Genomic DNA, 72,089 nt, shown 5'->3' on the forward strand with positions numbered 1-72,089 from the left:
TCTTCTGCCCGCTTGGATGAAGACTTCTACCGGATGGAGGACCTCTTCTTGCTCCGCTTGGATCAAGACTTCGGACCCTCTTCTGGACCGATCGCTGAACCCGGTGAGGTGAAGACAAGGTAGGGAGATCTTCAGGGGCTTAGTGTTAGGTTTATTTAAGGGGGGTTTGGGTTAGATTAGGGGTATGTGGGTGGTGGGTTGTAATGTTGGGGGGGTATTGTATGTTTTTTTTTACAGGCAAAAGAGCTGAACTTCTTGGGGCATTCCCCGCAAAGGGCCCTGTTCAGGGCTGGTAAGGTAAAAGAGCTTTGAACTTTAGTAATCTAGAATAGGGTAGGGCATTTTTTTACTTTGGGGGGCTTTGTTATTTTATTAGGGGGCTTAGAGTAGGTGTAATTAGTTTAAAATTGTTGTAATATTTTTCTTATGTTTGTAAATATTTTTTTATTTTTTGTAACTTAGTTCTTTTTTATTTTTTGTACTTTAGTTAGTTTATTTCATTGTAGTTATTTGCAGGTATTGTATTTAATTTATTTATTGATAGTGTAGTGTTAGGTTTAATTGTAGGTAATTGTAGGTATTTTATTGAATTAATTTATTGATAGTGTAGTGTTAGGTTTAATTGTAACAGGTTAGGATTTATTTTACAGGTAAATTTGTAATTATTTTAACTATTTTAGCTATTAAATAGTTCTTAACTATTTAATAGCTATTGTACCTGGTTAAAATAAATACAAAGTAACCTGTAAAATAAATATTAATCCTAAAATAGCTATAATATAATTATAATTTATGTTGTAGCTATATTAGGATTTATTTTACAGGTAAGTATTTAGCTTTAAATAGGAATAATTTATTTAATAAGAGTTAATTAATTTCGTTAGATTAAAATTATATTTAACTTAGGGGGGTGGTAGTGTTAGGGTTAGACTTAGCTTTAGGGGTTAATACATTTATTAGAATAGCGGCGAGATTCGGTCGGCAGAGTAGGGGTTAATAGTTGAAGTTAGGTGTCGGCGATGTTAGGGAGGGCAGATTAGGGGTTAATACTATTTATTATAGGTTTAGTGAGGCGGATTAGGGGTTAATAACTTTATAATAATAGCGGTGTGGTCTGCTCGGCAGATTAGGGGTTAATAAGTGTAGGAAGGTGGAGGCGACGTTGTGGGGGGGCAGGTTAGGGGTTAATAAATATAATATAGGGGTCGGCGATGTTAGGGCAGCAGATTAGGGGTACATAGGGATAATGTAGCTGGCGGCGGCGTGCGGACGGCAGATTAGGGGTTAATAAGTGTAGGTAGCTGGCGGCGACGTTGTGGGGGGCAGATTAGGGGTTAATAAATATAATATATGGGTCGGCGGTGTTAGGGGCAGCAGATTAGGGGTACATAAGGATAACGTAGGTGGCGGTCGGCAGATTAGGGGTTAAAAAAATGTAATCGAGTTGCGGCGATGTGGGGGGACCTCGGTTTAGGGGTACATAGGTAGTTTATGGGTGTTAGTGTACTTTAGAGTACAGTAGTTAAGAGCTTTATGAACCGGCGTTAGCCCAGAAAGCTCTTAACTACTGACTTTTTTCTGCGGCTGGAGTTTTGTCGTTAGATTTCTAACGCTCACTTCAGACACGACTCTAAATACCGGAGTTAGAAAAATCCCATTGAAAAGATAGGATACGCAATTGATGTAAGGGGATCTGCGGTATGGAAAAGTCGCGGCTGAAAAGTGAGCGTTAGACCCTTTTTTGAGTGACTCTAAATACCGGAGGTAGCCTAAAACCAGCGTTAGGAGCCTCTAACGCTGGTTTTGACGGCTATCGCCCAACTCTAAATCTAGGCCTAAGTATTTACACATTTCTAGTCTTGAAATCAACTATCATGTAAAAATAATGCAGTTAGATTACGAGTTGTGCGTTATGCGTGAAAAAGCCTCCTAAACGCTGCTTTTTCACTACCGCTGGTATTACGAGTTTACGTAACGCCACAAAAATAACCATCTCCGCTCAAATCATTAACGTAAACCCAGACCCAGTAGTTAATCATATACCGCTAACAAAAAAAATTCCACTAATCACTTCAAAAACATTACACAAAGTACTCTTACACTCATACAAACATTACACAATATTTATTTTTTAGATTTTACAGTTTCAAGTCAAAATAGAACGGATCAAAGTTACGAGATCTTGGGTGTTTGAAAAAAAAGCCACACAAATCCATTTTCCATTGACTTACATAGACAGAGGGGAACATACACTCATCTAACTACATCTAACTACAAATATTATCACATACATACACTAATCGAAACATACAAACAATATACAGCACATTACCTACACAAAACTGATTTTTATTAGGAAATAAACACGATTTAGCTACTTTTTCACACAAGAACATGACGTCACTCACTTTACGCTCAAAACAAGTGTTGGATTTTATTTCTCAACAAATTTTTCTCCGCCATTGACTTATATGGGGAAGAAGAGCTTGTGCACCCGACAGGCAGATTTACCTAACGCACGTAAAATGCGTAGACTTGAAAACTCGTAATACCAGTGTTACAATTGTGGAACTAACTCATTCTTTCATGCATTAGTCCTGCTATGACAAATAGATCAAGAAATTACTATTTCCCTATAGAGTTATGGCTTTTACTTGTGTGAACATCACTACAACATCAAAATCTTAAAGGAAATTACATTACATCAACTACAAATCACCATAACCAATACGAAATCGGTTTGAAAAATTACATCATATTTAAACGGACAGAAAAATAATTTTTACATATCATTATTCACAAACAGTAGCCAATTGTAAACACGTCTCATTACCTCTATTATAACATTTCATTTATTCAACTCATATGCTTGGATGAACAGCATATCTACATAGGCTCAATACATGATCATTGATGGATGCACATACATGCCTTTTGTCATTGACTCATACATGTGCATTGATATTCTGGCCAAAAAACACATATAAACAATGAACACATTTACATCATACAACTACATTGGAAGGTTGCTTAACATTAGATTCTCTCTATGAATCATGAAACATAAAATATGGATTTAGTGTCCCTTTAACATCACGATTCACTCATAATATACCATTAGGAATTACGTACAATAAGAACAGATAATTAGAAAATATTACAGCTGTCACTTTTTTGTAAGGAACAACAATGTTATACTGCTTTATATAAGTCAGCATATGTGGGAGAGAATCACCATACATACGTAGATGTGCATAACACAACAACAAAGCACACATTTATATTTGAATCAGCACACAATAATAATGTTGTAAAATACAACAAAAGAATGAGGATTTGCAAACTAGACAGGCAGGTTGCTAATATGATGACATCATTATAAGCTTCAACCATACAGATTACAGCTTTTGGACTGTACCGCCCCTTTCAAAAGTTTCTCACTCAATACTACAATACTACATATACGTAAACGAGAGTTTGGAAGATCTTCATTATTATAGCGATTTCAATGGGACGTGTACAATATTGACATCTCGCAAATCACTTACATATACAATACTACAGATCTCAGCCGGAAGATCTTCATTATTATTGCGATTTCAATGGGACACGTAAAATATTGATATCTCGCCAGTCACTTATATATAGAAGATTACAGATGTCAGCAGTTACTTTATCGTTTTTAAACAATATTGCATTATCATTGATCGATCAGATTCTATGCCTTGTCTATGCACACATAATACACAAGTATGCACTTTCATTCATGTTAGCGTGGACATGTGCTTTTTACTATAACATTGCGTTTAATAAGTATTTATTACGCATATGAACAAACATTACGAAGATGCACTGTATATTTTATATTTTACACATTCACATTACGATTCATTGGGGGGAAACAAAATTTCAGCAAACACCTTAAAAAAAAGCCCACTTTGAAAGCATTTGCGCAATCAAGTGTATACAGTCAGCAATCATTACGAACACGCTACCATTGGACTAATTGCACTATAAATCCCCCAGACAACATGGCCAAAGCGTCCCTTGTGATCAACATTGTATCAAATCGCTTTTGTGTTTTTGCATACCTTGCTACTCCTTGTGTGTTTGCTCTGCTGTTTGGCTTTGTGCTGCTTAGCTTGGCAAATATGGATGATCCGCAGTTAGTTGCTGCTGGTGTTCAATAGAATCAGGTGGGCTTGGCGTCTCCAAGAGAAACAAAGGGCTTGTCTGGTTAGCGGTCTTCCTGTTCACAGGGTGAGGCCCACCTTGGATAACATGAGCGACTTCGAGGTTTATGACAAGTATAGGCTCAATTGCGAACAGATCATTAGCATTTACAATGTTCTTAAACCTCATATGGAGCCATGTAGCCATATGCGAACTGCAATCCCTGGCATGACCAAGATGCTAAGTTGCATACACATCCTGGCCTCCGGAAGTTTTCAATCCGGAGAGGGGTACATGCATGGGCTGTCTCAGGGTACCTTCTCTGTGGTTTTTGACAACTTTCTGGACGCCATGGTACGAGTCAGTAAGCATAACATAGGATTCCCTCAAAATGATGGTGATTGAAGGCGCCTGAAGAGGGAATTCTTTTCAATAGCTCGAATGCCCAATGTCTTGGGAGCAATAGATTGCACCCACATTGCGCTGCATGCTCCAGAAGATGACTTGCCCTTCCGAAATCGCAAACACAACCATAGTCTGAACGCGCAGTTTGTTTGCCACGCACAGATGTGGATTATGCAGGTATGTGCAAATTTCGGCGGGGCTTGTCATGATGCCCGCATCTTCAGACAGTCGTCCCTGTGGCGGCAGTTTGAGGGCAGACAGTTTCCCCATGGGTGGCTCGTTGGTGAGTACTTGTGCACAACATGGTTAATTAGTTAGACAATTGCCACTGTAGTCTTCAAAAACAGTTGTGTTTGTGTAATGTGCAAAATGTGCAGCATAGGATGCAATTTAACAATTTTTTTCTCTTTTCGCAAATGTCTAGTTTTAGCTCCAAACAGATATGTAGCATGTCTTAGCTTAAATGGGCAGCTCTAGGATGCAATTTAACCATTTCTTTCTCTTTTAGCAAATGTCTTGTTTATGCGAATTACGCATATGTAGCATGTCCTAGCTTAAATGGGCAGATATAGAATGCGCTTTAACCATTTAATTTTCTCTTTCTGCAAATGTCTAGTTTTAGCTCCAAACAGATATGTAGCATGTCTTAGCTTAAATGGGCAGATCTAGGATGCAATTTAACCATTTCTTTCTCTTTTAGCAAATGTCTCGTTTATGCGAAATACGCATATGAAGCATGTCCTAGCTTAAATGGGCAGCTCTAGGATGCGCTTCAACCATCTAATTGTCTTATAGCAAATGTCTATTTTAGGGGATTTTCGTGTACACAAATGAATTGTATTTTAATATAATAATTTGAACTATATTTTTAATATTTGACATTTTGTTATGTTCATTATTTATAGGTGATTCAGGTTACATGAGCAGGCCTTGGCTCATTACGCCTATACGTAACCCCACGGACGAGGCCCAGGAGCGCTACAATCGGGCGCACAAGCGGACTAGGGCTGTAGTGGAGAGGATGTTTGGGCTCCTCAAAATGTGGTTATGATGCCTAGACATGTCTGGAGGAGCCCTCCAATACAGCCCTAGGAAGGTGGCGAAGATCGTTATAGCCTGCAGTGTCCTGCATAACATTGCTCAGCGGGCTGGGATGCTGCAGGCCATCCAGGTGCCCCAAGACCTCCTCCAAAATGAGGAGGATAACCCTGTTCTAGAGGGGCCATACGGGGACAAGGGGCTCAATTTCAGAGCAAACATCATCAACCGCCACTTCAGACGGTAAATACTAGAAGTTATATAGGAGCATTGCGAATATGTGTGAATTTTAGGGAAATGAGAAGTAAAGAATTGTGCAAACATGTTAGGATTGTTCATCAAATGATTATAAAAAATATATAATTTAATATTATTATTATCATAGGTAATTTATACATCAGATGATTCTGGCATTGGGTCCTGTAATGACTTTGCCACCTGGTTTTCAAAGACAACATCAGATGGTAAGTATAAACAATGTATGGACTGTGGGTGGGGGGAATTTTGCACAATCAGCCATCATATGGCATACATTTTAAAATGTAGTATTTAGTTTACACATTACTAGATTTTTGTATAGTCAGAAAGGGATCCTCTAACAATACTATATGCTTCCAAGTCATATTCCAAGTCATACATCAGAGGTTAGGTCTGCATAATGTATGACTCAGCTTCACACTTGATTGATAGAACATAACACAAGATGCTACACACGCTTAGTAAGCTAGTGATCTAAATAGTTTTAGAAATGGTGGGGGTATGCAGAACTAAGTCACACACTTTTATTAATTATTTGATTTACACTTTTTCTTCCATTAGGGAGATGACTTCATCTCAAGACTGAAAGTGAAGAATTCAAGACTGAAAGTGAAGAATCCCAGACTGAAAGTGAAGAATCCCAAACTGAAAGTGAAGAATGTGATCATGTCTGTGGCATTGTCTTTCAAATGTGCTGACCTTGAAAACCATACAAAGACACATTCACATGGTAAGTGGCAACAATTCTATGGAACAAGACTGTGGATGCATCCTATTGGAGACACTTAGGTTTAATTTTATATTTGTTTTTTAGATGGTATTTCACAATCCTCTATTATGAAAATGATTAATAGGACACCTAATGAAGATAAACTGATATTTTGAAGATAATTGCCTTTCAAAGACCATACATCCAGGTTAGTTTGCACAATGCATGCTATTTAAGAATCATAGGAGGAAGAATGTTCAAAGAATTAGGAATATATACATGTTCTATATTAGAATTTGTTAATTTTAGATACATTACCCCTACTTTGTACTAGAGAGGACTCAGATTCTAACCAATCAGGCAAAGGGATACATTTTATAGTTGATATGTAGGTATATTATTTGAAGGGACATGAAATATTACATTCAATTATGTTCCTCATAAAATCAAATTTAAAAATATTTTCAAAATTTGATATGCATTATTTTGTCTAATTTTAAATGCTAATGTGTAATTCAACTATTGATTAGACAATATAATGGGATTAAATTCCAATTATGGCTAGATATAGATTTCAAGTCTGAACCTGTTTTTAATATCAAGACAAAAAATACATGTTAGAGCATTGACACAAGATGATTTAACAATTATTAGATTTCATGAATATGTTAAGACATGTGTTCATTAAATAACCTAAATGACTAATGTTTTTAATATTTATTTTCTTTCTTTTTCAGAGTTTCATTTGTGATGAATTCCCTAGTTCTTTTTTGTTGTAAATAAATTTATTTTCATACTATATATTTTTCTATGTAATTTTTTTAAATACATATTCTTTGAGACATATCTATAACACAGTAGGATAAGAAGAAATATATCCATCTAATATTCTGACATGTAAACAAAATATTAGTCCCATGACTGTTAAAGTCATCTATTTTACAAGCACATGCCTGATATCAAATATACTAATTTTGTTTAATGTATTGAATGAAAAATATCAACACAGCTTATTCAGATAATGTTAAAGTCAAGTATCTTACAAAGTTGGAGTTAAATACATCCATCTATGCTTTTATTGTGTGATTTATAGATGTTAAAATCATAAAATGTTTATGACGAGGATATGTAGTATAAATTATACGTAACAACTTTGTTAATTTCACTTTTAAGAAATGAAAGTGTTTAACTTACATTAAAATGACAGTGTAGTTTAATTTTAGATTTACATTCTAATCTCTATAATCTTTCTTAGGTATCCAAAAACATTCTTACACTAAATATAGGTTATTTGGATTTAATTATTTTTAAGGTAATATGTTAGAAATTATCTTTAAATAAAATGTAAGTTCATTTCACATTTATACCAAGCTAGTTATTGTATGCCATATTGATTACTTTTTAGCTCTAGTGGAGATATTTGAAGGGTCAGTTAACTATAGATATATCAAAAGATAATTTCTAGCAATTATACTCTTTACCTGTTGGATAGATATCACATATCTATAGGTATTTCCATTCCCCTTTAGTTTAGTTTATTTCTACAATGTTAACTCCACATATTCCTAATGGTTTTGTCCTTAAAGGGACATTAAAACCAAAATTTTATTTAATTATTCAGAGAGATAATACAAATCTTTTAAAACAACATTTAAATTTACTTCTATTATCTAATTAGATTCAGTCTTTAGATATCCTTTGTTAAAGAAATAGCAATGCACATGGGTTAGACAATGACACAAGGCATCTATGTGCAACCACCAATCAGCAGCAACAGAGCCTATCTAAATATGATAGCTAATGAGATAATAGGACAAAATTAGACGGTTTTTTTAACATTGTATTATCCATCTAAATCAGGAAAGAAAATATAGCTTAATGTCCCTTTAAGGTAAAGCTGTATAAATACAGCCATTGGAAGATATTTCATTCACAGTGGGGCAAACAATACAGAAGGTAATACAAATATGCTTTATTCTCATGTTATCCTAAATTTGAGAAATGGAGATGCATAGGTTTATGATTAGCAAAGCATCACTGGGAATTATCTACTTATTTGTGGGTGGGCAACAATGCACATTTACAATGTTTAGACAGATGTAGTTTGATCAATTTAAAGATTGCATATAAGCTCATTAAAGGGACAGAAATTTAAAAGCGTTTCTTTCAGGATGTAAACATTAAAATGTACTTATATTATCTAATTCCCTTCATTATTTTGATATACTTTCCTTTACAACCATATCTAGATATGCTCAGTAGCTGAAGATTGTTGGATGCACAGAGATGCCTTGTGTGATTAGCTCAACCAGGTACATTGTTATTTCTTCTGTAAAGGATATCAAAAGAATAATCTAAATAGATTGAGTTGATTTTACATTTTTAAAACTGTATTCTCTCTCCGGATCAAGAAAAAAAATATTTGGGTGTAATGTCCCTTTAAAAATAAAGACGCCGTTGCCCAATAACATATGTGAGCAGTTCAGACGAATACAAGCTTGAGGTTTATTTACTAATAATGAACAAACGTGTATTTTAACATTTAAAAACAGATTATCCAAGTTCCGTCCATTAGAAATACAAATTACGCATTTCAGAAATATAGAGTGGGAAACATATCTGGCAACACGAGATTCGCATCTTTAAAAATACTAGTATAATGCCACGCACTAGCACACAATCGATGTGCATTATAAATACATTTAATAGAGCAATGTCAATACTTCACAATAAGTCACAATATTTCTTTATTAAACAATAAATACATACAATGTTTACTATTTTACAATAAAATGTATTTATATTAAATAACCGGATCGATATTAAACATCGAAATGTGTAAAACATTTACTAATGTGACAGGATTATATTTAATAAAAATCAAATAGAGATCAAATGTTAAATGAATATTTAATGGATCACGTATATTAAATCTGCATCACACATATACACATAACAGTCCCATAAATTACAAATAATTCTACATGAAAAATGTAGTAACAGCACACCTAGGAGGTATGTGTATGGAAGTTACTAAGATATGAAACATTAAGGAACGGCCAATCAGAGTTCATCACACAAATATAACTTGAGTCAGTATGGTCTCACAGACATGATAACAAAATTACAATATTTTATCCATATATGTACAGATACCATGTCCCATGGTGCATATCATGTTTACTTCACCATATAAAAGTCCATTACACGTAGCCATTTTTGTCAGTTCTCTAATGCCTGCTGGCAGATATATATATTAATATAATATTATTTTATTAGAAAACCTAGCAGGCATGATGTCTCCCAGGTTCTCACGGTTGGAGAGTGCAGCACTGGTCAACGCCGTTGAGGACTTCTATCCGCAGCTGTTTGGGAACAAGAAGAAGTTGGTGAAGAAGAGTATTAGGAAGGCCCTCTGGTTGTCTATCACCAATGATGTTAATTTGGTGTGTGGCATCCAGAGGACCACGGATCAAATCATGCAGAGGTTCGGGGATATGAGGTTGTGACTAAGCCATAAAGTCAACCAAATATGGGAGTGGGTAAAAGCCAGTCGGAGGGTTGGAAAGCAGGATCCACCCCCACGGAAACTGTACCTGCAACCTTATGATGTAACTATATTGGCCCTCCTCAATCTCCGGGTCCCCAAAAGATTTAGATCCTCTCGCTCCTCAACTTCTTCTTCTTCCCTCCCAGCTGCTGGATCGGAAAGTCCAGACCCGGAGGCCAGTGCAGCTGCTTCTCCAACCGGTGACCTGGGAGAACGTCAAGAGGCTGAACCAGGTAAATATCAGACTTCATATATTAATATTTGAGTATATATTTAATCAATGTGTATATAGTCATATATTCAACCTATATAGCTCTCACAACACACGCTACATATGATGTTTAGATATCTTAATTTAGAATCGTCACACATGAAATCTGAATGCTGTTTCTTGCGCTCTCCAGAATATGTGTCACAGAGCTAAAATGAAATTGCGCATCCGTGAAATCCCTATCATCCGCCATTTCATACATTGACTATCGAATCATACCACAGTTCTAAATGTTAATTGTTATCATTCAATATTTACAAATATACGATTGGAAGATCGTAATACACCCAACTGGAAATATATTTGAAGTCTTTAGAAATGATACTCATCACACTACTATATCCAAATCAATTCAGAATCACGGATGCGCAATTCCGCTTTGAATCATTGCGCAATGATCACGAAAGATAGAATTGCGCACACACGTGAACATGTGTTTGCTGTAACAGTGGCATAACTTTAGACATGTTGGTCAAATCACGGATGCGCAATTCCGCTTTGAATCATTGTGCAATGATCACGAAAGATAGAATTGCGAACACACGTGAACATGTGTTTCCTGTAACAGTGGCATAACTTTAGACATGTTGGTCAAATCACAGATGCGCAATTCTGCTTTGAATCATTGCGCAATGACACGAAAGATATAATTGTGCACACACGTGAACATGTGTTTGCTGTAACAGTGGCATAACTTTAGACATGTTTGTCAATTGTATACGTTAATTAGTATATATGTGAAGAATACAGTATCCTTATTTACAATATTCTATATTAGAAAAGCTATACTAGCAAGATCAAAATAAAAAATCTCTATCAACTGATGACAATGCAAGAAGACACAAAATGACTTAAAGCGACAGTCAACAACATAAAAGATTGAAAATAAGAATACATGATCTCTTTATTTATAAATTAATTTAGGAAACAATGAACTCACGTGAATACAAATATAATTTTACTTTGTCAATTAGAATATACAAATCTGATTGTTCGTGTCCATGGTCTGATTTGTATTAATGATATCCAATCCTGATTGAATATTTTATAGATATGGATGTTGTTGCTGGAACCTCGAGCCCGTGTTCGTCACATCGTGGTATGTCTCATTTTATTTTACCTTTATCTTACAAACTTGGACATAACATTACATAAGGACATAATCCATTCACATTGATCTATATTTATATGGATACTCTAATTCTATTTTCTTGTTATTTTAAAATAAGAATCACTAATCAGAGTTGGGATTCCATTGTAATACAAATCTCAATTTATGAGTATTTGAAGATATTCCTTTGATTCTTGATATCTTCATTTTAATGTAATCTTAGGGTCATGCCCATTTTATATTCTGCCCCTGGGTAGTGCTTGACATTTTTTGGCTACATTTAGACAACATCAACACATTTTTGCATATGTGCAGGTTAGAGAAATATACATCTCATATGCGTTGATATTTTCTTCTTATCATTAAAGGGACATGAAAACCAACATTTAACTTTTATGATTTAGACACAACATGTGTTTTTCAAAAACTTTAAAATTTGCTTCTTTTATCTACCTTGCTTCAGTCTATTGTTATCCTTAGTTGAAAATCATATCTAGGTAGTCTCAGGATCAGCAATGCATTACTGGGAGTAACCTGCTGATTGTTTGATACCCAAAATTGCCTATTTTCATTTGTTCAACACATGTCTTCAGATAACAGTAGTGCATAGTTGCTCCTTTAAAAAAATCTTTCAAAGACAATAAAGCAAAATAGAAAGAAAAAAACTATATTTGAAAGATTTTTAAAATCCTAGGCTGGATTTGAATCATGCAAATTAATACAATTACACATTTGGAGTTTCATGTCCCTTTAAGAGCAAAGGATAATTAAAGAATCCTGATGATATCCTTAAATTACATATTTGATTGTAATTGCATGCTCCATCCCATTCTTTACATCAACATATGGACTAGACAATTCATTAACAGCGACATTGTCAAATAAAGATATTTTAATATTTAATATTAAAGGGACGCTGAACACTAAATTTCCCTTTTTTGATTCAGATAGAACATGCAATATTAATAAACTTTCTCATTTACTCCTATAATCAAATTTTCTTCATTCTCTTTGTATCTTTATTTGAAATGCAAGAACGTAAGTTTAGATGCCGGTCCATTTTTGGGCAACAACCTGTGTTGTTCTTGATGATTGGTGGATACATTCACTGACCAATAAGCAAGTGCTTTTCATGGTTCTGAAACCAAATATTGCTTAGCTGCCTTATTTTTGAAAGAAAGAAAGAGAACAAGGACAATTTGATAATAGGAGTAAATTAGAAATATGCTTAAAATTGCATGCTCTATCTGAATCACAAAATTAAACTTTTGGGTTCAGTGTCCCTTTAATAATAAATATCTTCATTAATCCTTACACTGTTTTGATGAAACAATATTGATATCTATATCACATATTCACTCTTGGACTTCCTTTATATATAGAAGCATACTCTAACAGCACCATGATGACATATTTTTAGAAAATATCTTCTGTTTTGCATTGTGATAAATATGTGTTGTGTCCTAAAACAGATTACTGTACATTGCACAAATGGATCTATGTGCCACATGGCTTAGGTTCAATTTGTCACCAGTTGTTATTCCAAGTGTTGTGTGTGTGTATTATTTTCAAAACATGGATCAATAGTTATATTTAGATATGCCATAGAATCATATGAGAAGAATTGGCTGTCTAATATAGTAAGAAATCAAACATATGTGAAAGACATCATTTTCTTTACAATCACCTTGATTAACTCATAAATTTATTGTTCATATTAGAGCTCTATTCTTCCCATTTCTAAGTATATTATTTGGAATATTCTATACTAATGTGATTTAGTGATGTCCAAACTGTGTTCACTAATATATTTTAATATCATTAATAGATGTAGTTGTTGTGGCGAACACAGAGGGATCTAGCAGCAATGGTGACCTGCATTTGCAGGATTCTGGTAAGTCCATTGACTCATTCATATGTCATTGAAGGTGTATTTTTAATAAATATTATGATCATGATTCTGATGAAGCATTCCATTTGAATAAAACATATAATGTACTCCTCTGATTTTATATATATATATATATATATATATATTAAGATTAAGATCTCAAAGCTTCTTAGTCTACACCTTTGTGTTTCAGAACATGGCTAGCATATGGGGGGGTTTTTAGCAAAAATTTAGACAACAATTATCAAGTGATACACACATGAGAACTCTTAAATGTTCCATGTACTCCGCTTTTAAGAATATTTTAAAAATACAGACACTAAAATGTAATTATTAATCATCGATAATTACTAATCTTATTTCATTTGTATGCTCCATCAAAATGATGTAATTCCTAACTTTAGTTCAGTATCTCTTTAATGCAACATTGATGTGTGTCCTTGAGCAATAGTAACATATGTTAGAATATAGGATTTTAACGTGTACACAACATATTATGTTTTACAGAGATTGATGTAGCATTTGAGATGGAGGAGGAAGTGGCTCCCTTGGAGTCTGATGGTATGTCAAATATATATAACATGTATCGAACATGTATTATTGTTTAAAAAACATTCTTTTGAAGAAAACGAAAGTCTACAGCTTTGGCACTTTAAAATGTATTATTCCATTATTTTTACAATAAACTACTGCCCCCCTTTCTATATCATGCAGCATGAACATATGTTTGTATTTTTCTTAAATTTATGTATGATTTGTCATTAATGACATCATGATGTCACATGCATGTTCCATGCAAAACCACAATAATCATCTTCTGATTGTACAGAGTCATTGCTATTCATCTAAGTGCCTAGATGCAGACCATATCCTTATGTCATCATTGTTTATAAATTGTAAACCACTTCTAAGTATACATAAAACATCATCATGTTGAAATTTCTTGATTTAATTTCATGATGTATGAGATGTAAATATATTTAAAATATATTTATGTGTAGACTGTCCATTTCAATCCAACAAACATTCATATTCCACAAAATTAAAGCATGCATTGATGAATGTGTCTATTAATATTGGGATGACACACATTTAATCCTAATGTAAAAGAGAGATTCACAACATTAATCAGAAAATTAAATCAGATAGAGAAGATTATATTATTAATCGATAATATGAATGGTAGTATCTACTGTGTATATATTCTGAAGAGTAATTGATTGAAGCATCAAGCTTAGATTTAGACCATTAAAGATTACAAAGGCAATCACCAAAATATATATGTAAATCAGTGTTTACCTGGTTTAAAAGGCTAGGTGGAGTGGCCATTTCAATTTCATAATATTACACACTCCCATATTATTCAATTGTTGAATATTCTGAAATCAATCCACCTGCATGTATATAAAACAACTCTATTGCATTTCAATCTCAAATGCATACATGCATACCGAAATATTATACAAAATCTAAATATATTATCAATTCATAAATATTAGCACATAATGTTGCCTTCAATAAATATGATTTGTAATCTATTTATGAAATGTTACATGAAAAATAACAGTGAACATTCAGAATTGAAAGGATCTATTAAATCTTCTAAGTAATTATATTTGATTCCAATCAATCAATAACTTAAAACATAGTCATTATTGTGACTTTGTATCAATATTTTATGAGAACAAGAATCAAGACTTTAACTAATATATAATCTTTATTTCTTTCAAGATAATAATATTTATTGATATCATATATGTCTATTTTTTTATATATTTCAGATGGACCTTCCACTTCTGGACATCAGCCTCCTGCCCCTCCCCAGCCACAAGCCCCTCCCCAGTCAGAAGTCCCTCCCCAGCCACAAGCCCCTCCCCAGCCACAAGCACCTCCCCAGTCAGAAGCCCCTCCCCAGCCTGAAACCACTCCCATCCCTTCCCATTCCTCCTATCCTGTCCCTCCCAATAAACGCCACTTTGCCCCCCCTCGCCGCTCTCCCCGTATTGCCACCCGTACAGCTACCCCACCTGCCCAGCCCCCAACTCACCAGGCCACTGACTACCCAGCTGTATGGGCTACCCCAGAGCGGCAGCCCAATCCCATCCCTCACCCCTCCCCATCCAGACTTTTACCCCAGTCCCCACCTTCATTGTCCTGGGTGTCAGATTGTCCTTCCCAGTCACAGATGTAAGTATAATTACAAATCCACATTATAACATACGTTCTTAAAGGGACATTATAGTGATATAATTAGACATAAATTGATTTTTTAATTCTAAAAGTTTTGATAAACCTTTTCTTTATTTTGATTTTCGAATTGCCTAGATGTTGTATATCTATTCTGTATATATGACAATATTTTGTATTTGTTATCACTGCCCTTTTCACAGTGTGTCATAAACCAAAGAAATATATTTTTCAAGACTGATAGGGTTTTGATTTGTGTTAAGATCTTAAAGGGACTGTATGCTATAAAATAGTTTTTCCCTTAATGTGTTTATAATTAGTTTTTGTACCAGCTGCAGAGTATAAAATGTATGCAATTTGCTTTTTAAGGCTTCTTTGTGTATATGAATTAGCTGGGGTTTTTTTTGGTGTTTTCAAGCCACAACCTAATAAAATGGTTTGAACTTGTAGATATTATCAGATCTCATTACTTTATCCCATTTTGGAAATATACATGCTTCTTTATCTCATATCACTCCATATACCAATCACCAATACTTGGATAGAACAATTGAAAAATAACTTTTTATTATCTCTTCTATAATCCACTGGGAGTGTAATTTCGTCTGCTTGCTGTGTTTACTCAACTTGGCCTCGAGGCCAAAAGGTTTAAGGATAGGTGTGGATACCACAGGCTAAATAAACTATTTCAGATGCCAATGTAAGGACAATGGAAATACTTATAAACAATTTAATACACTCCAGCAGGTAAAGTGGATTATTGTGAACCAATTAAAGGGGATAACATTTTTGAGTAAACTGTCCCATTAATGGTTTATCTATGAAGAACATATTTAATGTGTAAATATTCTATATAGAATATTTAATTATAATAATGATTTATCTTTTAATTATTACAATGTCTCTTTTCTCTCTTTTTTTTATGTGCTGGAATTAACAATAATTTTCATACTTTATTTTTGTTTAGGTTGTGACTCAGCATGGTTAACGCTAGATGCTCTAGCATGTATAGAGCAGACCATGCTGATGAACAGTCTGTTGCTGGGAAGGATGCACGACACCATGCATACCCAGGTGAGGGTGCAGCGCTTGACTCTAGAGCGCATTCTGCGTTTAGAGTCAATGCATGAATCCGCAGCTGGTAATGCACAGGATGATGAGGGTGATGTTGATGCCCCATAAGTGGAGGATCCGGAGATGCTCCGAGGGTGCAGATACGAATCTTCCGTCCACATGTTACTTTGTTTGTATTTATTGTTGCCATTTGGCCTTTTTTGTTTTTTTGTTGTGTCTGTTGAACTCTGTCACCTTGTCAGATGGCTCCAATGGGGCTGTGTTGGCCCTTGTCAACTCCCTCCAAGGACTGTAATGCACTATTTCAACTTGTCAGATGGCTCCAATGGGTCTGTGTTGGCCCTGGTCAACTCCCTCCAAGGACTGTGATGCACTCTTTCAACTTGTCAGATGGCTCCAATGGGGCTGTGTTGGCCCTTGTCAACTCCCTCCAAGGACTGTGATGCACTCTTTCAACTTGTCAGATGGCTCCAATGGGGCTGTGTTGGCCCTTGTCAACTCCCTCCAAGGACTGTGATGCACTCTTTCAACTTGTCAGATGGCTCCAATGGGGTTGTGTTGGCCCTTGTCAACTCCCTCCAAGGACTGTGATGCCCTCTTTCACCTTGTCAGATGGCTCCAAAGGGGTTGTGTTGGTCCTTGTCAACTCCCTCCAAGGACTGTGATGCACTCTTTCAACTTGTCAGATGGCTCCAATGGGGCTGTGTTGGCCCTTGTCAACTCCCTCCAAGGACTGTGATGCACTCTTTCACCTTGTCAGATGGCTCCAATGGGGCTGATTTATCAATATGACTTTTTGTAACGTTATCTTATTTCTTTATGTTTTATGACATAATAAAAAAAAATGTCATTAATATATTATTTGTCCTCTTTATTCATGTCATTTATTAAAATCTATATTTTATGTGGTTAATCTCAGGGTCACAGATTTTCTTTTGTCGCATAACTTTTTCAAATTTGAGGAGATTTTCTATCTCCAGAGATGTGGTACCGCCATGGGAGCGAAATTCGCACCATCCTTTGCAAACTTGTTTCTGGGATGGTGGGAGTTTTACCACATCTTTGGAGATAGAAACCCTTTTCAGCGGTGTATCTCCTTTTATAGGAGATACATAGATGATCTTCTTTTCATCTGGATTGGTGGCCCTGAGAATGTTTTGCCCTTTGTTGATTTTCTTAATGATAACAATGTTGGCCTCAAATATACCTATGAATTACAGGATAAGTGTATCAACTATCTGGATCTTACTTTGGAAGGTACTATAACTAGAAGGATTACATCTACCATTTATAGAAAACCTATCTCTGGTAATTCTCTTCTTTTGGGAACAAGCTGCCATCCCAAACACGTCCCCTTTGCTATTACCAAGGGGGAATTTGTTAGGTTGAAGAGAAACTGTACAGATGAGCATCAATTCAGAAAAGAGTCTGAAGATCTTGAGAAGAGACTTATAGCTAGGCAGTATCCTAAAAAGGCAATCAAGAAGGCTAGACATCAAGTTCAGAATATTTCTAGACAAAATCTTCTTGTCACTAACACTTTGGAAAAGAATGCACAGCAAAATGTCACCTTTGTGACTACTCATAGTGCACAGTACCCACAAATTTGCAATATAATATGCAAGCATTTTCAAGTGTTATTGGCAGAAGACAAATTAGTGGAGACTGTGAGAAAGGGAATAAGATGCTCTTATCGCAAGAGTCCCACACTTGGCTCTATGCTTTCTCCCACCTTACTTAGACCTGCAAAGAAAGAGAAAGGTTCTTGGCTTAAACACAATGGCATGTACAAATGTGGGCACCGCAAATGTAAGCCATGTGAATATGCCAAAATTACCAAGGATTACACCAGTGAAGTAACCAAAAAACTTACATGATCAATACCTGCATCAATTGCAGGACTGAGTCAGTCATATATCTCATTGAGTGTTCCCTTTGCAAAATTCAGTATATAGGGCTTACCTCCCGTGACCTTAACTCACGTATCAGGGAACACTTATCTTCTTTTTCCACCAAAAGGGCATCCACTCCCATAGTTCAACACTTTGGAAACTTCCATGATAATGATCTGAGAGGTTTCAAGTGGTGTGGTATTGAGAAGGTCATTACCCCCACTAGGGGAGGTGACGTTAATCAGCTTCTCGCTAGACGTGAAGCATACTGGATTTTCACCATGGGTACCCGATTGCTTGAAGGCCTAAATTCCAGATACGACGTTATGAATCTATGGGAGTGACTTTCCCTCTATTCATAGTATTCCTCCAATACATGGTATATTGGCAAAATATATATATTTTTCACTTTCATATTTTTTGCTCTATTTATGGATTCCAAATTCTCATTATCCCACACTAGTTTTACCATCTTATTATTGAACATTAACCTCTATGCACAGTTAATTCATGGCCCCATAATTCTGGTATACTATGAGGTAACTCTCTCATGGGACTACAGTTGACTCTATCAGCTATAATTATTTAGTTTGATCTTACTTATGTGTGCTAAATAGTGTCACGCCAACTGATAATTGTTTATGTGTGTCACCATTGCTTCCAATGAGACTAGTTTATTTATTTGTGTCTAGTCTAAGGTGTTACTTTTAATCAGGTTATCCCACATAAAATATTATCATTATTTTGTATAAACTGCTTGTTAAACTTAATTAAGTATTTAACTTTTGGTAATTATTTGGCTCTTTATATTTAAATCTAAACATGCTAATATCTATTAATGAAATTTTGTTATGTTAATTTTTGCTGTGGGTTTGAACTTGATTTTACTTTTAACATTCAAGATTGTTTGATTTGCAATTACCACTACATAATAATATCTATATATATTTTTTTCAAAGTGGTCAATACATTGGTGTGTTCATGCTGTGCAATATTCCGATTTGTTTAAGTATGAGGGTGGGTTTAATTTTTAAGCCTATCACACTTGTTTTTAGGGTATTTTAACAGGTGTGTGGCACATCACTGTAGGCTATGACTACAGAGTTTATCCGAAACATGTAAGCCATACAGTGCTGCGCCCTCTACACCATCAGTTCTTTTGCTGTTGCTGTATTCCTACTACTATTTTTAATGGATGAATAAAGACTTGTTTTTATCTATGTTCTTTTGGCAAGCTGGATTATTTTTTCTCTCTTCAAGTATATTATTATCCAGTTTCCAGCTTACCTAATTTGCTGTCATCTAACCGGTGCACTTGTGCAGCCTGGGATATCCTATTGCCGTGGAGCTGCGGCACACCAGCGTACTACGCTTTGAGGAGGAGCTACAGATCAGTTTGGTCCCGACGGAGGACCCATAGTGACGTCACGCCATTCAGATCAGGTGGATTGGCGGAGGGATCTCGCTACAGAGCGGCTTGAGGGCACAGACGCCAGGAACTTACGGGGACAAATTGAGACGAGTGGTCCTCCATTAGGTCTCGTCCCGAATTGGATCCATAGTGCTTAAGTGTGCCAGCCCGACTCTGCCATCATGTCCTGAGCGGAGCACATTGTGCTTGCTTGTTAGTGGGTCGCATCTGTTTTGTTTTCGGCTGGTCCTGACCTGGTTTTGGGACTGTTTCTCCATACGGCTGCACAGGTTGTTTTGAACATTGTTGTTGTTTATTTTTTGTTGTACTGGGTCCCTCTTTCATTCGTTGTAATCCTTAAAGGGACATGAAACCAAAAAATGTTCTTTCATGATTCAGATATATAATACAATAGTCAATACATTTAATATTTACATCTCTTATTTAATTTGCTTCATTTTCTTGATATACATTTCTGTCTATAAACAAAATTCCTGGATATGATTGCTAGTATTAAATGGGGCACCTTTTAGTGGGATTATTTAAGTTTAACTGGAGCTTTTTGTATATATATTTTAGATTTGTATAGGTTGAACTCGATGGACTTCGGTCTTTTTTCAACCTCATCTACTATGTTACTATGTTATGTTACTTTGCAGAAAGGTTTATCTTTGCAAGATCATGAGTAGCAGAGAACTGAGGTCCTAGATGTTGATTGTTGTTTGTATATACTGTATATATATATTGGTTGTTGTTGGCTCATCCATGTGTTCATTTCTGAACTATTCGTGAATTGATGCATCTTTAACAAATGATCCGAAGATTATTAAACTGAGATAATCTATGTAAATTATGAATTTGATGGAAATAGTATCCTCTCTGTGAATCCTGAACTTAATTGTTTGTATTTCATGTCCCTTTAAGTGATGCTGACCACAATTCTTAAGGAATGGATATTCATTTCTAATGTATTTTTGTCCTTTTTACATCAACATAGACATATAATATTTTTAAAACAGACTATTATTTGAATGTTGACAGCATATGTATTCCAATTTCACTTATATCTTATTGTAGTAGTCTAACAAAAGAAATCACTGTGTGTAATGCGCATATTTTAGCTGATTAATATCTTTCTCTTATTATTGTTTCTCTTTAATGATCCAGCGATATATTGCTATAGGTAGGCTGACAATATTTCAACTTGAATAAGTGACACATCTGATAAATACATGTGTCATTATTATTATTCCAAATAAATCTTTAAACATATCTGAAAACATCCCTGACATATATATTTCTCATGTGTCCCTTTTTAAAGCGTAAAGATGGACACCATAGCTATAGGTAACATATAATGTATAACCAATCCCGATTTTCATAATGTATCTCGTAGCATTATTTCTCATTTAAAGGGACATGAAACACAATCTATTTTCTCATTTATGCATAACATACGATTTTAAAATAATTTTCTTTCCATAAATTCTCAATTTTGCTTCAGTCTCTTTGTATCATTTGTTTAAGGAGCAGCAGGGCACTACTGGTTTCTAAATGAACACATAGGTGAACCAATGACAATCGGTATATATATGTAGCCACCAATCAGCAGTTAGAACATTGTTTTTTTCTGCTCTTGAGATTACCTCTAAACACATTTCATCAAAAGATTAAAATTACATTTGAAAATGAAGTTCAAATTGCAATGTCGTACATAATTGTGTAACATAAAATGCTTGCTAAATAGTTAATAATCCTCCGATTCTAATGAAATATATCCTTATTACCAACAATGGATTATATTTCATATATCACAGTATTACGTTATCTAGTGTGACATTCATAGATAACAATATAGCACATACTAGTTATTAAAATATAAATATGTTTCTTATTGACATGCCAAGCTGTAAAATGAGTTCTTGGATTGGATGCCGTGTTTACGCGATCTCGGATATGCCATGTTGCTTAAGACGTCACATGCCAAGCTGTAAAATGAGTTCTTGGATTGGATGCCATTTTTATGCGATCTCGGATGCGCCTTTGATTGGCTGACGTTTTTAAGCGATCTCAGATGCGCCATGTTGCATAAGACATCACATGCCAATCTGTAAAATGAGTTCTGGGTTTGGATGCCGTTTTTACGCGATCTCGAATGCGCCTTTGATTGGCTGACATTTTTACACCATCTTGGATGCGCCATGTTGCTTAAGACGTCACATGCCAAGCTGTAAAATTAGTTCTTGGATCGGATTCCGTTTTTACGAGATCTCGGATGCGCCTTTGATTGGATGACGTTTTTACACGATTTCGGATGCGCCATGTTGCTTAAGACGTCACATGCCAAGGTGTTCAATCCGTCTGATTGGATTATGTTGTCCCGCAATATTTGATTTTGCACGTAACCCACGTTTGTGAATGAGAAGACAAGTTTAAAACCATGACGAGTATGGATTGTGTCAATCATGTACATTGTTGAACCATAGCTGATAAAGAACACAAAAATCTCTTTTGATGGCTGTCTCTTTGAAGAAACAAATGAAGGCAATATGTTTTCCAGCATAATATATTTTGGTCAGGGTTTATTCCCTGTTTTGTTTGTCATGTGCTGCTGGCAGCCATTTTACTCACCTCTCTTGCTCACTCTGGTGCATACTGTGTGATGCTGTTCATTTCCTGCACTTCCTTTTATGGCGAGACTGGTGTACATCATCCGTGTGAGACAGGATGCAGTCTCAGAATTGTGATGTCATCACTTATTATTTAAAGGGCCTCTGTTCAGTATGCTTTGCCCTTACATTGTCTCAGACCTGTTTGTGAGAGCTCCTGTGTATTACCTGGCTGTCTGACGTCCCTCCTGGTTCCTGATCCCTGGCTTGTTCCTGACTCTGCTGTTCTCCTTGTTCCTGATTCCGGCTTGTCTGACAACTTGCTTTGGCTCCTGACTCGGCTCGTGTGACTACCAGCTCTGGTTTTATTCCTGGCTTGTTATTTGACTTGTGGACTTTATTATTATTTTTTGCTATTAATAAAGGTGTGATTATTTTTGCACTTCTTGTCTCAGTCTGATTCCTGACACCCTGACATTACGCAAGGGCCATGAATCCTGATGGTGCTAATAATCCCCCTTTACCTGTCATAATTTCCAGGATGGATGAACAGGATCACCGCTTGGATCAATTTGCACTAGCCCTGCAAACCCTGCTGACTCGCACTGCACATTTGGACCAAAGTTTCCTGCAAGTTATGGCTGCTCCTGTTTCCGCTACTGCACCTAGTCCTACCAGGAGCATGTCCGGTTCTGCACCTCTACCTCAATGTTATGGAGGCGATCTTAATCAGTGCAGAGGGTTTTTGAACCAGGTGGGCATTTACTTTGAGATGTTACCTCAGGCGTTTCCCTCTGACAGAGCTAAGGTGGGATTTCTTATCTCGTTACTCTATGACACAGCTCTTGTCTAGGCTAATCCCTTGTGGGAGACTAATAAACCTGTGATTTCAAATTACCCTGAATTTGTGGCCTCCTTTCGAAGGGTATTTGATGTTCCGGCTCGCTCCTCCTCTGCTGCTAAACGACTCATGTCCATTCAGCAAGGTACAAGATCTGTTGCTCAGTATGCCATTGAGTTCCGTACGCTTGCCGCAGAGGTAGGTTGGAACAATGAAGCCCTTGTTGCCCCCTGCTTTCATGGGCTCTCTGATGCGATTAAAGACAAAGTTGCTGCCAGAGATTTACCAGAAGATCTCGAGGCATTGGTGTCTTTTTTTATCCTAATTGACATCAGACTAAGTGAGAGGCCCTCTTTCAAGGAACGCTTGCGGAAGCCTCCTGTTCTGTTGTCTCCTACGTGTTCATTCCCACCCATGCCTCCCTCTCCTCCTATGCCTCCTGGTCCCGAGTTACCAGGTACTGCTGAGCCGATGAAGTTGGGATTCACGCGTCTCTCCGTGGTGGAGAGGGCCTTTAGGAGACGGGAGGGGCTCTGCCTCTATTGTGGGTTACAGGGCCACCTTTTGAAGTCTTGTCCTACACGGCCGGTAAACGCTCACACCTAAGGTCCTGTCGGGGGCAGACCTTGGGTGGTTTATCCTTGTTCCCAGAACCACTAAAGGAGAAACCTTTGGTCATGGTTGTGCTTTCCTAAGTGGACTCCTCCATAGTCACCCAGGCTCTTGTTGACTCCGGTGCTGCGGGCTATTTCATTGACAGTGCTTTTGTATCAAAGCACTCCATTCCTGTTTTGCCTCGGTCCGTTCCGCTTGCTATTGAGGCCATTGATGGCAGGCCCCTTCAGCCCGCACTCGTTACTCACGAAATTGCTCCTGCTCCGTTATCCATGGCTGTTGGGGCTCTCCATTTTGAAACCCTCCAGTTCCAGGTGATAAACTCTCAGCATTTTCTGGCTGTTCTGGGTTATCCCTGGCTCCAAAAGCACAATCCCAGTCTCGACTGGTGCAGGTCCAAAATGTTGTAGTAGTCTCTGCAATGTATTTCCACTTGTCTTCGGTGCACTTCTTCGGTATCTCAAATGCCAGAGGAGTACCGAGAGTTCCTAGATGTTTTTGACAAGGTGCGTGCCAGTACATTGCCTCCTCACCGGTCTTACGATTGTGCCATAGACCTGCAACCCGGAGCCATTCCTCCTCGGGCCGGGTTTACCCTCTGTCTGTTGCGGAGAATTGTGCTATGGAGGAGTATGTTGCCGATGCTCTGCCGCAGGGGATCATCCGCAAATCCTGCTCTCCTGCAGGGGCTTGCTTCTTCTTTGTGAACAAAAAGGGTGGCGAGTTAAGACCATGCATCGATTATAGGGGTCTTAATCATCTTACCATTAAGAATGCTTACCCTATTCTGCTCATTACAGAACTCTTTGACCACCTCAAGGGAGCTACGGTCTTTACTGAACTTGATTTGAGAGGAGCGTACAATCTTGTTAGGATCAAGGAGGGCCACAAATGGAAAACAGCACTTAACACCAGGAGCGGGCATTATGAGTATCTTGTAATGCCCTTTGGCCTATGTAATGCTCCTGCTGTTTTCCAGGAATTTATTAATGATGTCCTACGAGATATGTTGCAACAGTGTATTGTGGTATACATGGACAACATCCTCATACACTCACCCACACTTGAGGCTCATTGTTCTGATGTTACACGGGTTCTACAGAGACTACATGAGAATGGCCTGTTTTGTAAACTCGAGAAATGTGAGTTCCGTCAGACTCAAGTAACCTTCCTAGGTTATGTTATCTCCGTTGCAGGGTTCTCCATGGATCCTGACAAGTTATCTGCAGTTCTGCAGTGGCCTCGCCCAGTTGGTCTTCGGTCTATTCAACGTTTTTTTGGGTTCGCCAATTACTATAGAAAGTTTATTAAAAACTTTTTTTCCTTGGTCAAACCTATCACAGACATGACCCGTAAAGAGAATAATCCACTCCATTGGTCACCTACTGCCATTAAGGCCTTTGATAGTCTTAAGTCTGCCTTTGCTGCTGCTCCAGTTCTGTCTCATCCTAACCCTGTCCTGCCTTTCGTTCTTGAGGTCGATGCGTCTGAGACTGGAGTAGGTGCCCTCTTGTCTCAACGTACTACGCCTGATGGTTCCTTGCATCCGTGTGGTTTCTTCTCTAAGAAATAGTCTCCAGCGGAGTGCAATTATGAAATTGGTGACAGGGAATTACTGGTCATAATTTTGGCACTCAAGAAATGGAGGCATCTTCGCGAGGGTACTAGCGTGCCAGTGCTCATTCTTACTGACCACAAGAATTTAACTTATATATCTGAAGCAAAACGTTTGACACCCCGACAGGCCAGATGGGCACTATTTTTGTCTTGGTTTAATTATGTGGTCTCCTACCTGCCTGGTAGTAAGAATGTTAGGGCTGATGCCCTCTCTCAACAATTTTCCTCTCTGTCCAAGGAGGAGTCTGTACCTACTCCAGTTATACCTCCTGACCATATTTTGGCTACCATGCGTACTAATTTGACTTCTCCCTTGGGGGAGGAGATCCTGGCTGCACAAACCAATGCACCTCCTGAGAAACCTAGTGGTAAGTGTTTTGTTTCTGAGAATCTTCGAACTAATCTTTTGCACACTTACCACTATCCTAAAGCCGCAGGTCACCCAGGCAAGAACCAAACGATTTGGTCTGTCACTCGACAATTCTGGTGGCCAGGTCTTCTGATGTTGCTGCGTATGTTGCCTCCTGCTCAGTTTGTGCACAGAATAAGACTCCACAACGTCTTCCTGTGGGTCTTCTTCAACCTATTGCTAATGGTGAGAGTCCTTGGACACATCTTTCCATGGACTTCATTGTTGAGCTACCTGTTTCCAATGGCAATACTGTTATCCTTATGGTGGTTGACCATTTTTCTAAAATGTCACATTGCATTCCCTTGAAGAAGCTGCCTACCGCTCAGGAGCTTGCTTAAATTTTTGCCCGGGAGGTCTTCCAATTACATGGGTTACCCAAGGAGATGGTGTCAGACTGGGGTAGCCAGTTTGTCTCCAGATTTTGGCGTTCCTTTTATGCTCAAATGGGGATCCAGCTTTCCTTCTCCTCGGCATATCACCCTCAATCCAATGGGGCTGCGGAACGGTCTAATCAAGCTCTGGAACAGTTCCTCCGTTGCTATGTCTCAGATCACCACAATAATTGGTCTGAACTGTTACCTTGGGCAGAGCTTGCTTGTAATAATGCTATTAATGCTTCCTCCAAGATATCCCTGTTCATGGCGAATTATTAGTTTCAACCATCCTTGTTGCCCGATTCATTCATGTCTCAGGGTATTCCGGCTTTGGAGGAGCATCTCTTGCAACTCCGTTCCATGTGGGTTCAGATCAGGATTGCCTTCATCATTCTATGCAGCGCCAAAAGTTCCAGGCTGATCGTAGGCGTCTGCCAGCGCCTTCCTACCCGGTTGGTGAGAGAGTTTGGCTGTCCTCCCGCAACTTGAATCTTCGTGTGCCTTCCAATAAACTGACTCCCCGTTATATTGGTCCTTTTCGAATACTCCAACGGGTCAATCCTGTGGCCTACGCTCTTGACCTTCCTCCTGCAATGCGCATCTCCAATGTTTTTTATGTCTCCCTCTTGAAACCATTGGTTTGTAATCGGTTTACCACTGTGTTGCCTCGTCCCCGTCCTATCTTTGTTGACAATCATGAGGAGTATGAGGTCAGCAGCATTATTGACTCTTGTATGTCCAGGGGCCGCGTACAGTATTTGGTTCACTGGAGGGGCTATGGTCTTGAGGAGCGTTCATGGGTTCTCTCCTCTGATGTTCATGCTCCCGCCCTCCTCCATGCCTTCCATTCCCGTTTCCCCAATAAGCCTTTTGTCCTCCTGCGGGGGAGGGGTCGTTGAGGGGAGGGTACTGTCAGGGTTTTTTCCCTGTTTTGTTTGCCATGTGCTGCTGGCAGCCATTTTACTCACCTCTCTTGCTGACTCTGGTGCATACTGTGTGATGCTGCTCATTTCCTGCACTTCCTTTTATGGCCAGAGGTGTACATCATCCGTGTGAAACATGATGCAGTCTCAGAATTGTGATGTCATCACTTATTATTTAGTTGAAATAGTTTTTTATTAGCTCCTCTCTTCCTTCAAAAATAACAGGAAATACACATACATTTCACATTCTGGGTACAAAATACATCTCAACATAGAAGTCTATCTAAATAGACATGCCTAAGGCCTAGATTTAGAGTTCGGCGGTAGCCGTCAAAACCAGCGTTAGAGGCTCCTAACGCTGGTTTTGGCCGCCCGCTGGTATTTGGAGTCAGTGATTAAAGGGTCTAACGCTCACTTTACAGCCGCGACTTTTCCATACCGCAGATCCCCCTACGCCATTTGCGTAGCCTATCTTTTCAATGGGATCTTTCTAACGCCGGTATTTAGAGTCGTTTCTGCAGTGAGCGTTAGAGCTCTAACGACAAGATTCCAGCCGCCTGAAAAAAGCAGGAGTTAAGAGCTTTCTGGCTAACGCCGGTTCATAAAGCTCTTAACTACTGTACCCTAAACTACACTAACACCCATAAACTACCTATGTACCCCTAAACCGAGCTCCCCCCACATCGCCGACACTCGATTAAAATTTTTAACCCCTAATCTGCCGACCGCCACCTACGTTATACTTATGTACCCCTAATCTGCTGCCCCTAACCCCGCCGACCCCTATATTATATTTATTAACCCCTAACTTGCCCCACACAACGTCGCCGCAAGCTACTTAAAATAATTAACCCCTAATCTTCCGACCGCAAATCGCCGCCACCTACGTTATCCCTATGTACCCCTAATCTTCTGCCCCTAACATCGCCGACCCCTATGTTATATTTATTAACCCCTAATCTGCCCCCCACAACGTCGCCGACACCTACCTACACTTATTAACCCCTAATCTGCCGAGCGGACCTGAGCGCTACTATAATAAAGTTATTAACCCCTAATCCGCCTCACTAACCCTATCATAAATAGTATTAACCCCTAATCTGCCCTCCCTAACATCGCCGACACCTACCTTCAATTATTAACCCCTAATCTGCCGACCGGAGCTCACCGCTATTCTAATAAATGTATTAACCCCTAAAGCTAAGTCTAACCCTAACACTAACACCCCCCTAAGTTAAATATAATTTTTATCTAACGAAATAAATTAACTCTTATTAAATAAATGATTCCTATTTAAAGCTAAATACTTACCTGTAAAATAAATCCTAATATAGCTACAATATAAATTACATTTATATTATAGCTATTTTAGGATTAATATTTATTTTACAGGTAACTTTGTATTTATTTTAACCAGGTACAATAGCTATTAAATAGTTAAGAACTATTTAATAGTTACCTAGTTAAAATAATTACAAATTTACCTGTAAAATAAATCCTAACCTAAGATATAATTAAACCTAACACTACCCTATCAATAAAATAATTAAATAAACTACCTACAATTACCTACAATTAACCTAACACTACACTATCAATAAATTAATTAAACACAATTGCTACAAATAAATACAATTAAATAAACTATCTAAAGTACAAAAAATAAAAAAGAACTAAGTTACAGAAAATAAAAAAATATTTACAAACATAAGAAAAATATTACAACAATTTTAAACTAATTACACCTACTCTAAGCCCCCTAATAAAATAACAAAGACCCCCAAAATAAAAAATTCCCTACCCTATTCTAAAATACAAAAATTACAAGCTCTTTTACCTTACCAGCCCTGAACAGGGCCCTTTGCGGGGCATGCCCCAAGAATTTCAGCTCTTTTGCCTGTAAAAAAAAACATACAATACCCCCCCCCCAACATTACAACCCACCACCCACATACCCCTAATCTAACCCAAACCCCCCTTAAATAAACCTAACACTAAGCCCCTGATGATCTTCCTACCTTGTCTTCACCATGCCAGGTTCACCGATCCGTCCTGGCTCCAAGATCTTCATCCAACCCAAGCGGGGGTTGGCGATCCATAATCCGGTGCTCCAAAGTCTTCCTCCTATCCGGCAAGAAGAGGACATCCGGACCGGCAAACATCTTCTCCAAGCGGCATCTTCTATGTTCTTCCATCCGATGACGACCGGCTCCATCTTGAAGACCTCCAGCGCGGATCCATCCTCTTCTTCCGACGACTAGACGACGAATGACGGTTCCTTTAAGGGACGTCATCCAAGATGGCGTCCCTCGAATTCCGATTGGCTGATAGGATTCTATCAGCCAATCGGAATTAAGGTAGGAATTTTCTGATTGGCTGATGGAATCAGCCAATCAGAATCAAGTTCAATCCGATTGGCTGATCCAATCAGCCAATCAGATTGAGCTCGCATTCTATTGGCTGTTCCGATCAGCCAATAGAATGCGAGCTCAATCTGATTGGCTGATTGGATCAGCCAATCGGATTGAACTTGATTCTGATTGGCTGATTCCATCAGCCAATCAGAAAATTCCTACCTTAATTCCGATTGGCTGATAGAATCCTATCAGCCAATCGGAATTCGAGGGACGCCATCTTGGATGACGTCCCTTAAAGGAACCGTCATTCGTCGTCTAGTCTTCGGAAGAAGAGGATGGATCCGCGCTGGAGGTCTTCAAGATGGAGCCGGTCGTCATCGGATGGAAGAACATAGAAGATGCCGCTTGGAGAAGATGTTTGCCGGTCCGGATGTCCTCTTCTTGCCGGATAGGAGGAAGACTTTGGAGCACCGGATTATGGATCGCCAACCCCCGCTTGGGTTGGATGAAGATCTTGGAGCCAGGACGGATCGGTGAACCTGGCATGGTGAAGACAAGGTAGGAAGATCATCAGGGGCTTAGTGTTAGGTTTATTTAAGGGGGGTTTGGGTTAGATTAGGGGTATGTGGGTGGTGGGTTGTAATGTTGGGGGGGGGTATTGTATGTTTTTTTTTACAGGCAAAAGAGCTGAAATTCTTGGGGCATGCCCCGCAAAGGGCCCTGTTCAGGGCTGGTAAGGTAAAAGAGCTTGTAATTTTTGTATTTTAGAATAGGGTAGGGAATTTTTTATTTTGGGGGTCTTTGTTATTTTATTAGGGGGCTTAGAGTAGGTGTAATTAGTTTAAAATTGTTGTAATATTTTTCTTATGTTTGTAAATATTTTTTTATTTTCTGTAACTTAGTTCTTTTTTATTTTTTGTACTTTAGATAGTTTATTTAATTGTATTTATTTGTAGCAATTGTGTTTAATTAATTTATTGATAGTGTAGTGTTAGGTTAATTGTAGGTAATTGTAGGTAGTTTATTTAATTATTTTATTGATAGGGTAGTGTTAGGTTTAATTATAACTTAGGTTAGGATTTATTTTACAGGTAAATTTGTAATTATTTTAACTAGGTAACTATTAAATAGTTCTTAACTATTTAATAGCTATTGTACCTGGTTAAAATAAATACAAAGTTACCTGTAAAATAAATATTAATCCTAAAATAGCTATAATATAAATGTAATTTATATTGTAGCTATATTAGGATTTATTTTACAGGTAAGTATTTAGCTTTAAATAGGAATCATTTATTTAATAAGAGTTAATTTATTTCGTTAGATAAAAATTATATTTAACTTAGGGGGGTGTTAGTGTTAGGGTTAGACTTAGCTTTAGGGGTTAATACATTTATTAGAATAGCGGTGAGCTCCGGTCGGCAGATTAGGGGTTAATAATTGAAGGTAGGTGTCGGCGATGTTAGGGAGGGCAGATTAGGGGTTAATACTATTTATGATAGGGTTAGTGAGGCGGATTAGGGGTTAATAACTTTATTATAGTAGCGCTCAGGTCCGCTCGGCAGATTAGGGGTTAATAAGTGTAGGCAGGTGTCGGCGACGTTGTGGGGGGCAGATTAGGGGTTAATAAATATAACATAGGGGTCGGCGATGTTAGGGCAGCAGATTAGGGGTACATAGGGATAACGTAGGTGGCGGCGGTTTACGGAGCGGCAGATTAGGGGTTAAAAGTGTAATGCAGGGGTCAGCGATAGCGGGGGCGGCAGATTAGGGGTTAATAAGTGTAAGGTTAGGGGTGTTTAGACTCGGGGTACATGTTAGAGTGTTAGGTGCAGACGTAGGAAGTGTTCCCCCATAGGAAACAATGGGGCTGCGTTAGGAGCTGAACGCTGCTTTTTTGCAGGTGTTAGGTTTTTTTTCAGCTCAAACAGCCCCATTGTTTCCTATGGGAGAATCGTGCACGAGCACGTTTTTGAGGCCGGCCGCGTCCGTAAGCAACTCTGGTATCGAGAGTTGTATTTGCGGTAAAAATGCTCTACGCTCCTTTTTTGGAGCCTAACGCAGCATTTGTTTGAACTCTCGATACCAGAGTTAAATTTATGGTGCGGCCAGAAAAAAACCCGCGGAGCGTTAACAGCCCTTTTACCGCCAAACTCCAAATCTAGCCGCAAGTCAGTAAAGTTGTCAGAGAAGTTTGGAGAGGAGCGCCAGTTAAGTCAAGGTCTGGTGTGTATGTGTGAGAAATGTATTCACACTTAAGTAGATAGAACCCTTTGTGAGGGCTAAGTGCCTATGTCTAGCTACAGAGGCTATTGTGATAGTAAGACAATGGAATAGAGGAATGTAAAAGATATGATACAATTTATTACAATTACAAATTCAATCTATAAACATGGATCCATGGTACATAAAAAAAAATATATAAAAACAGTTTAGAAATGATAATAATACATAAAATTCCCAGGGGAAAATATTCCTCCAAGGGCAAAATGTCCCCAAGATAGTATACAGAGAGTGGTAGATATAATTGGACTAGACTACCCTCTGCTTCATATAATCATATATAAACCGGTACAACAGGTTGGTGGAATAGTTTCCACTGATATAGGAAATACAATCTTATGCAAATAAGGATGCAGCTGACCAATATATCATGTGTGAACAATATATCATAGGTGAAAAGAAACACAAAAACGACAAAAGTGATCAAAAATGTGATCAAAATGAACTAGTGTGTACACAATCTAGTGTAAAAAATGTTCTCAAAAAATGATGGCACAAAAAGGTGTAAGAAATATAAAAAAGAGTATAAAATGTGTTACAGATCACATAGCGAGTGATATGTAGTGGAAAGCAAAAAAAGTGAAAAATGAACAATGTTAAATGTAGGTGAACAATCACAGAAACGTGAACAATATATTTTCATAAAATGTCACAAATATAAACAATATAAAATACAGAGTGGAATCAAATCAATGTCTATAAAAAACCGGATAGTGATGATGTTGTGACGATCCTGATAAAAAAGTGTGTCCAAAGAGTTATGATAAAAGTGATTCCAATAAAGACGTTTCTTATCCTCCAATGAGTCTTAGTAATCCAATATAAAACAATTCCAAAGCTTCAGTATCAAAGCAAAGATAAAAACAAAAATGGCAATATAAAAAGATGGCAATATAAAAAAGATGGAAAATCCTCAAAACCTAAGGATAGAGAAAAATAACATAGTATAATACTGTTAAAATGTAAATAAATCAAGAAATATAGCTCACCATATAGTTGTCAACGCGTTTCGGCCCACAGCTTGGGCCTTTCTCAAGACTAGTATATGGCTAGGTGAGCAGGGTCTTTTATATCTGTATGTAACCAATCAAATTGTACTTCAAATGGCGCCAAAAAATACCGCAATTGTCACCGGAAGTCCTACACCGGAAGTTGTCAATTATATACCGGATGTAGTATCCTTAGTCATAAGGAAGAAGCTGTATATCGCTTTAATATATACTTATATTTATTGTGGCCAAAGTTCTCAACATATGTTTGTGTAATGTATCTTCTAGTGGCCTCTTACAGCTGTTACCCACCATGTAAGTCCATCTAGATCTTACCGGGTGTTTCGCTAAAACCGGATGTTGATCCATATCCTCTAGTTCCGGTTTGGGAATATTCCGCCAAACCGGAAGTCAAGGTGTGTGAGACCGGATGTTTTGGTTCCTCGACTTCCGGTTTGGGATTGTTGCGCCAAACCGGAAGTGAAGATGTGTGAAACCGGAAGTCTTTCGTTTCACTGTGTCATTACCTAAGGATTTCTTTATCTTAAGGCTCAGGCATCATCTGTTAGGTAACCTAAATGACAATAAGAGTTGTCTTAAAAACTCCTAATATCTCTCATCATAAAAATTCTTAATATCTATCATCATATAAGTGGTTACTGTATGAGGTATAGGTTGATGTTAGAATAGATAAATTTCTCACATACTTAGGTGTTGTACATAAGTGGTCCATAAAAACAAATGTGTGGTCTATAAAAAACATTAGAGACATATGTGGCTCTCCTTATTCCTATTCTGTCACCCCACTTACTCCTACATATTAGGATACCTGGGAGATAATTAGGGAAATTTGGGATATGGGAGACCAGGAGACATGAAGATATATAGGGAGCTTGATGGAGTTATTGTTAAAAATGTGAAATAGTGAGTTGCCAGATTAAAATATTGGGACTTCTATCATAATCGGGGGATATTAAGAGAGAGAGAGTTCTATCAATCAGATTGGTATACTGGATTATGTAATAGACTTGTGTTAGTGTTTATGTGGTATGCTCACTCTATAGGATCCTATGGAGTAGAAAATATATATATATCACGCATACACTGGAGACCGTATACTATATTAAAGAAAATGATACTGTCATTTTCTGGGCCACACTTATCCTCTGTAGCACTCACATTGGTTCTATATTGTATAATTATCTTGAAGTACTCTCGTTTATCTTGTGGCTCGTCATATTACTGATCTCAGTATGACAGTCATTTCAAATTTAGTAGGTGGGAAAGGTCTTCCTTGTTGTTTAAACCCCTGGGAAAAAGACAGTCTAGTTCAAAGATCCATCTCGACTCTGATATCAAGAGTTGCTTCTCATAATCTCCTCCCCTCCAATTGGGTTTTACTTTTTGGATCCCATAAAAGCTGAGATCTTTCATATTGCCTTTATGTTGAAGTGTGAAATGCCTGTATAGCGCAGTCTCTGTGCTGCCATGTTCAATTTGTAATAAGTGTTCACGAATCCTGTCTTTCAGGCACCTAGACGTCTGGCCAACATACTGGAGACCGCAGCTGCACTGCACTATGTAAATAACTCCCTTGTTGCTGCATCTGATCAGATCTCTGATGACATATTTCTTGGTGGAATAGTGGGAGAGGAAGTGTTTTATCTTCAGGCCTCTCTTGCATGCCTTGCAACTGGGGCACGGAAAAAAACCTTGGATGTGTTTGCCTGATATGTCTCTCTCCTCTGTTGTGCCTAGACGTGGAATACTTGGAGACAGTATGGTCTTTAGGTTGTTGGATTTCCTATAGATAAATCTAGGTTTACCCATGAGTGTTTCTCCTATAATGTCATAGTTTTTAAGTATATGCCAATGGCTCTCTATGATTCTCTCTATAGTTCGCCTGTTTTCGCTATACTGAGTGATAAATGCGACATCTATGGAGTTGGTGTTGTTTTCAATCGCTTTTTCTTTACTCTTGTATTGAAGTAGTTCTTTGCGGTCTCTTCTCCTCACTTCTTCTATATCCTTATTTATTTTATCTTCTCCATATCCTCTTTCTAAGAATCTTGCATTTAATTCTTCTGCCTGTATTTCCCATAGGTTTGGGTCTGAGCAGTTCTTTTTGAGTCTCAGTAACTGTCCTTTGGGTATGTTCTCCTTCCATCTTGCGTGGTGGCAGCTGTCACTGTGGATGTAATTGTTACAATCCACAGGTTTAAAGTATGTGGAGGTCTTAAGTTTCCCATCTTCTACTGTTATTTTCAAATCCAGAAAGGTAATCTCAGTGCTACTGATCTCATGAGTGAATCTTAAGTTGCAGATGTTATCATTCATGACCCTGATGGCATGCTCCAGATCTTCCTTGGAGCCTTTCCATATCATAAGGATGTCGTCTATGTACCTGTAATAGGATACCAGGTCCGCGCCGGCTGGGCAGGACTCCCAAAAAATGTGCTCCCATTTGCCCATATAAAGATTTGCATAGCTCGGCGCGAACCTGGTCCCCATAGCTGTGCCACACAGCTGTCTGTAAAACTTCCCATCATGGTTAAAATAATTGTGTGTCAGTATGTAACTGATTCCCTCCAATATAAATCTCTTCTGAAGTTCCGGTACTGTGTCATCTTTCTTTAAGAAGTATTCTATCGCCTCCCAACCTCCTTCGTGCGGTATACTCGTGTACAGGGAGGTGACATCACAGGTGACTAGTAGATACTCTTCCATCCATTCTATGTTCTCCAAAATGTTTAATACTTGAGTGGAATCTCTTATGTAGGATGGTAATTGTAACACATATTTCTGTAGATTCCTGTCTAAGTATTCGGACAGATTACTGGATAAGGACCCAATCCCTGATATTATTGGTCTTCCCGGGGGGTTGATGAGTGTCTTGTGTATTTTAGGGAGATAATAGAAGACGGGGGTAATGGGGTGTTTGATGTTAATATACCTGTATTCCTTGATGTTAAGAATTCCATTATCATGTAACAGCTGTAAGAGGCCACTAGAAGATACATTACACAAACATATGTTGAGAACTTTGGCCACAATAAATATAAGTATATATTAAAGCGATATACAGCTTCTTCCTTATGACTAAGGATACTACATCCGGTATATAATTGACAACTTCCGGTGTAGGACTTCCGGTGACAATTGCGGTATTTTTTGGCGCCATTTGAAGTACAATTTGATTGGTTACATACAGATATAAAAGACCCTGCTCACCTAGCCATATACTAGTCTTGAGAAAGGCCCAAGCTGTGGGCCGAAACGCGTTGACAACTTTATGGTGAGCTATATTTTTTGATTTATTTACATTTTAACAGTATTATACTATGTTATTTTTCTCTATCCTTAGGTTTTGAGGATTTTCCATCTTTTTTATATTGCCATCTTTTTATATTGCCATTTTTGTTTTTATCTTTGCTTTGATACTGAAGCTTTGGAATTGTTTTATATTGGATTACTAAGACTCATTGGAGGATAAGAAACGTCTTTATTGGAATCACTTACTTTTATCATAACTCTTTGGACACACTTTTTTATCAGGATAGTCACAACATCATCACTATCCGGTTTTTTATAGACATTGATTTGATTCCACTCTGTATTTTATATTGTTTATATTTGTGACATTTTATGAAAATATATTGTTCACGTTTCTGTGATTGTTCACCTACATTTAACATTGTTCATTTTTCACTTTTTTTGCTTTCCACTACATATCACTCGCTATGTGATCTGTAACACATTTTATACTCTTTTTTATATTTCTTACACCTTTTTGTGCCATCATTTTTTGAGAACATTTTTTACACTAGATTGTGTACACACTAGTTCATTTTGATCACATTTTTGATCACTTTTGTCGTTTTTGTGTTTCTTTTCACCTATGATATATTGTTCACACATGATATATTGGTCAGCTGCATCCTTATTTGCATAAGATTGTATTTCCTATATCAGTGGAAACTATTCCACCAACCTGTTGTACCGGTTTATATATGATTATATGAAGCAGAGGGTAGTCTAGTCCAATTATATCTACCACTCTCTGTATACTATCTTGGGGACATTTTGCCCTTGGAGGAATATTTTCCCCTGGGAATTTTATGTATTATTATCATTTCTAAACTGTTTTTATATATATTTTTTTTATGTACCTTGGATCCATGTTTATAGATTGAATTTGTAATTGTAATAAATTGTATCATATCTTTTACATTCCTCTATTCCATTGTCTTACTATCACAATAGCCTCTGTAGCTAGACATAGGCACTTAGCCCTCACAAAGGGTTCTATCTACTTAAGTGTGAATACATTTCTCACACATACACACCAGACCTTGACTTAACTGGCGCTCCTCTCCAAACCTCTCTGACAACAGTATTTTCTCTGTGGGTAGTGGGGGCCCACCTTAGATAGGAGCTATAGGTCCTTTAAGCGCTGTGAGTTCAATAATTCTCTAAGTCAGTAAAGTTCTTTTTTGGTTGAGTTTTTACCAGTCCATATATGTAATCCCTTATGCCTAGATTTAGAGTTCTGCGTTAGCCGTCAAAACCAGCGTTAGGGGGTCCTAACGCTGGTTTTGGCCTACCGCTGGTATTTAGAATCTTGTAGGTAAGGGTCTAACGCTCAATTTCCAGCAGCGACTTTTCCATACCGCAGATCCCCTTACGTCAATTGCTTATCCTATCTTTTCAATGGGATCTTTCTAACGCCGGTATTTAGAGTCTTGGCTGAAGTGAGATTTAGAACTCTAACGACAAGACTCCAGCCGCAGGAAAAAGTCAGGAGTTATGAGCTTTATGGGCTAACGCCGGTTCATAAAGCTCTTAACTACTGTGCTCTAAAGTACACTAACACCCATAAACTACCTATGCACCCCTAAACCGAGGCCCCCCCACATCGCCGCCACTCTATTAAAAATTTTTAACCCCTAATCTGCCGACCGCACACCGCCGCAACCTACATTATCCCTATGTACCCCTAATCTGCTGCCCCTAACATCGCCGACCCCTATCTTATATTTATTACCCCCTAATCTGCCCCCCCCCAACGTCGCCACTACCTACCTACACTTTTTAACCCCTAATCTGCTGACCGGACCTCGCCGCTACTATAATAAATGTATTAACCCCTAAACCGCCTCACTTCTGCCTCAAAAACCCTATAATAAATTTTATTAACCCCTAATCTGCCCTCCCTAACATCGCCGACACCTAACTTCAATTATTAACCCCTAATCTGCCGACCGGACCTCGCCGCTACTCTAATAAATGTATTAACCCCTAAAGCTAAGTCTAACCCTAACCCTAACACCCCCCTAAATTAAATATAATTTAAATCTAACAAAATAAAATAAATCTTATTAAATAAATTAATCCTATTTAAAACTAAATACTTACCTGTAAAATATACCCTAATATAGCTACAATATAAATAATAATTATATTGTAGCTATTTTAGGATTAATATGTATTTTACAGGCAACATTGTATTTATTTTAACTAGGTACAATAGCTATTAAATAGTTAATAACTATTTAATAGCTACCTAGTTAAAATAATTACAAAATTACCTGTAAACTAAATCCTAACCTAAGTTACAATTAAACCTAACACTACACTATCAATAAATTAATTAAATAAACTACCTACAATTATCTACAATTAAATCAACTAAACTAAATTACAAAAAAAACAAACACTAAATTACAAAAACAAACACTAAGTTACAAAAAATAAAAAAAGATTACATGAATTTTAAACTAATTACACCTACTCTAAGCCCCCTAAAAAAATAACAAAGCCCCCCAAAATAAAAAAATGCCCTACCCTATTCTAAAATAAAAATTAAACAGCTCTTTTACCTTACCAGCCCTTAAAGGGCCTTTTGCGGGGCATGTCCCAAAGAAAACAGCTCTTTTGCATTTAAATAAACATACAATACCCCCCCCAACATTACAAACCACTACCCACATACCTCTAATCTAACCCAAACCCCCCTTAAAAAACCTAACACTAAGCCCCTTCTATCTTCTTCCATCCGGTGCGGAGCAGGACCATCTTGAAACAGCCAACGCGGATCCATCCTCTTCTAACGATGTCCTAAGTCCGAATGAAGGTTCCTTTAAGTGACGTCATCCAAGATGGCGTCCCTCGAATTCCGATTGGCTGATAGGATTCTATCAGCCAATCGGAATTAAGGTAGGAAAAATCTGATTGGCTGATTGAATCAGCCAATCAGATTCAAGTTCAATCGGATTGGCTGATCCAATCAGCCAATCAGATTGAGCTTGCATTCTATTGGCTGATCGAGGGACGCCATCTTGGATGACGTCACTTAAAGGAACCTTCATTCGTCGGGAGTCGCCGGAAGAAGAGGATGGATTTGCGTCGGCTGCTTCAATATGGTCCCGCTCCGCGCCGGATGGAAGAAGACAGAAGATGCCGTCTGGATGAAGATGTCTACCGGTCCGGATGCCCTCTTCTTGCCGGATAGGGTGAAGACTTCGGACCCTCTTCTGGACCTCTTCTTGCCGGATAGGATGAAGACTTCGGACCCTCTTCTGGACGGATTGGTGATACCCGGCGTGGTGAAGATAAGGTAGGAAGATCTTCAGGGGCTTAGTGTTAGGTTTTTTAAGGGGGGTTTGGGTTAGATTAGGGGTATGTGGGTGGTGGGTTGTAATGTTGGGGGGGTATTGTATGTTTATTTAAATGCAAAAGAGCTGTTTTCTTTGGGGCATGCCCCGCAAAAGGCCCTTTTAAGGGCTGGTAAGGTAAAAGAGCTGTTTAATTTTTATTTTAGAATAGGGTAGGGCATTTTTTTATTTTGGGGGGCTTTGTTATTTTTTTAGGGAGCTTAGAGTAGGTGTAATTAGTTTGAAATTCATGTAATCTTTTTTTATTTTTTGTAATTTAGTGTTTGGTTTTTTTGTAATTTAGTGTTTGTTTGTTTTTGTAATTTAGTTTAGTTGATTTAATTGTAGATAATTGTAGGTAGTTTATTTAATTAATTTATTGATAGTGTAGTGTTAGGTTTAATTGTAACTTAGGTTAGGATTTATTTTACAGGTAATTTTGTAATTATTTTAACTAGGTAGCTATTAAATATTTATTAACTATTTAATAGCTATTGTACCTAGTTAAAATAAATACAAAGTTGCCTGTAAAATAAATATTAATCCTAAAATAGCTACAATATAATTATTATTTATATTGTAGCTATATTAGGGTTTATTTTACAGGTAAGTATTTAGTTTTTAATAGAATTAATTTATTTAATAAGATTTATTTTATTTCGTTAGATTTAAATTATATTTAACTTAGGGGGGGTGTTAGGGTTAGGGTTAGACTTAGCTTTAGGGGTTAATACATTTATTAGAGTAGCGGCGAGGTCCGGTCGGCAGATTAGGGGTTAATACTTCAAGTTAGGTGTCGTCGATGTTAGGGAGGGCAGATTAGGGGTTAATACTATTTATTATAGGGTTTTTGAGTCGGGAGTGAGGCGGATTAGGGGTTAATACATTTATTATAGTAGCGGTGAGGTCCAGTCGGCAGATTAGGGGTTAATAAGTGTAGGTAGGTAGCGGCGACATTGGGGGGGGCAGATTAGGGGGTAATAAATATAATATAGGGGTCAGCGGTGTTAGGGGCAGCAGATTAGGGGTACATAGGGATAACGTAGGTTACGGCGGTGTACGGAGCGGCAGATTAGGGGTTAAAAATAATATGCATGGGTCAGCGATAGCGGGGGCAGCAGATTAGGGGTTAATAAGTGTAAGGTTAGGGGTGTTTAGACTCGGGGTACATGTTAGGGTGTTAGGTGCAGACTTAGGAAGTGTTTCCCCATAGGAAACAATGGGGCTGCGTTAGGAGCTGAACGCTGCTTTTTTGCAGGTGTTAGGTTTTTTTCCAGCTCAAACTGCCCCATTGTTTCCTATGGGGGAATCGTGCACGAGCACGTTTTTGAAGCTGGCCGCGTCCGTAAGCAACGCTGGTATTGAGAGTTGCAGTGGCGGTAAATATGCCTGTACGCTCCCTTTTTGGAGCCTAACGCAGCCCTTCTGAGAACTAATACCAGCGTCGTTTAAAAGGTGCGGGGGGAAAAAAAACACGCGTAGCTAACGCACCCCTTCTAAAAACTCTAAATCTAGGCGTTAGTTTGTAACATGAAGAATTCAACAATGGAGTTTATCTTCCACCCATCAGCTTATATTATGGGATGATGAAACAGTCTTCTCCATAATGAAGTGAGGAGTAACCTTTTTCCATTGAATTTTCCCTCTTCTTTTACTCCTTGTTTTTAACATATAGTTTAATTTCTTTCATAAGGAATAAAATAATGTGGGGGATAATATCTTAGTACATTTCCAACCTTAAAAGTCAACATAACAGATTGAACCAACAAAACAGACAAACAAGAACATCTACAAAGTTATATCTTGACACAGCACAATTTATCATTGGAGTATCTAAAAGTTGCTAGCTCATTCAAACATCCATCCATGCGGACTTGGTTTACCTTACTATCCACTTAGTTCACTTCTTTCAGTCTTTCCCCAGCAATCGTTGCCAGTCATTTCCTATTCTCTAGTTCCCTTATGCAAAATATACCATTTTACTGTTTGCTGTTTCCCATTATCCAATAAAACCAAACCTTTTGGAACAAAGGCTCCGCGTTTTGCACATTTGCTGCTGACCAGGGATAGGCACGAACCAAGGCTGTGGTGGACATTTTCCAAAGTACAGACATTGGTAAAGGACACCAAGGTACATTTCAAATTAAAAACATCAAAAAACACTCTCTTTACAGAGAGGGTAGTGGATACACGGTGGAATAGCCATCCAGAAGAAGTGGTAGAGACAGTGAAGTAGTTTAAACATGCATGGGATAGGCATAAGGTTAAGATATAAGATATAAGATAAGGCCAGGAACTAATGAAAGTATTCAGAAAATTGGGCAGACTAGATAGGCCAAATGGTTCCTATCTGCCGACATAATCTATGTTTCTGTAAGTCAGAAGAGCGAAACTTTGCTGTTGCACGTTGGACGCCCCTGGTCTAGTTCTACAAGTACAAATTAGTCATCTAATCAAACAACTTTAAAATAACATTTATATGGTATTACCTTTTATTTATTTTTTTGGTTATATTGAGAGTCTGTAACTCCTGACCAAACCCACCCATGATCATCATGGTTGGTTACTTACTTGGTTATGTAAGGTTTGTCAGAGTAGGCAGCGGTCTTCTACACACAAACACCAGCATCATGCTAGCGCACAGATCAAGGAATTGAGATGGGTCACAACTGACGGTTAGTTGACTGCAGGCAGCTTGCTTCTTCCCTCACTTTCCCGCTACTAAGCGTGGCGCTGCTTGGGTCAACGAGGAGTAAGGACCAGCATTCATCTGTCCTACTCCTCCCTCCCCTCCACAAAATGGGTGGCGGACACTGCAAGGGCCAGTCACGGACACCAGTGTCCGTGTACGGACACCTTGCCTATCCCTGCTGCTGACTCATACATCAAGTATGTCGTCTGAATTCTAGCTAGAACCTCTGCCCAAGACGGTATCTCCGTCTTCCAATATCTTGCGATGGTTGTTCTAGTTACAGTACAAAGGATTCTAATAAACGTGTTTACGTGTGCATTGAATCTAGAGATGTTTTCATGTAATAATGCCTGGGCTGGGGTGAGGCGTATCTGTTCATTTAACACCTTACTCAGCAGTTGGGACAGTTCTTGCCATATTTTGCTTACTTTATTACATTCCCACCACATGTGGAAACAAGAACCTGCCACCTTGCAGCCTCTATAGCAATAAGCAGAGCTCCCTTTGACCATATGTGCTGTTTTCATTGGAGTCAAGTACCATCTGAAAGTTGTTTTTAATATATTCTCTCTGAGATCAGCACTAATGAGACCCCTGCTGGCCTGATGAACTATTTCATTCCATTTTCCTGTCTCAATCTCTATGCCTAAATCTGTTTCCTACCTTGACAGTACCAGGGTTTTAGTCTGTGCTCTGGTCTCTTGAATTGTAATATATAGTCTAGAAATTGCTTTTTTAGGTCTATAAAGGGATGTACATAAGTGTTCTAGAGTGGTCAGTCGACTATGTATTCTAGTTGACTCTAAGTATGCTCGTATGGCTGACATTACTTGGAGATATAGGAACCACTGTAGAGGAATAGGCTCAAGTTTCTGTTGGAGTTGGGTAAATGTCAATAGTTTACCATGCAGATGCATATCTGCCACCCTATACAACCCCTTGTTTTCCCACTTCTTTACCTGATGCTTGTGTTCGGTGTTTATAATATATGCAAGAGGCACTATCGATGAGTGTATAGGGATTACCTTGCCTGCCCGACAAAGAGAAGTCCATTGCTGCCTTTCAGTCAATGTAATTTTGTTCTGGTATATAGAATGGGATTCGACAAAATCCTTGTTCCTGAGAATGCCATCTGGTATCTCTTGTTTCAACATTTCCGCCTCCAGAGCAGGCCATAGAATGTCAGTTTGTCGTCTTCCTAATGTTGAGTTTTGGGCTAATCGAGCTGCTGTGTAATAGTCATGTAAATTAGGGGCTCCCACCCCTCCTAATTGTCTGTGTCTGTTCATAATGTGGTGTGAGATCCTTGGATGTTTACTATCCCTCAGATATCTGTTTATATCTCTCTGAAGATTGTCAAGGTCTGAGATATTTAGCTTAATAGGGAGTACTCTAAAGAGATACAAAATTCTTGGTAAAATTGTCATTTTTACCGCAGACAATCTACCATACCAGGAAAAGCCCTTCTTCCTCCATTTCCCTATATCTGCTCGAATTGTTTTGAAAAAGGGTGCATAATTTGTCGCGTAAAGTTTCGAGGAGTGTGTTGTAAGTTTGATCCCTAGGTATTTTAACCCCTCTGACACCCATTTAAAAATCGAAATTTGCCTCAATCAACTTAATCATGTGCTTAGGGATAGACAAGGGGAGTGCCTCACATTTTCCCGCATTAACTTTATAACCATAGATTTGGGAAAACAGTTGTATAGCTTGGTATACAAAGGGCAGTGACCTTAATGGGTTTGTTATAGTAAGTAACACATCGTCCGCAAACAAAGTAATTTTGTGGTGTATCTTTCCTATTTCCAGGCCTGTTATATCTGGACAATTTCGTATGTACGCTGCTAACGGTTCAATACATATTGCAAAGATTAACGGAGAGAGCGGGCATCCCTGCCTTGTTCCGTTAAGTATATGTATTTCCTTTGATTGGTATCCGACCGCCCTAACCTGAGCCGTGGGTTTCGAATATAACCCTGTAATTGGCTTGTAGAAATCTCCCATTAAATCCCATTATTTTCAGCACCGCCAGCATATATTTCCAATCCACCCTATCGAATGCCTTCTCCGCGTCCAACGATAGGATCAGAGAAGGCATCCCTTTGTCCCGTAAAAAATCTATTATTGATATAATTTTGCGTATATTGTCTGGGGCTTCCCTATCTTTAATAAAACCCACCTGAACTGGGTGTATAATAGAGGGTAAGATATGTTTCAATCTATTGGCCAGTATTTTGGTTATTATCTTGAGGTCTTGGTTGATAAGAGAAATAGGCCTATAGCTAGCGCAAGATTTAGGGTCTTTCCCCTGTTTCGGTATAACCACTATTTTGGCTCGAAGAAGATCTACAGGTATCTCCCCCCCTCCATAATGTGGTTTGCAAACGTTACTATGTGGGGTATCAATATATCCTTAAATGCTATGTAGTACTCCCCTGGGAACCCGTCTGGGCCCGGGGCTTTACCTGGTTTGAGATCCTTAATAGCCTTCAATACCCCTACCTGAGTGATTTTGGCATTCAAAATGTCTCTATCTTGCTCATTTATTGCGTTAATATTTGCTTTTTGTAAGAAGGAGTCAAATACCGTTTGTGTGGAATGGTTGTGTCGTAATTTCTGGCCATTATACAGGTCACTATAGAATTGAGCAAAAGTATCTACAATTTCCTGAGGATGGGACGTCACCCTACCATCAGGATCTTGTATTTGTGGTATAGAAAGAGCTTGATAGTTATCTCTAATTTTTTTTTGCTAAATATTTATCAGGCTTATTAGCAAAGATAAAATAATTAGTTTTTAATCTATATGCAGCTCTCAAGGAATGTTTGTTTAATAATGACTGCAAGCTCTGTTTTTTGCTCATGAGTTGTTGTAGTGTAACTTTTGATTTAGTTTGTTTGTGTACGTCCTCTAAAGATTTCATTTCTATGTGGAATTGTTTTATGTGGGCCTCATTCTGCTTTTTAATCAGGGATTTTTCTTAAATTAGGATTCCCCTCAACACCGCTTTATGTGCCGCCCAAGGTGTAATGGGATTCTCTGTGGAGTCTATATTAATCTGCCAGTACTCTTTTAAGTGTTTAGGTATGTTGTTCCGTATAAGTGGATTTTTCATGCAGGATGAGTCATATGTCTAGGTCTTTATTCTTTGTGGGTCTGATAGATTGCCTACATTACGTTGTGTGATAGAGTGGTCAGACTACACACATGGGTGGATAACCATAGATTGTATTGCTGGCTGTAGGATATGGCTAGTAAATACATAATCTATTTTAGAATAACTATCATGGGCTGATGAGTAAAAGGTCATGTCTCTCGTCTCTTTATTCAGGGTCTGCCAAGTGTCATGTAGATTATGTTGCCCAAGTATGCCTAGAATGTTCTTGGCAATTGTCCTTTGCTGTTGCTTTTTATTAGACTGTAAAGCGGTAGTATGTTTTACTAATGCCTGAAGGTCGATATTAAAGTCTCCCGCCAGGAGTATTCGTATCCTGGACCAGCCAGTCAGCAAATTTGAGATTTTGTCAAAAAATTTGTCTTGTTGCTCATTAGGAGCGTACACATTACACATCAACACATCTATTTCCCCTATCCGTCCAGACACTAATAGATACCTGCCTTCTGCATCTGAAATGGTTTCTTTGTGTGTGAACGGTATGGATGAGTGTATCAGTATAGCAACTCCTCTTTTTTTGGAGTCTAAGGCAGAGTGAAATTGCAACGGATAGTCTTTTGTCCAGTATTTTGGAATAGTATTTTTAAGGAAGTGAGTTTCCTGAAGGTAAATTACATTGGCCCTCAACCGTCTATAGTTAGTCATAGCTGTCCTCCTTTTTACATCTGTATTGAGTCCTCTTGCATTATGTCAGATCAGAACAATCTTAGGTAGTGTCATTATCCCTTATGTGTGTGAAAACTAAGCTCTTACCCCTAGCAATCAGTAATAGTATAAGGTGTGACAATTGTATGCTGCAAAGATGGTAGGAGTTACTATCTCCTCTCTTCCCCTTCATCAAGGGTCTATAGTTCTCTACCCTTCTCCAACATCCACACAGATCAATATCCATTGATGAGCATAAAAGTAATGTGCTGTATCTTACAACTCTATGGAACATTAGTATAAACAGTACTAATATCAACATTAACTAATAATGATAAAAAACTTTTAGAATAACTATACATCAAAACAAATACAATTTGTATCAAACATGTGGTCTTACCAGAAACCATGTGCAAACATATTTCTTAATGAGTGCTGGGACCATACTAGTCCCCTATTTTTTCCCCTCATAAGGGTTCTTCATCTGGTTAACCTCCCTCTAAACTTGGAAGTTATTAAGTTCAAGTGAATCCCTCCACTGTCAAAAGAGAGCACAGAGACCCTCATCCAGCTCGAAAGTTTTTTGGTTTTCTCTTTAGGCTATTTCAAGTTTTAGTTTTTTTCTTTGTAACTTTCTTCCATTTTAGCCTTTGAGGCTTCGGGCGGGGTTGGGATGCATCAGGTGGGTATGCTGGCATTGCTCCACTTGTGGTATCTGGAGGCTCCAGGTCTAAAAGTTTGCAGAGATCTGGTATCTCCTCTGTTGTCTTGATAGTGGTTGTTTTCCCATTTTGCATCACATGCAACGCGAAAGGGAAACCCCATCTATATGGGATATGATTCTTCCTCAGGAGGAGAGTGAGGGGTCGCAGTGTATTTCTCTTTTATAGAGTTTTAACGCAGAGATCTTGAAAAAATTGAATTATATTTCCCTGAAACTTGAAGGTGGGATTTTGCCTGGCTGCTAGAAGTATCTTTTCTTTATCAGGGAACCGTAGAAATTTAATAATGACATCTCTTGGAGGTTGGTCCGGTTTGGGCTTGGGTCTGAGAGCTCTATGAGCTCTTTCTATTGGGTATTCTGATTTATTCGGCGTTCCCACGATTGAATGGAACAACTGCTGCAGGTAAGTTTGAAGCTCCTCAGCTGTTATAGCCTCAGGGATTCCTTTAAGTCTGATATTAGACCTTCTGCTTCTATTTTCCATATCTTCTATCTTTTCCTCCAATTCCAGTATTACTTGTTGTTGAGAAGCCAGAGACTCAGACACTGTATTTACTTCTTCACCCATTTCATCCGTGGCCGTCTCCAGAGAGTCTACTCGATTTCCCAGCTCCGAAATCTCATTCTTAATATCAGTCAGACTGTTGGTGATTTGTGCCTGAAAGTTATCCATTTTCTCCCACAGTTTTTCAAAATTAGCAGCTATGTCCTGCTTAGAGACCAGAGATCGAAGATCAGCCCTAGTCACAGGTATCATATTTTCAGGTCCCGTTTCAGTTTCAGACTCCAAGTCTTCCTCCATCTCAGTCATGAGATTATCCTGAGACTTGGGCGGTTTAGATGATTTGAAGAAGGTATCCATCAACGTGGATTTCACCCCTTTATCACTCTTGGGGCCTTTTCTAGTAGACATGATGAGTGCCAGAGATGAGAAAAATACACTGTACTGTAGTGTAGCCCCCAGCTGAGCCGGAAAGAAAAATAGTAATAATCTATCAAATTATCCAGTCTCAAGGAAAGAAGATAGTAGGCACCTACACGTCTCTATATGAAAATAGAATCGTTTGTTGCGTTACTTTAGGGTATATATTCAGTTTCCTCCCTCCCCAAGCTGGAACAGAAAACAGTCAATAGCTCCCTCACTCTCAGTTATTTGACTTGATATGCACACAGAGTTGAATACACCAGCGTCCACCCTTTATTCATCTGAGGTCCTCACTCATTGTGGTTACATTGCCCCTATCTCTTATGATGTTGCAGAGATATACCTTTAATTAAGCATCTTATGAAGGGCAAAGGCCTAGCCGCAAAAATAAAATAAAAGTCCCTTGATGATTATATCATGTTGGTTTCTGTCAGACCACCTCAACAGGCTTCTTCAAGTAGCCATAGCACACTTTAATTCACTATCTCTTTTTGATCTGGGCAGACCGGAACATCTCCTGCAAGCCCCAGTTTATTGTATTGTTTTTCTGAGATTGTCTCTTCACCCCGGGGGCAAGTGTCCTCACTGGACGAAGTCGGGAAGGGATGATGGGATATGACCTGTTGATCCTAATCAGCAGGAAATGGAGGGGATTGAGAGCAATCTATAAATGCTCAGAGCCTTTATCTGTGGTATATATTGCAAATCCCTATATATAGTAATCCATGTATCTCAGAAGGTATATGGAAGATGGCTGTTCCTTTCAATGAAACTGCTTTAGCAGTCAGGTGGTAAGACTCGGGCCCAAACCAACAACAACTGGGGAGAGAAACAACACTGCAGCCTCAAACCACAACCTGCAGATCTCCACAGTAAGCAGCATATATATTTGAAAACGAATCTGCAATGGAGGATTCATATACACAGTAAGAAGCTGTGAGACAGGTATGTATTTATATTGCAGAAGTCTTAGTAAGTCAGTCTGAGCCCCAAGCTCCCCCAAATTGTGTACTTAACCTGGGTGCCAGAGCCGTTAATTCAGTGTGGGTTATACAGGCTGGACAAAGCTGGCTTGTAAGATAGTGGTTTTTTATTAAGCTGCTCCGGTAAGATGTTGGACATGGGCCAGCCTCTCACTTTGTGATCAGTAGTTATACTGTTCCGGAGCGGAGCCCCGGCCCTCCGGAACAGAGTATGTTGTGTGGTGTCTGCTTTTATACTGTGTTTGTACAGCTGTCTGGATGCCTTTATGAGGTAGGCTCGCTCAACTGACCTGGCAGGGTGTCAATATATTTGGAGTATGTCTACCTTCCCCTCTCAGTATCAGATCTCATTGCTCCTACCAGGATCAGAGGGCGCCTTCTTCACCACGGATGTCTGATGACATCAATTTTTAATGGCGGGTTTTCGCGCCTTTCCGATTTTACACTGGGTTGCGGTCCGTAGCTATTTAGGGAGTCTCTCCCGCTCTCAATGCTTCACCGCTGTTTGCCGCTCACACATCTGAAGTCCCGTAGTCATCCGGGCAGATAACCCAGAGGGATCTCTGAGCCAAGCTGGCAAAGCTCTCAACCACCGCCACTTTTACATTGAGACCTCCAACAGGGGATATAGTTGTTAAATCCTCAAGTTATCACTGGGACAGGTATTCACAATCCTTCATAGGTTTAGTGGCTCAGTAAAATATAAAAATAAAGGAAGGAAAATGTCTGTTAAGTCTGTTTAAAAAGAAAAGTATGCAGGAGCTCTGCAAAGTCGCATCCACTCGCTTCTCAGGCTAGCTCCGCCCCATCACTTATTATTTAAAGGGCCTCTGTTCAGTATGCTTTGCCCTTGCGTTGTCTCAGACCTGTTTGTGAGAGCTCCTGTGTATTACCTGGCTGTCTGACGTCCCTCCTGGTTCCTGATCCCTGGCTTGTTCCTGACTCTGCTGTTCTCCTTGTTCCTGATTCCGGCTCGTCTGACTACTTGCTTTGGCTCCTGACTCGGCTGGTCTGACTACCAGCTCTGGTTTTGATTCCTGGCTTGTTATTTGAATTGTGGACTTTTTATTATTTTTTTGCTATTAATAAAGGTGTGATTATTTTTGCACTTCTTGTCTCAGTCTGATTTCTGGCACCCTGACAATTTTGAGGCAAGTGCAAATCCATGAATATACTCCATTTTGTTTAATATGTTTGTCAACAATATTTTCCTTTTTATAAATAATTACTGTGTTGTGTCGAATTTTCTACATATCTAATTCCTAAAGATGCGCTTTTGTAGTCAAAGAATCAAGTAATCAATATGCATTGACCTTTATCATATGATAAATATATGAGATGCCTACTTATTTAGATGTTATGTTTTTTTTCTTAAAGGGACATTATACACTCATTTTTTCTTAGCATATATGTTTTGTAGATGATCTATTTATATAGCCCATTTTTTTTATTTTATTTTAAATGTATAGTTTTGCTTATTTTTAAATACCATTGCTGTGATTTTCTGACTCCTAACCAAGCCCCAAAGTTTGATGTGAATACCATCAGCTACCTTCTCCAGCTTGCTCCTGTTTGTGTAAAGGGTCTTTTCATATGCAAAAGAAGGGGGAGTGGGGAGTGACTTATTTCTCACTTGCAATGGGCTTTCCAGCTAACTTTTCAACATAGCTAAACTGAGAGTTTCTAAGTAAGTCTTTAAACCGTTTCTCATGGATTTTTATATCAGTATCTGGGCATCTTGTTCTTTATAGTAGTGTCTATTACATGCAGTTCTATGAAAATGAGTGTATACTGTCCCTTTAATGTAAATGCTCAGTATTGTGTAATGTACGACTTGCACATTGTTAATCTCCAAATATATTACTGTGGGCATATATTTCTAATGTAACACTTAAAAGGACATGAAACCAGATTCCTTCTAAATGAAATGTCTTTCTTAAATAATTCAAACAAACACTATAATGTATCTTTAAGAAAATAGACTTTATTTAACACGTCAAGAGAAATATGGCATACAGGCTTAGTGTCCTATTCAAATATTTTCTTGTTTGAACAAGTTTGTGTAGATATACCAACAATCCCTAAGGATTATTATATGTTAGCATATGTTCTTGTTTAAAGGGACAGTCAAGTTAAGCAAAACAGTAATGATTTAAATCTCAAAAAATGCAATTTTTAAAAAATATATCTCAAACTTTTATCACCAATTTATCTTAGTTCGCTTGGTGATCTTAGTTAATAGCTAAACCTAGGAGGTACATCTGCTCATTTCTTCAAGCTTGAAGAGTGCATCTAATCTGAATGCATTTTGACCACTAGAGGGCATTATTTTTTGTGTTTCATATAGAAAACATTGAGCTCATGCAGTATAGTTACCCTGGATTGATCAGTGATTGGCTGAAATGCCGGTCTGTCAAAAGAACAGAATTAAGTGGTCATTTTTCATAGGCATACATACAAGGTTAATCACAGAAGTAAAACGTGTATTTCTCTAAGTCTTGTTTTTCCAAACTTGATAATGCGTAATAAAGTGTTTTCTTTGTAACCAACAATAATTAATGTTATGACTGTCCCTTTAAGCTGTGTTGTTGGCATCAAAACAATGATATGCCATCATGTATAATTGTAATGGTCATTTTGTTTGAGATTAGGGAAACAGTTTGGACATCACATCACAGAAACCAATGTAATCAACAAGGCTAGGTATGTGATGATGTGGTCTCCACACACTTGTAAAACACACTCTGCAAACAATCTGCCTCCATGGACCCGGTTCCATAGAAGCAGATTATATACAGAGTGTGCTCCACAAGTGTAAGAAGACCACATCATCACATACCTATCCATTACACTTTAAATAACTAAATATATATATATATATATATATATATATATATATATATAAAAACTTCCTTCCTCTTCCTTCCCCTCTTCCCACGAGACTGAGGCTCTGGGGGGGCAACTGCCCCTTCCGACAAGTTCTTATCGGAGATGTTTGGGGAAGAGGGGAAGGAGGAGTACTGGGATCACCCGGCTGAGGAGGAGATTGAGGATGAGATGGAGGAGGGCCAGGAGCAGATGGTCTAGCAGCAGATGGACGAGGATCAGATGGCCCAGGATCAGATGGCCCAGCAGCAGATGGCCCAGCAGCAGATGGTCCAGCAGCAGATGGTGTGTTATGTGCCTCCTGGAGGACCTCCAATATATCTTTCAGAGTATGCAAGATCTCTCTTTGGTCTTGGCGAAGCTCTCTTTGGTCTTGTCGAATATAATTAATTGCTTCCATCAGCTGGATTCTGCTTTCCACCTGTTCCCTCCGGGAGGCACGCATCTCTTCAAGAAAATCTCTTAATACCTGCAGCTCTGCTATCTCCTCCTGAGTAGCTGCTGGTGCATGGTGGGCTGCTGGTGCACGGCGGGCTGCTGGTGCAGGAGGGGCTGCTGCAGGGATCTCTTCTGCAGCGGGGGCTTCTTCAGAGGATGAGGATAGAGGGATATCTTCCATGTCTCCCCGAGGTGGCAAGTCATCTGCACCACTCTCATACCTGGGTGAAGGAGGAGCCTGTGGGTGCTGTGCTCCCTCCTCTCCGGGCTCAGACTTTGTATATTGTAAAAAGAAAGAAATCAAGATATTAGCACAGTTCCAAATAAAGATGTAAATGCTTTTGCTTACAATAGAATTACAAAGGCAGCCTCATTAATACACTTTCAAATACAACAATCAATATGATTTCCGCATTTTCCAAACCGTGTTTCTGATATCTTTATGGTTAATCTGAATGTGTTTTTGCGTTTGTTTTCAGTCTGTTTAAATGCACACCTAATCTGTAGACTAGATACTAATGTGATGGCTTTTCGTGAAATGCAACTTTCGCATGGTAATTGTGAATGCGTTTACGTAATAATGTCTAAAAAAGCGTAATTGCGTTAATCATATCCTTAAATACATTCTTTATTTTTGATGTAAAGAGATTATTAAATGAGCTTACCGGAAGATGAGTGTGGCAGGTTCCCGGTATTGACTCCTCCGATACCAACTATGGCCACCTCAGAGATGCTGGGACGCAACATTTCTTTCTATCGGGAATATTCCACGATCATTTCAGGACCGCCACCGGTCCCTGTTAGATATTGGTTCTCCCTCGAGAGCTTTCTTTTGAGTTCCATTTTGCAGTCCCGGTAGCAATGCTGTATGGACTTGAGATCCCTGTTATGGACCCCCACTGCATTAACGGCATCCCTGGTCTCCAGCCATAGCATCCTCTTCTCCTTAGGGGTGGCCTTCTGAGCCTGCAGTCTCCTAGCCCTCTCCATATAAGCCTCTATGAGGGCCTCCTTCTCATCCATGGTATATCTCGCCTCCCTACTCAGCTTGGCTTTCCCCTGTGATGTGAGCCTCTATTTCCCGGACTGTGAAGCTCTACACTGCACGCCACTGGGCCCAGCCACTTGTTCATCTTGAACAAAGTGGCCGGGTCCACCCACCGCTTCCTACCCCCCTTCCTCCACCCCTTCCTGTCCCCCTTCCTGTCCTGTTCCTCTCACCCTCCCCCTCACCCTCTCTCTCTCCTGACTAACCTCCTGCCAGACCTGCTGTCTGACCTCCTCTACAACCTCTTCTCTAAGCTGCTCCCTAATCAGCTCTAACAGTTCCGGGGTTAATCTGCCCCCTATCCCCCCCCCTTCCGACATACTCAAACAAAAAGTGAATGTGCCCAAATGAAAGGGGTCAAAATAAATAACAATCAGTAAAAAGTGCAAAAACTGTGAAAGGGATATAAATAAAAAAGGGTAAGGGGTATTAAACAGACAAAAATGTAGAAAAAAACTAAAATGAGGATATGTAAACAAAGTCTAACTATGGGATGTGTATGGGCTTACAGGGAATGGGGTATGGGCTGAAAGGGAATGAGGTATGGGATGAAAGGGAATGGGGTATGGGATGAAAGGGAATGGGGTATGGAGTGTAGTATGAGAGGGGATGGGGTATGGAGTGTATCTAGTGTTATTGATAAGTGTATGTATGTATTGAATGTGTTTACATGTAAATGTGTTAATATAAGTATTCAGAAAAACCACTCGCACACTCACCCAAACAAACTCTCGCTCACTAACGCTCTCTCACTAACTCACACTACCACTAACTCACTATCTCACACTACCACTAACTCACTATCTCACGCTACCACTAACTCACTCTCTCACACTAAATCTCACAATACCAGTAACTCGCTAAATCTCTCTAATCTCACAAAATCCTCCAGCAACACAGTCAAAGAAGCCATGCGTGTAGCGTGCTTATATACCCTATGTAAATATTTAATGATGTACCGGTTTGCAAAGTAAAGTATGTTCAGGTGGGCTTTGTTAGTAATTAGTATGTGTGCAATGTGTATTAGTTGTGTGAATTTGTGCATGCTAATATTGAGTTAGTATTTGTGGAATGTGTATAATGTGATGATGTCATAGTGATCATTTTGCATAACATTGTCCAAAAGTATTTATCTGTAAATGTAAATACATATTTGTGATGGTGTCGTATTTGTGACGTGGTGTAAATGTTTATTTGTACTAATGTTCCGTAATCTTGAATGCAAATGTTTTGTTTGTGTTATGAGTGTGCAATTCTTTTTTCGTGTTGTTTTGTTCTGGGTTGCAAGATCGTAACGTATTTATGTATTCCTCGTATAGTGTAAATGTTGTGCATTCTTTTTCTTTTCATATTGTGAATTTGTAATGTGTATGTGCTATGTTGCGTGATTGTTGTTTGTACATTTGATGTGTGTTTTTGTTGTGCATTATTCCGTATACGTAATATGACAGAGCAGTGCGTATTTCTCGCAAGATCGAGTGTTAGCTGAAACATCTGTGCTTCTTTCATTTATCATTGAGCTCTATGGGAGAATGTTTAACGCTGCCGTGATTACGCGTAAAAAATAAACGTGATGGTTGTGTAACCGCGACGTGTTATGAGGTTGTTTTGAGACTCATAATACCTACGTTATGAAAAGTGCGCAATGGAGATAAAGTACACATAACTAACGCACCCCTCATAACGCACAACTTGTAATCTAGCCGATGGTTTCCGTTCCCTAGAAAATCTTTGAAATCATAGATCACAGTCATTAGAGTCTTTACTATTCTGTAAAGATAATCATGGGCTCTACAAATTAATATCTGCCTGTTTTGAATGTCTACTATTGGTTTAATTTATTTACGTTTGCTATTGGTTATTAGACAGACTGTTAATCATAGTAAATGTATAAGTAGATCTTCCTACAAATACAAAAAGTTTGTGATTAGAAACCTCCTTCGACCTGAATGTTAAAACGCGATACTTGAATGTAATAGACCAGATTTGGTCTGCATGCAATTCTCATATGTAATTATACAGCGTAGTATTGCTATTTTGCCTTGCTAAAACTTGTTTATATATGTATATACAATAGTGGTGTTTAGAACACCACCCTATGTAAGCGTTAAGTCTTATCTTTCTTCATTTTAAGTTTCTATCTGTACAAGATATATTATATTAGGGTGAACGCCATGGGTTTTCCACACACATGTCTGACGTATTGACTAGTAATGTTAGTGTTTTTTAAGTTATCCAATTATATTTCACTATTTTTCAGGAGGCTGGACTAAGAAAAGTGAATAAGTTAAGTATTTTCACATGACGCAATTACGCCTTGACAAAGCCCTGTTGATCAGCCAATGGGAGTGAAACGTACGTAGACACCCTGACAAAGCCCCGTTGATCAGCTAATGGGAGCGAAACGTACGTAGGTGTTGGCTAGGCGCTCTGGCACCCGATGTTTGGCTTGTGAATACTTCCATGTGCTTACATGAAACGGAGATCCTGCAACTTCTAACAGCAACCAGGCATGCTTTGAAATTGCTTACAGCATGGACTTTCTAATGTGGAAACAAACACGCTAAGGAAAGGTATCACTTTGTTGTAACAGACACGGAACCGCTTATGTGGAGCTTTCTTGATGTTGCTTGCCGTCCGGACTGTTTACTTTGTTGATAACTGACCTTCCGCTAATTCATGCCTTTTCCTTTCTGTATGCCAAGATTAACATCTTATCCAGTTGCCTAATTGCTTACTTACATGCTTTTTGCCTGCTTGCTCGTTTGCTTTAAACACCTAACCACTGAACTGTTGGTGTTTTACTGAATATCAGCCTTACACTTTATTTCGGGGATATGTGTGTGTATATTATGCCATGATAACAGAAGATGCCTTTCAATGGATGTATATGAATAAAATAAAATATTTTTTTTTTATATCACTACTTAAAAGAGTGCTGAAGTCTCATTCTTTGTATACAAGGTGTACTAAATCCTTGTGATCTACCTTTTTTGTTTAAATAAATATAGTTACTTTGGGTCTGCACCAACTACATTATTTAAAATATATATATATCTAGCTTAATATAAATTTGTTGAGCTTGTTCATTAGTTTATATCTGTAGTTTACTGGTTCTCCTGTAATAGAGAGATAGTCACCTAGAGTCCTCCTGTCAAAGTCACGTGGTCTCCACACGACTCCAAACTGCAACGTGAAGACTGGAGGCGTTACATAGGGATCCCACACTTTTGAAACAATTGCTCCCAAAACATACCTCCCAAAGTGCAAGATCTAACACACGGTTGGTAGACGGGCCTTCTCGCTTATCCAAACTGCGGAGATGCTGGTAATATTCTGTGTGTGTGGTAACTCTTTTAACTATGTACAATTAGCAATTTTTTGCAAGACAGGAAGCACTTATTTTGCTTTAACTTTCTTTACTGAAATATCTTCAGCAGTAAATATTAACAAGAAAGAAAAACAAAATAATGTAACAGCCCCTAGCCAATGGGGGTTCAGTATCCAAACATATAGTCAATCTCTCCCACTTCCTCTTTCTTTACTGCTCTCCAGCAAGAAAGGTGATGTGTTTTTTACTCTTAAAATTATACTGTATTGTAATATGTCTTTTTACCTTACTACTTAGAGATACCACTCATACACTGAGAGTGGGTAGTATCTCCTTTCTTCTATATTTCTCAACTAATTTTACTTCTCTTATGATATCATATCTTATTTAACATCTTATTTTATATCTTATTGTTTCCACTCAACTTTTCTATTTGCCTTTAGAAGTTGTCTCCCCCTTCTACTGTCTTCCGGTAGTCCTGCTATTATATTGCCTTACAGTTTTGCAATCATGGTGGTTCTTCCTTAACTTTGCTGAACTGCTAACTAATACCCACTTCTTACCCTCTTTCACGAGTCTGGCAGCCATCTCACTCCACATAAACTATTTGAAACACAATTTGGAACTCATCACTGGTTCCTTTGCCTTCCGGTCATTTGCAGACACCTCAGTGAACTGTTGTGTCTTCCTCTGTATAAACAGAATTTCAGTGGTTCAATATGTCAACAAGCTATGGGGTACCAGGTCACGGACCCTGTCGAATTTAACAGAGCAGTTTTACCAAGATCTCGGCAGAGGCAGAATACTTAGCAGGAAATTCCAGCATCATAGCAAACTGGTTTTCCAGATATTGGAGAGATGCACAGATGAATTTCCCTTTACCTACAATCCCTCAGTGGTCCATTTTCTCTGGATCTCTTCACCTCCACAACCAATACTCACCTCCCAACTACTTCAGTTCGCTCCCAGACCCAGGAGCACAGGCCATGGATACATTTCTCCAGCCGTGGCCTCCATCAGGAGATTATGCTTCCCCCCCCCCCCCCCCCCGTTTTCCATGATTCCTAGGGTTCTGCTACAAGTCCACATTAACCTTTGTAATTCTGCTATCTCAGCTGTTCATTATCCGGTGAATGGTCTTTTCTTGAGTATATATGCTGGCTCCTGCAGGGTATCAGATGTAGAGTTCCACCTTCAGAAAAATACCAATGCCTTTGGGATGTTTCTCTGGTATTTGCCCTCTTTAACTACCGGTCTTCTAATGCCCAGTTATCCCTCAAACAGCAATCCACTAAACTTGCCACTCTTCTCTGTCTCCTCTCCTTCAGTAGGGTTTTTGATGTTCAGGCCTTAGACTTTGATGGCTTTGTTTTTCCCCTTCAGGGATTCAGTTTACGATTAATAGACATACTAAAAAATTTTTATCGGCTATCTATTACCCTTATTTAGATGAGGAACCTCAGCTCTGTGTGGCATCCTGTCTCAAGGAATATGCTTTGCACACAATTAATCTGCGTGCCTCCTCTTCAGGACAGCTACTTATCTCTTATGTTGGATCCTGTCTCAAGGTTTGATACCCACCTCCTTCGGGACGCATTCACTGAGGGGTGCCTCTGCATCTCATGCTTTTATTAAGGGATGTCCCTACAAGATCTCTTTGCTGCAGCTCATTGGTCTTCGGATGTAGTCTATTGCATGTTCTATTTTAGGTCCATATCTCATGCTACTCTGACCCTTTTAGATGTTTGGCTTTCAAACAGCAAAATAAGAGCTTCCTGTCTTGCAATAAAATAAAGATTATAATAGCCTTGTTGACTCTATAGTCGACATAGGACTCGAGTATTTTGCTCTCCCATAAAATTTTTTTTTTTTTTACAGTGCTATGTGTTTGTTTAACATTCCTTGTTTCCACAGGGCTTGTATATCATTTTTATATTCTTGTTGTCATGCAGTCTTTTTTCCTCCTTTTTCCAGTGTGAAACCTGTTCTTGAGTTACCAGTGCTTCAATTCAAGTTGCTGTTTCAGCCAGTCGATTCAGAGGTTGTCCTGCCACTGTAAGCTTGAGCAGTTATTACTGTTTAGTTGTGTTTTGTCTGGTCTGATTCAAGTTCAGTTCACCATGTTCCTGCGTTAAGGATCACGTAAAGAAAGAGGAAGTTGGATAGCCTGACTATATGTTTGGATACTGAGCCCCCATTGGCTAGGGGCAGTTACATACATACAGATTTCAGTAAAGGAAGTTAAAGCAGAATACATGCCTCTTGTTTTTAATTAAATTCTGATTATAGAGTCACCAAGGCTATCATAATCTTCATTTTTAACTGATTATCATTCATGTAGTGTTTCTTCTAGTTATTATGATACAGATTGCTAGTGATTCTATTTAACACATTATAGAAAAAGAACCGGAAAGGACATGTAACAGTCTGCAAACAGACCTTGTCATGCAACATTGAAGTAACACAACTGGCTTTCTTTAAAGGTACAATTAACATAATTTGACTTACTTTAAATGTATTGCAGATGTTCCAATCCAAATTTATAGGCAGGTGGTAGATATGTATAGTCAACGTCACTCTGTTATGTCTGGCAGGCAGAGCTCATGTCTGTTTGATGTTAGAAAGAAAGGGTCAAGGCAGTATGAGATCCAAAAGTGTAGTCTGTTATCTAACACAAGGACACTTTTAAAATGTGTATGTTGGATGCTCAACAGGTTTATTATATTAAAGGATTATAAAAGTTTTAAAAATGTACTTTATAAAAAATATATTATTTAAAAGAGTCTATAATAATGAGCAGATTACACTTGTACTTTAAAGTTAAACGTAATTTTTAGAAAAATATATAATTTAAATCTTTATTTACATCATAGAGTCCAACCCTTAAAAAGGTTGTAGCTATTGCATTGCTTATTGCCCAATGGCAGAGTTGCAAATTAGCATATTAATTAGTGCTCTGTGTGCTACTGATCGCATGTGCAATACAAATGAAGGGCATGTGCATTAGAGCTCTAAATTTTCCTAACTTTTCAGGCGCATTTTAACACTTGCACACAATTACTTTTAAATGATGCTCATTTATCTAGGGGTGATCCCTAAATATTTACTTACTTCTAATAAGTTTCTTCTCTGCCTCTTCTTTGCTGGTGTTGATGTGGCTCCTGCTCCGATTACACTGCAGTCCCGTGATCCTTAAGAGAGTGATGTAGGTGCTTTAATCTGGGACATAAGGTGCATGTGCAGTAGAGGGATATTAAAGAGCGCATGCATGGGTACAAACGCTTCACAGAAGCAACGGGGAAGAGAGAACCGAGGTTGCCCTCCGTGATTGGCTAATGAAAATTAGTCTCACAGTGGGTTTGGAAAGCCACCCACTTTACACTGAAGATTGTGGTGAAACTGCAGAGGGTACTTGATCATTTTTTCCCCATATATTACCCTAGCGAATAAATATATATATATATTTGCATGTCATATCCCTTTAAGATCAAGTGATTAGAAACCTAGTAAACATGTTTCATATTTTATAGTCTCACAACACACTTAGAAATTGAATTATCCTACCAAACACCAATGTCAAATATGTCCCAAGAATGGATTGTAAATATGTAGAAGTAACTAGCTGAGGGGGTGGCATTTTTAACCTCAACATTAAAAGGTCATGGGAGTCAAAACGAAACTGTCATAATACAATACTGTTAATAATATAATTAATACTGTTAAAAATTGTCCCTTTCCATGACAGCATACTGAGTAGGCATGTATCTTGAACACTATGGCCTCTATTTATCAAGCTGTCAACCGCAAATACGCTGGAATTCCGCAGCGTATTTGTGGCGAGCCTGATTCGCCGTAGTTATCAAACCCTACAGACCGGCAAAAGTAGACTATAGTGACGTAACATACGACTCAGTCCGACACAGATCGATGGTTACGTCACTACAGATGTTCCGAATGCAAGTTCGGCACAATCTGACTACTTTTGCTAGTTATCAAATACCTACCAGGTACGTTCGCCACTATTCCGGCCCAGCATACCTGGTTTTCAATCCTGGAGTCTGACAGCAGCGAAAGCTCATGTTCGCTGCTGCCCGATATCCCACCCACCCTAACATGTACCCCGAGTCTAAACACCCCTAATCTGCCCCCCCTACACGGCCACCACCTACATTATACATATTAACCCCTAAACCGCCACTCCCGGAGTCCACCGCAACTCTATCAAAGTGTTTAACCCCTAAACCACCGCTCCCGGACCCCGCCGCAACTCTAATAAATGTATTAACCCCTAAACCGCCACTCACGGAGCCCACCGCCACCTACATTATACCTATTAACCCCTAATCTGCTGCCACCTATACCGCCGCCACCAACATAAAGTTATTAACCCCTATCCTGCCGCTCCCGGACCCCGCCGCAACTAAATAAATTGTTTAACCCCTAAACTGCCGCTCCCGCTCCTATAATTAACTATCGGCTAGATTTAGAGTTCTGCGGCCAAAGGGGTGCGTTAGCTACGCATGCTTTTTTTCTCCCGCACCTTTTAAATACTGCTGGTATTTAGAGTTCACAGAAGGGCTGCGTTAGGCTCCAAAAAGGGAGCGTAGAGCATATTTACCGCCACTGCAACTCTAAATTCCAGCGGTGCTTACGGACGCGGCCAGCTTCAAAAACGTGCTCGTGCACGATTTCCACATAGGAAACAATGGGGCTGTTTGAGCTGAAAAAAAACCTAACACCTGCAAAAAAGCAGCGTTCAGCTCCTAACGCAGCTACATTGTTTCCTATGGGGAAACACTTCCTAAGTCTGCACCTAACACCCTAACATGAACCCCGAGTCTAAACACCCCTAACCTTACACTTATTAACCCCTAATCTGCTGCCCCCGCTATAGATAGAGGTAGGGAGATCTTCAGGGGCTTAGTGTTAGGTTTATTTAAGGGGGGTTTGGGTTAGATTAGGGGTATGTGGGTGGTGGGTTGTAATGTTGGGGGGGTATTGTATGTTTTTTTTTACAGGCAAAAGAGCTGAATTCTTTGGGGCATGCCCCGCAAAGGGCCCTTTTCAGGGCTGGTAAGGTAAAAGAGCATTTCTATTTTAATTTTAGAATAGGGTAGGGCATTTTTTTATTTTGGGGGGCTTTGTTATTTTATTAGGGGGGCTTAGAGTAGGTGTAATTAGTTTAAAATTGTTGTAATATTTTTCTAATGTTTGTAAATATTTTTTTATTTTTTGTAACTTAGTTCTTTTTTATTTTTTGTACTTTAGTTAGTTTATTTAATTGTATTTATTTGTAGGTATTGTATTTAATTAATTTATTGATAGTGTAGTGTTAGGTTTAATTGTAGATAATTGTAGGTAGTTTATTTAATTTATTTATTGATAGTGTAGTGTTAGGTTTAATTGTAACTTAGGTTAGGATTTATTTTACAGGTAATTTTGTAATTATTTTAACTAGGTAACTATTAAATAGTTATTAACTATTTAATAGCTATTGTACCTGGTTAAAATAAATACAAAGTTGCCTGTAAAATAAATATTAATCCTAAAATAGCTACAATATAATTATTATTTATATTGTAGCTATATTAGAGTTTATTTTACAGGTAAGTATTTAGATTTAAATAGGAATAATTTATTTAATAAGAGTTAATTTATTTCGTTAGAATAAAATTATATTTAACTTAGGGGGGTGTTAGGGTTAGGGTTAGAATTAGCTTTAGGGGTTAAAAAATTTATTAGAGTAGCGGTGAGCTCCGGTCGGCAGATTAGGGGTTAATACTTGAAGTTAGGTGTCGGCGATGTTAGGGAGAGCAGGTTAGGGGTTAATACTATTTATTATAGGGTTATTGAGGCGGGAGTGAGGCGGATTAGGGGTTAATACATTTATTATAGTAGCGGTGCAGTCCGGTCGGCAGATTAGGGGTTAATAAGTGTAGGTAGGTAGCGGCGACGTTGGGGGCGGCATATTAGGGGTTAATAAATATAATATAGGGGTTGGCGGTGTTAGGGGCAGCAGATTAGGGGTTCATAGGGATAACGTAGGTGGCAGCGGTGTGCGGTCGGCAGATTAGGGGTTAAAAAAATTTAATAGAGTGGCGGCGATGTGGGGGGACCTCGGTTTAGGGGTACATAGGTAGTTTATGGGTGTTAGTGTACTTTAGAGCACAGTAGTTAAGAGCTTTATAAACCGGCGTTAGCCCAGAAAGCTCTTAACTACTGACTTTTTTCTGCGGCTGGAGTTTTGTCCTTAGATTTCTAACGCTCACTTCAGCCAAGACTCTAAATACCGGCGTTAGAAAGATCCCATTGAAAAGATAGGATACGCAAATGGCGTAGGGGGATCTGCGGTATGGAAAAGTCGCGGCTGCAAAGTGAGCGTTAGACCCTTTCCTGACTGACTCCAAATACCAGCGGGCGGTAAAAACCAGCGTTAGGAGCCTCTAACGCTGGTTTTGACGGCTACCGCCCAACTCTAAATCTAGGCCTAAATTATTCCTATTTAAAACTAAATACTTTCCTGTAAAATAAACCCTAAGATAGCTACAATATAACTAATAATTACATTGTAGCTAGCTTAGGATTTATTTTTATTTTACAGGCAACTTTGTATTTATTTTAACTAGGTACAATAGTTATTAAATAGTTATTAAGTATTTACTAAGTACCTAGTTAAAATAAATACAAATATATCTGTAAAATAAAACCTAACCTAAGTTACAATTACACCTAACACTACACTATAATTAAATAAATAAAATAAATTAACTACAATTAAGTACAATTAATAAAAATTAAATAAAATTAACTAAAGTACAAAAAAAACCCACTAAATTACAGAAAATAAAAAAATAATTACAAGAATTTTAAACTAATTACACCTAATCTAATCCCCCTAATAAAATAAAAAAGCCCCCCAAAATAATAAAAATCCCTACCCTATATTAAATTACAAATAGCCCTTAAAAGGGCTTTTTGCGGGGCATTGCCCCAAAGTAATCAGCTCTTCTACCTGTAAAAGAAAATACAATACCCCCCAACATTACAACCCACCACCCACACAACCAACCCTACTCTAAAACCCACCCAATCCCCCCTTAATAAAACCTAACACTACCCCCCTGAAGATCACCGTACCTTGAGACGTCTTCATCCAACCCGGCAGAAGAGGTCCTCCAGCCGGGCGAAGTCTTCATCCAACCGGGCAGAAGAGGCCCTCCAGACGGGCAGAAGTCTTCATCCAGACGGCATCTTCCATTTTCATCCATCCAACGAGGAGCGGCTCCATCTTGAAGACATCCGACGCGGAGCATCCAGACCGACGACTACCCGACGAATGACTGGTCCTTTAAATGACGTAATCCAAGATGGCGTCCCTTGAATTCTGATTGGCTGATAGAATTCTATCAGCCAATCGGAATTAAGGTAGGAAAAATCCTATTGGCTGATCCAATTAGCCAATAGGATTGAGCTCGAATTCTATTGGCTGTTCCAATCAGCCAATAGAATGCGAGCTCAATCCTATTGGCTGATTGCCGCCTGGATGAAGACTTCTGCCCATCTGGAGGACCTCTTCTGCCCGCTTTGTTGAGGACTTAGGCCCGGTTGGGTGAAGACGTCTCAAGGTAGGGTGATCTTCAGGGGGGTAGTCTTAGGTTTTATTAAGGGGGGATTGGGTGGGCTTTAGAGTAGGTTTGGGTGTGTGGGTGGTGGGTGGTAATGTTGGGGGGTATTGTATTTTTTTCAGGTAAAAGAGCTGATTACTTTGGGGCAATGCCCCGCAAAATGCCCTTTTAAGGGCTATTTGTAATTTAGTATAGGGTAGGGATTTTTATTATTTTGGGGGGCTTTTTTATTTTATTAGGGGGATTAGATTAGGTGTAATTAGTTTAAAATTCTTGTAATTATTTTATTATTTTCTGTAATTTAGTTTTTGTTTTTTTTCGTACTTTATTTTATTTTATTTAATTGTAGTTAATTGTAGTTAATTTAGGGAAATAATTTAATGATAGTGTAGTGTTAGGTGTAATTGTAACTTAGATTAGGATTTATTTTACAGGTATATTTGTATTTATTTTAACTAGGTAGCTATTAATTAGTTAATAACTATTTAATAACTATTCTACCTAGTTAAAATAAATACAAACTTGCCTGTAAAATAAAAATAAATCCTAAAATAGCTACAATGTAACTATTAGTTATATTGTAGCTATCTTAGGGTTTATTTTATAGGTAAGTATTTAGTTTTAAATAGGAATAATTTATTTAGATTAATTTAAATTATATTTAAGTTAGTGGGTGTTAGGGTTAGACTTAGGTTTAGGGGTTAATAAATGTAATATAGTGGCGGCGACGTTGGGGGCGGGAGATTAGGGGTTAATAAATTTAAGTAGGTGGCAGCGGTGTAGGGGGGTCAGATTAGGGGTTAATAAATTTAATGTAGGTGGCGGCGGTGTAGGGGGGTCAGATTAGGGGTTAATAAATATAATGTAGGTGGCGGCGGAGTCTGTGAGCGGTGGTTTAAGGGTTAAACATTTTATTTAGTTGTGGCGGGGTCCGGGAGCGGCGGTTTAGGGGTTAAACATTTTATTTAGTTGCGGCGGTGTCCGGGAGCGGCAGTTTAGGGGTTAAACAATTTATTTAGTTATGTTGGGGTCCGGGAGCGGCGGTTTAGGGGTTAAACACTTTATTTAGTTGTGGCGGGGTCCGGGAGCGGCGGTTTAGGGGTTAAACATTTTATTTAGTTGCGGCGGGTCCGGGAGCGGCAGTTTAGGGGTTAAACATTTTATTTAGTTGCGGCGGGGTCCGGGAGCGGTGGTTTAGGTGTTAATACAAATAATGTATGTGGCGGTGGGCTCCGGGAGCGGCGGTTTAGGGGTTAAACACTTTATTAGAGTTGCGGTGGGCTCCGGGAGCGGCGGTTTAGGGGTTAATAACTTTATTTAGGTGTGGGGGGCTCTGGGAGTGGCGGTATAGGGGGTAAAACAGTTTAGTATAGTGTGGGTGCTTAGTGACAGAGTAGCAAGAAAGCTGCGAATAAGCCGATGAGCAGCGAGATCGATGACTGTTAGTTAAACACAGTCCGCTGCTCATCACACCGTACTTGGTGCGTGGCTTTTTGACAGCTTTCTTGATAATTTTTGCCAACGTATTCAGGTCCATGGCAGCGATGTTAGGCGATCTTAGGCGAGCGTATTGGTGCAGTCGAATGCTAGAAAGTCGACTTGATAAATAGAGGCCTATATCTGTAACATTGCTACAGACATTGATACAAACATTGATGCCATATATTACGCAATATACAGGCACAGCGTTTATGCACAGGAGTTAATGATTTCATTAGAAAGATGTCTATATGATAACATAAGTTTATTTAACAGTTTTTTGTGGTCTGTTTTTTGTAATATTTATTTAAATGTATTCTTTTACATTTGACTTCCGTGTCCCTCTAGGAAAATACAGTCACTGTGGAAATTTAAACTGGGGCATTACTGTGGCTGCACAACTTTTATCCCAGCAACAATAGTCCCTGGGGCAATATTATTACTGTATTTTATATGTATGTATCTGTATGTTAAAGCCCTTTTTTTCTAACACATGAGACCTCATATTTGAGCCCTTATAACTTTTTTATGCATTTTTTTAAATAATTTTTATCAGACAGTGTTATTAAGCGTTTAACTGTACTTTTATATGTATTTTTGATGTTGTGCAACTTTTTAGTCAAGTGTAACAGTTAACCAGATCTCTGAAGTCAGACTATCCTGATGTGCATTAAATTCAATTGCGCTCATGCGAACGTGTATACTTTTAACTTGTAATCTAGCCCATAATCAGTATGACAATAATTTAATTATGCTGCTTTAGGGTCTAAAGCAGTGATTTGCAACCTTTTTTTTGCCGTGGCACACTTTTTTACATTAAAAAATCGTGTGGCACACCACCATCCCAAAATTTTACAAATTCACACATTGTGGCCTAATACAGGATATATATACAGTGTATATATATATATATATATATACACACACACTGTACTGTGCTGTCATGCCATGCCTCCTACAAACTATACATGACATATTGACATTCATTCACAAACAATCATAATGATTGTCTGTGAATGAATGTCAATGTCATGGTTGTAAATGATGCCACACTGTTGTCAGTCTGCCACGGCACAATGGTTGAAAAACACTGGTCTAAAGAACACATAAAATACACTCCACTCATTCAACTGTGCTCATTCAAAAATAAATCTGATTATAACCGCACTGCTAGTCTTTTGTATGGTTTATCTTCAATGACAATTTTTATTTGTCTATTTCTCAGCTATAATGCATGGGGATGTCACAAACAATTATAGGATCCAGAGGAACTGTAGTAGAAGACGCAGGTCAGTAAAAGGTAAGGAGTATTTTTTTCATTCTCTTGAATATCTCTATGAGGTCTGCCTGCTTTTTATATATGTGTGTACATGTGTATATATATATATATATATATATATATATATATATATATATATATGTGTGTGTGTGTGTAGACATACATATTTACAATATAAGCACATAAATACACATGTATACACACATATATATATCATGTCCACCAGACAATGATAATTTGGCCCCAAATACTTTGCCATATACCATATTCCTTTTAAAATATTTTTATCAATATTAACCCCTTAATGACCGGACCATTTTTCAATTTTCTTACCCTTAATGACAATGGCTATTTTTACATTTCTGCAGTGTTTGCGTTTAGCTGTAATTTTCCTCTTACTCATTTACTGTACCCACACATATTATATACCGTTTTTCTCGCCATTAAATGGACTTTCTAAAGATACCATTAATTTCATCATATCTTATAATTTACTATAAAAAAATATAAAATATGAGGAAAAAATTGAAAAAACACACACTTTTTCTAACTTTTACCCCCAAAAGCTGTTACACATCTACAACCACCAAAATACACCCATTCTAAATAGTTTCTAAATTTTGTCCTGAGTTTAGAAATACCCAATGTTTAAATGTTCTTTGCTTTTTTTGCAAGTTATAGGGCCATAAATACAAGTAGCACTTTGCTATTTCCAAACCACTTTTTTTCAAAATTAGCGCTAGTTACATTGTAACACTGATATCTTTCAGGAATCTCTGAATATCCATTGACATGTATATATTTTTTTTTTAGAAGACATCCCAAAGCATTTATCTAGGCCCATTTTGGTATATTTCATGCCACCATTTCACCGCCAAATGCGATCAAATAAAAAAAATTGTTGACTTTTTCACAATTTTTTTCACAAACTTTAGGTTTCTCGCTGAATTTATTTACAAAAAACTTATGCAATTATAGCATACATGGTTGTAAATGCTTCTCTGGGATCCCCTTTGTTCAGAAATAGCAGACCTATATGGATTTGGCGTTGCTTTTTGGTAATTAGAAGGCCGCTAAATGCCGCTGCACACCACACGTGTATTATGCCCAGCAGTGAAGGGGTTAATTAGGTAGCTTGTAGGGAGCTTTTAGGTTTAATTTTAGCTTTAGTGTAGTGTAGTAGACAACCCAAATTATTGATCTAGGCCCATTTTGGTATATTTCATGCCACCATTTAACCGCCAAATACGATCAAATTAAAAAAAAAACTTACATTTTTCAAAATTTTAGGTTTCTCACTGAAATTATTTACAAGCAGCTTGTGCAATTATGGCACAAATGGTTGTAAATGCTTCTCTGGGATCCCCTTTGTTCAGAAATAGCAGACATATATGGCTTTGGTGTTGCTTTTTGGTAATAATAAGGCTGTTAAATACCGCTGCGCACCACACTTGTAATATGCCCAGCAGTTAAGGGGTTAATTAGGTAGCTTGTGGGGTTAATTTTGAGCTTTAGTGTAGAGATCAGCCTCCCACCTGACACATCCCACCCCCTGATTCCCCCCTGACCCCCCTCAAACAGCTCTCTTCCCTCCCCACCTCACAATTGTCACCGCCATATTAAGTACTGGCAGAAAGTCTGCCAGTACTGAAATAAAAATATTTTTTTTTATTTTTTTTATTTTTTGTCATACAGTCTGCAGTGATGGATCCCTCCTTACCCCACAACCTCCCTGATCCCCCCATACATCTTTCTAACCCTCCCCCTCTATCTATTTGCCGCCATCTTGGGTACTGGCAGCTGTCTGCCAGTACCCAATTTGCTCCCCAAAATATATTTTTTTTACTTTTTTAATATAAAATATTTGTTTTCTGTAGTGTAGCTGGCCCCCCTAAATAACCTACATCCCTCCCCCTCCCAGATCCCTTACTAAAAAACAGAGATGCCCCTGCATCTACATCAATCTTTTTATTTTGTTGCCGGTATATTTGGCGTGCGCGCGCACGCGCTCGCACCCCCGCCCCGCCCCCGCCCCCCCCCCCCGCCACAACCGCCACACCAGGTAAAATAAGAAGGACAGATCGATCGGTTGGGGAATCAACACCTAGGGGCATAATTTTAAAAAGAAGCTCCCACCCACCAACTACTTTGTGCACATACATAGCTGATGCAGATGGGGCCACAGAGTGGCCCTTTCTGCATCGGTATGTGAAATGGGGATTGTAGTGATGCCTCAATATTGAGGCATCACTACAATCCCTTGTAAGCAAAAGGGGACGTACCAGGTACGTCAACTGTCATTAAAGGAAGTTTTTCCTATGACGTACCTGGTAAGTCCTCTGTCATTAAGGGGTTAAAATAATATTTTTTATTATAAAGTGTATTTATGAGTGTAATGTGTTATTTTAATTTGCTATTAATGTGTTTTTCAAAAAAACTAAAATAAATGTAACCCTTACAATTTACTTCAGGTCTTTAGCCATGCAAAATATTCAAGTGCAGTTTCGGCTTTTGCTTGAGTGCAAACTATAACATCCAACTTGTAATACCAGCTCTTTTTAGCGCTGTTGCAATATCCATTGGAAGTATAGGTTGCGTTAGAGCTTGCAATATCAAGTTGTGTGGTCCAGTGATACTGCTTATCACAACCAGCACTCTCATTAGCACACCACTTGTAATCTGGGCTCTTCATTGGTAAACATAGTTTTATTAACCATACATCAAAGAGCATAAGATTAAAACATTTGAGGTATCACTTTTGACTTTTCTTTTTCTGCTAAAAGGGACAGTAAAGGTTTAGAATAAGGTTATATAATTCTGCACACAGTGCAAAATTATATAACATTATTTGAGCGGTAACCTTGAAAATTAAAGTATTTCCCGATTTTGAAGTGTAACGTTGGACTTCGTTCCAGGATCTACTGAGCGGGTCTTGGATATCCAAAGCACTTTGCGGGCTTGCTGGCTAGTCACAGCATGCCCGGTCGCGCTATTGGAATAAATGTAGCTCGCTCCCGCGAGTAGTGGGAGTGAGCTACATTTATTCCAATAGCGCAACCAATTCACTTTCAACAAAGAATACCAAGAGAACAAAGGAAATTTGATGATAAAAGTAAATTGGAAAGTTGTTTAAAATTGCTTGCACTATCTGAATGATGAAAGTTAGTTTTGGCAAGACTGTCCCTTAAAAAAAAAAAAAAAAAGAGGATATTTGAACAGCATGCAAAGCTTACCCTGGTAGTCCTAAACTGAAATTATCTATTTTGGGGTCAAATTAAATCCTAACAGAAAATACCAGAAATATTAATTGTATTTAAAAGGTGCAGACATTTTAAAACAGCATAAATTAATTTTAAAGCCAAAGCTTGGCTTTAAACCATTGACCCCTAAATTACCTTCGAAAAAAACTGTGATAAATTTCACCTGAATTGAATCTTTCTGTAAGACAATAGTAATATTTCTTCATACAGAGGTTTTAGCATTACAAAAATATTTTTTCCCAAGCAGCTTTAAAATGTCAGCATTCCTTGAAATATATCATAATAATCTTAGACTATGGAAATCTTAGCAGTCACTTATTATCTGGGGAGGAGAAAATTAGAAAATTACAACTTGTTACAGATCTTGAAATTAATACATTAATTACATTTTAAAAAGATACTTTTTGCTTTCCTTTAGATTTTTACAATGAAACCGTTCCACAAAAAAGACATTTTCATTAAACAGAAAAAATAATATAAAGAAATACAACATATCCAATAACTACTAATAGAAGTTGGGTAAAACCTTAAAGGGACACTGTACCCACATATTTTCTTTTGTGATTCAGATAGAGCATGCACTTTTAAGCAACTTTCTAATGTACTCCTATTATAAAATTTTCTTCATTCTCTTGGTATGTTTATTTGAAAAGCAAGAATTTAAGTTTAGATGCCGGCCCATTTTTGGTGAGCAACCTGGGTTGTCCTTGCTGATTGGACAGCACCAATAAACAATTGCTGTCCATGGTTCTGAACCACAAATTTGCTGCCTCCTTAGCTTAGATGCCTTCTTTTTCAAATAAAGATATCAAGAGAACGAAGAAATTTTTATAACAGAAGTAAATTAGAAAGTTGCTTAAAATTGCATGCTCTATCCGAATCATGAAATACAAAAATTTGGGTTCAGTATCCCTTTAAAGGGACATGGAACTTCACATTTTTATTTAATGATTCCAATAGAATGCACAATTTTAAACAAGTTTTCAATTTATTTCTATTATAAGATTTGCTTCATTCTCTTGGCATCCTTTGGTGAAAGAGCAACAATACACTACTGGGAGCTAGCTTGACACATTGAGTGAGCCTGTGACAAGAGGCAAGACCCATTTTTGTGAATTCACCAATCAGCAGCTAGCACCCAGTAGTGCATTGCTGCTCCTAAGCATACCTAGATATGCTTTGCAACAAAGGATGCCAAGAGAATGCACACACATATTACAACATGTCTCAAAATTGTGATTTATGGTTAGGTGATACAATGAATATAAACTGTGATGAGAGCATCAATAAAATTCCTTTTATTCCTTTTGCAAGTGAAAGGTAGCAAACTGGCAAATTAGCACTGCGTCTTAATCACATTGAAAAGGATATCAAAATCTGCATGACACACAAACCATTGTCCCCTCACCCATTTTACTAATTTTGAAGAATTCAAATAATTTAAAGAATGACAATCTTTAGCAGCCAAAATCTGGCAAACATCAGCTAAATGTCAATCAATGTTCCAGACTAAGCCTTACACAAAGACCACCACAATGATAGCAACTTCACTTTCAAGAAAAGCTAGATAAACAGTGGGATATGCCCACTGGGTTTCTGACATATTGATTATATCAACTGAGTGTTTAACATTCTAAGAAAGCAATATTCGTTTTACAGGAAATGAAACTCAGCATTGTAAATAAAACAAAAAACGCCATCCCTGCTACGTTTTATTATAGAGTGTGCAATGTCACTATGACTTATAAATGACTGGTAACTGCAATATTAATACAGGTTGTTATTTCACTGCACTGCTCCATACATCTGTGGGGTCAGAGGCCGGAGGTGAGGACTTAGTGACAACATGCAGAACAAACAAGGCAAAGGAGAGCAGGAAGTAAATGTTTCAGGGGTCAGAGGTGTTAATAACAGGCACAGGAAGGGAAGGCAGATGGATAAATAATAACAAGAGAA

This window comes from Bombina bombina, chromosome 6 (assembly GCF_027579735.1).
Source record: "Bombina bombina isolate aBomBom1 chromosome 6, aBomBom1.pri, whole genome shotgun sequence".
Taxonomy (NCBI): Eukaryota; Metazoa; Chordata; class Amphibia; order Anura; family Bombinatoridae; genus Bombina; species Bombina bombina.